The 72089-nt window shown below is 46.5% G+C and overlaps 1 protein-coding gene across 1 annotated transcript; it reads right to left on the bottom strand.

Annotated features, from left to right (window-relative positions):
• Positions 1–263: 263 nt before the first annotated feature.
• Positions 264–52896, bottom strand: LOC143927314 (carbohydrate sulfotransferase 5-like). The gene is made up of 2 exons (XM_077451323.1): positions 52724–52896; positions 264–3472 (listed from the first exon to the last, which is right to left on the bottom strand). Exon 2 carries the CDS (start codon positions 3456–3458, stop codon positions 2298–2300), a length of 1161 nt encoding a protein of 386 aa, XP_077307449.1. The 5' UTR covers positions 3459–3472; positions 52724–52896; the 3' UTR covers positions 264–2297.
• Between the last annotated feature and the right edge of the window lie 19193 nt (positions 52897–72089).

Here is a 72089-nt window from a genome sequence, read left to right on the forward strand (position 1 = left end):
CGCTGTACGCAAAACGAAATTTATATCATTTTTTTTTTCACAAATAGAGCTTTCTTTTGGTGGTATTTTATCACCACTGGGGTTTTTTATTTGTTATTTTATAAAAAAAAAAAATGCGAAAGATTTAAAAAAAAAACTAAAAAAAAACAATATTTTCTACTTTCGGTTATAAAACATATCCAATAAAAAAAAAAAAATGTGTTCATAAATTTAGGCAAAAATACATTCTGTCTTTGTGAAAGTCGGTAATTTTTTTTTTTTTACAAAATCTTCCGTATTATTTTGTTTATATCACAAAAGAATAAAAAAAATAAAAAAAACAGTGGTGATCAAATACCACCAAAAGAAAAAAAAAAATGTGTGAAAAAATTATATAAATTTCAGTGTTGCGCGACCACGCAAATACCAGTTAAAGTAATGCAGTGCTGAATAGCAAATAATGGCCTGGTCATGAAGGGGGGTAAAATCTTGCGTAGCCGAAGTGGTTAAGTTAAAACATTTTTTTCCATCTTTTGTAAACAATTTAGGAAAGCTTCATTGTCATTTTCTTTCAAGATCAAATAAATATTATTTAAATATGTGGTAGCGGGGGCCCATAGGCCTACTTTGCCTATTTAAAGAGGAGGGCCAGTTTAAAAAAAAATAAAAAATTTAAAAGTCAGCAGCTGCAAACACTGTAGCTGCTGACTTTTAATAAGCCGACTTACCTGTCCAGGGCGCCCGCGATGTCAGCCGCCCGAGGCTGATCCGTCCCTCCTCTCTCGGGTCCCGGCGCCGCCAATTTAACTAAGGGAAACAGGCAGTGGAGCCTTACGGCTTCACTGCCTCGTTTCCTACTGCGCATGCACGAGTCGCGCAGCGCTTTGTGAATGGGGCGCGCTGCGTTCTGGGACAACACAGTTCCCAGAACACACAGCGTGCCCCATTACCCAGAAGACGCCGCACGGAGGAGAGAAGACCGAAGATCACCGGTGGAGGAGGAAGAGGCAGATTAGGACGATGTGCCTAGCAACAGGCATTTCTGGTAAGTAAAAAAAAAAAATTTTTTTTCATTTTTTTTTTTCTGATTTATTTTCTAAATTTTAATGTATTTTTGTTTTTCAGGGTGGCCCTCCACTTTAGGCTCGGTTCACACAGGACGCGGCACGACTTGCAGCGCCGCGACCTGCCGCGACCTCAGCGGCGACTTGCAAAATGACTTCTGTATAGAAGTCAATGCAAGTCGCCCGAAGTCATGCCAAAAGTAGTGCAGGAACCTTTTTTCTAAGTCGGAGCGACTTGAGTCACTCCTATTAGAACGGTTCCGTAGTACAGAATGGGGGGCGACTTGTCAGGCGGCGAAGTCGCCTGGACAAGTCGCGCCTGTGTGAACCGAGCCTAAGTTGATACGTTTTTCCATCTTTTGTAAACAATTTAGGAGAGCTTCATTGTCATTTTCTTTCAAGATCAAATCGATATTATTTAAAGCGGAGGTCCACCCTAAAATGGACCTTCCGCTCATTGGAACCCTCCCCCCCTCCGGTGCCACAATTGGCACCTTTCAGGGGGGAGGAGGGGTGCAGGTACCTGTACAGTACAGGTATCTGCACCCACTTCCGGCATAGATATCTGCAGAATCTACGCCCCTTTCCGCAGAATCTACTCCCCTTTCCGCAGAATCTACTCCCCTTTCCGCAGGTCCCCCCGCTGTCTGCTGGGAAACACACGGATCCCAGAGACAGCGGGGACCATCCTTATTGAGCAGCGCGACTCGCGCTTGCGCAGTAGGGAACCGGGAAATGAAGCCGCAAGGCTCCACTTCCTGATTCCCATATCCAAGATGGCGGCGGCAGCACCCGAGAAACGATCTACAGATCGGCTTCGGGTGCCGACTTTGCGGGCGCGCTGGGCGGGTAAGTGTCACTATTTTAAAAGTCAGCAGCTGCAGTATTTGTAGCTGCTGGCTTTTAAAAAAAAAACAAAAAACGGCGGAACTCCCGCTTTAAATACGTGGTAGCGGGGGCCCATAGGCCAGCGCCTACTTTGCCTATTTAATAACCCGGGATAGCAAGAGAAATGGCGTGGCTCACTTCCAGTGTAACAAATGCTAAACTGTAGCTATCCATGTTTTCTGGGTCTCTACAAGCAAATTTCATATTAGGTTTTCTCCATCTTCAAACAGGCCCATAAAAATGTTCTCCCGCAGTCATAAACACTTTTTTTTCACAGTTCATGGAAAAAAAAAATAATGTAATAAATAAACACAAACAAAAACAGCGAAGCCTTCCAAAGTGCGAAGGTCTCTTGTTATGATTCGGTTATAGCCAACTGAACTGGCTCGTTTTCCTGGGTAACACAACATTGACGGACAAGTCTTCCTGTTCTGCCATGGAGTCTACGGGGAGATAGCCGAGCATATTCATGGCCCCCTTGCATACATTTTGGATCTTCTTGACTTTTTCGAAGGATAGAATGTTCCTCCAGGCTTGAGACACGTTGGCGGCGTTGCGCGACGTTATCACGAAGGCTTCCTTTTGGTTCGAGGGGCTTTTGCCATGCGTGATGTTGTGGATCCATTTCTCGAGCTTGTTGGTCAGCCTCAAATGAGCGAATTCATACATCTGCTTGATTTCCTTCAAGGGGTCACGGACCACGTCTTCGTACCTGACCAGCATGTATCGATCTTTAAGGAAGCTGGGAGCCTTATAGGTGGCGGTTTCGTATATTTGCACGTGACTTCGGCAGATCTCCTGGATGACCTCATATTTGCTGTCGTCTATTTTGGATCCGTTAGTGCTGAGCACGATCCCGTTGTCTCTGATTAAAGACTTCTTGGCCGATTCCCTGGATTTGGCCACAGCCCTTGGATCCCGGACCAAATGAATTATTTTTAAGTTCAACGAAGGATCGGTGAGAAGAGGATAGAGAACCTTCAAGTCAAAGAAGCGGACCTCCTTTATAACGACGTGGCTGTACATGCCACATACTTGTCTGATGTTGTCAAACGGGTATTTCCCACATACTGTCTTACAAGCCAACTCGTTTGTGATCTGGTCACGTGAAAAGAACTTGCACGCTGGTTCCGTGCATAACGCCCTGCTGGTGGCCCACTGGAACAGGCTGGATACATTGCGCGGCTTTGGCATATAGGCTTCGAACACCGACATGTCGCACAGGAAGACGGACCGCACCAAGTCTCGGACCGCCATGTGGAGAACCTTAGCGCTGTTCTGAAACATGGACACCCACACGTGCCAAGCGGGTTCCATCAAGTAGAACACATCTGGATGTTGGCTGAAGATCTGGCCAACAAAGGAAGAACCTGACCTCCAAGAGGAGAGAATGAGTAGATGGACCTTCTCACTGGGCTCCGCTCTCTGTAGAGATATATTTTGCCTGGAGTACAAGACGAGGAGGAAAACTGTCTGAAGCAATAAGAGTCCGGTAGCCAATGAGCCATTAAATCGGAACCTGACCATGGCTGCCAACGGTGCTGCCAAGAAAGATAAATGAAGACAGTTATTGCAGAAACAGTATAAAACAGCCATATAAGCAAGATGATGTTAATTAGATAAAATAGCAAAACAAAAAACAAAAGATAATGAGAACAACAAACAAAAGTATATAAAAAGGGCACTGTGGGGGCTGAGGGACACTGCAGTCTACTATAGAAGGTTGGAGGTGGCACTATAGAAGCTGGGTGGCACTGAGGGAGATGGGGAGGCAGTGAGGGACGTTGTTAGAGGTTGAGGGCAATGTGGACAGCTGGAGGCTCTGGAGTAGCCTTGTGGACACTGAAGGGGGCTAGGTAGCACTGTTTGAGGTTGGGGGCCACTGTGTGAGATTGGGGGCATTGTGGGGGCTGAGGGACACTGCGGCCCACTATGAACTGTTGGTGAGGCACTATGGGAGGCAATATGGAAGGTTGGGTGAGACACCATTAGAGGTTGGGGACACTATGGGGGGGGGGGCATTGCAGGAGCTGGGTGGCACTGTGGGAGTTTGGAGAGCACTGTGGGAGGTTGGGGGCCTCTGTGGGATGTTGGAGAGCACTGTGGGAGGTTGGGGGCCACTGTGGGATGTTGGAGAGCACTGTGGGAGGCTGGGGGCCACTGTGGGATGTTGGAGAGCACTGTGGGAGGCTGGGGGCCACTGTGGGATGTTGGAGAGCACTGTGGGAGGCTGGGGGCCACTGTGGGATGTTGGAGAGCACTGTGGGAGGCTGGGGGCCACTGTGGGATGTTGGAGAGCACTATGGGAGGCTGGGGGCCACTGTGGGATGTTGGAGAGCACTGTGGGAGGCTGGGGGCCACTGTGGGATGTTGGAGAGCACTGTGGGAGGCTTGGGGCCACTGTGGGATGTTGGAGAGCACTGTGGGAGGCTGGGGGCCACTGTGGGAGGCTGGGGGCCACTGTGGGATGTTGGAGAGCACTGTGGGACACATCTGGATGTGGGACACATCTGTGGGATGTTGGAGAGCACTATGGGAGGCTGTGGGCCACTGTTGGATGTTGGAGAGCACTGTGGGAGGTTGGGGCCACTGTTGGATGTTGGAGAGCACTGTGGGATGTTGGGGGCCACTGTTGGATGTTGGAGAGCACTGTGGGATGTTGGGGGCCACTGTTGGATGTTGGAGAGCACTGTGGGACACATCTGTGGGATGTTGGAGAGCACTATGGGAGGCTGTGGGCCACTGTTGGATGTTGGAGAGCACTGTGGGAGGTTGGGGGCCACTGTTGGATGTTGGAGAGCACTGTGGGATGTTGGGGGCCACTGTTGGATGTTGGAGAGCACTGTGGGATGTTGGGGGCCACTGTTGGATGTTGGAGAGCACTGTGGGACGCATCTGGATGTGGGACACATCTGTGGGATGTTGGAGAGCACTATGGGAGGCTGTGGGCCATAGTTGGATGTTGGAGAGCACTGTGGGAGGTTGGGGCCACTGTTGGATGTTGGAGAGCACTGTGGGATGTTGGGGGCCACTGTTGGATGTTGGAGAGCACTGTGGGATGTTGGGGGCCACTGTTGGATGTTGGAGAGCACTGTGGGATGTTGGGGGCCACTGTTGGATGTTGGAGAGCACTGTGGGACACATCTGGATGTGGGACACATCTGTGGGATGTTGGAGAGCACTGTAGGAGGCTGGGGCCACTGTGGGATGTTGGAGAGCACTGTGGGATGCTGGGGGCCACTGTTGGATGTTGGAGAGCACTGTGGGACACATCTGGATGTGGGACACATCTGTGGGATGTTGGAGAGCACTGTAGGAGGCTGGAGAATACTGTAGGAGGTCGGGAGCACTGAAGAACACTGCGGCCCACTATGGAATGTTGAAGGGCACTATGGTTGCTCGGAGGATTTGTGGGAGGTTGGGGGATCTGCCGCTAGTTGAAGGTTTGGTAGGTCTAGTAGAAGGGAGGCCACGGCCTAGCAGTAGGCCACGGCATGTTGATTGAGAATCGCTGGTTTAGAAATTAGGCCTTTGCTGTTTTGCAAAAGAAGCAGATTACACCTTCACCGAGACCTAAAAAGACCTCCATTGTGTTATAGTAATGTTGTATTACAATGATATTTGGGACATAAGCCCATCTACTTCAGCTTGTTCTTTTCTGGTTATTCTTCACCCCTCGGTGCCACCTGATAATCTATTGCTAGTTTACACAAAGAACAAGATGCGATCCTCAGAATGTGCTCTTTGTGTGTAGACGTCTTCTCAAATATGGGAGAAAACTATGTGACATTCAATAGCGACATGCTTCGCATTCTTCAAGCAATCCAGATGTAGTTCTGCACTTCTGTCACAAGATGGCGACGCTCAGCCATTAAACTAGAGAAGAGCAAACGGCACAGGTGACAAGGTACAAGACCTTTAAAGGACAATGACAACTTTTTTTTTTTTTATGATTTTATTTGGAGAGAATGGGGAAGGGTTGGCGTGTCTGGTGGGTTTTGACGTCTTTGAGGTGATCCCGCCTCAGTGACGTCAGTGACACCTGGACTGAAAATAAAAGACTGGGGTGGGGGGGTCACAGGGACCTTACAAAGGTTCCAATATAGAGTTCCACATAACACAATGTCTGCCTCTCTGTTATATAAGTGTCTTCTAGCGTCGTGACCTGCACATTTTTTACATTTTTTTGTTGAATTTGATTTGTTTCAACCTAACCAGGCATGTACTGGCCATAGGGACTATAGGGAGTTTCCCGGTGGACCGATGGCTCAGTGGGCCGGTTTCAGTGACAGCCAGTGGCATCGTTGGGGGGGGGACTTTTGGGGCTATAGCCCCGAGTCAGTCCAGGAGTCCCCAACCACAGGGTCCCGGCCCACTACCTGCCCTCTTTCTGGTGACCCTGATGTAAGGAGGGGCTCTCTGTGGACCCAGATGCAGGGGGGGGGGGGCTCTGTGGGGACCCGGATGTAAGGGGTTGGCTCACTAGGGACCCTGATGTAATGCAGATGATCTCTGGGGACTCTGATGTAAGAGGGGCTCTCTGGGGACCCTGATGTAAGGGGAAGGCTATATGGGGACCCTGCTGTAAGTGGGGGGCTCTCTGGGGACCCTGATGTAAGGGGAAGGCTATATGGGGACCCTGATGTAAGGGGAGGCTATCTGGGGACCCTGATGTAAGTGGGGGGGGCTCTCTGGGGACCCTGATGTAAGGAGGGGCTCTCTGGGACCCTGATGTAAGGGGGGCTTCTCTAGGGGCTTTTTTGCGCAATTGCGTACAGTTTATATACTGTGTTTGCAAAATTAAAGTGGACCGGTCTAGATGAAGTCCAGGGCCAAATTTTTTGTCCCAGTCCAGCCCTGAACCTAACTATGTACACTATAGCAGCTATTATACAAATACAAAATATATAAAACAAATTAAAATTGTTTCAAAGATTTCTTTATCTTTATTATTACTATTTCTTTATCATTACTATTTCTTTATCTTTATTTTTATTGTTATTCTTATGTTTTTTTAATTTTTCATATTTTTACTTCTAGCATCCTTTTCCTTTATTAATAATAATAATTTTTGATTGAATTTTAGGTATGGAGTGTGTAGAAGGGAAAGATATTTTCTATGCGATTATTGGGTTTGACCTATGCGCGTGGATCCAATTTATGCCGCTCTCTGGTTGGATCTATGCGCATGGATCACTCCCTATTCCCCATATATATTCATTTATTTTTCCTCTCACCAAGAGAAGTATTATATCCATGGGCTAGTGTAGAGTAATTTCCTCTAAATAATCCTTTTTCATCCATTTACACATTTTTGATGACTATTAACATACATAAGATAGACATAAGACACTGAATTTGCATATGTTTTCTGCGTCAATCCCTTTAGAGGATTGGTTGTAGCCTAATTCACAATTGGGTCGCTTTGCTCTTTTATGCATTGTGAGGCGGTGTGCGGTCCATGTATTGTCAATCTTACACTTGCGCCACACCAACACACATATGCAACATTTTAATGTTGTTTTCTTTTTGATTTTGAACATTTTACACATCCGAGGGATATAATTTTTACCTAAGATGTTTAACAAACCAAATGATAAGCGGATCTGTTATATTTTCAATACTGGACAGACTGCGCTTGTCTTAGGGCTATTTGCCATCATCTTTAATGGCGCATGTCGACTGAGTCTTGCATCTCAGAACGAGGCTTGGTACTCACCATTAGCTTTATTAGGCGGAGCGTCACTGCGCTGCCCGTTCCCCATTGACAACGTCAGGTATGACGAAACGCGTCTGGGAAGGCACGCAGTGACGCCACCACGTTGTAGGAGAGGAGGACGGGCTCCTGTTTGCCGGCCGGCTTTTTACATTGTTCCTATATGCTGTGTTTTATCTACTTACTTGTAAGTGCATTACTTTTACTTTTATTAAACTGTTCCTACGTTATTACGCTATGTCAGTTCCTTTCTTTTCTGTGGACCTCTGAGTTCCTTATTTGAGACCACGGAACAGATTACTATCTATGAAGTACCGGTATGAGATGGAGTGCTGACCCACTGAAGGAAGGTTAACTTGGATGTGATCTACCGACCATATATAAACGCTCCATTTTATATATTTTCCGGTAAGCGCATTCACTATATGGTGACGGGCACTTCATGCGCTTTTGGAAAGTGTTGAACCACTGTGGTGCTGCTATTTAAGAACACTAACGTCCAGTATCTGGATTCACCTATGAACTTTTCTTTGATTGGACTTTTGTCTGTGTCATTTTTTAGGCACTTTCGTTATTTTTACACACTTGAGGTGTTTTGTTAATTGTACTAATTATTCACTTATTGAGCATTCACATTTTTTATTATTATTATTATAATTGTATCAATTATTCACTCATTAAGTATTCACATTTTTTGTTATTATTTCTTTTTTGGGTATTAATTAGAGGGTTGGCGCAGCTTTTTATTTCTGTATTACTGCTGAGTGCCATATCGCATTTATTGCTGCTGCCTATATTGCTAGTTTGTTTGTTTTTCACTATTTTTCCCAGCGCGGTTTATTTTTTCCTAATAAAACAAATTATGCAAAGATAAAAAGATAAAAAAAAAAAACTCAGCATTAACAAATATCTAGAAATATTCAAGGCAATCGTAAGGCATTCAGTGGGCTATAAACATTGCTATAAACATTGCACACATAAAAAGTAAGCTACGTCAAAGTCCATGCCATAGTCCATAAATCAGTGTATGGTGCCGTTTCCCATCAGAATTTTACAACAGGAAACGTTCCTTTCATGAATACCGTCACCAACCCACTTCAGGAGCACCGCTTTGGCGAAGCAACCAGCGCAATAAAGATAAGCCAGATATCTCCCCCAGGATATGGAGCACCGTCCAAAGGTTACCAAAGATCGCTCCTGGAACGGCTCAGCTCATTGGGTGCAACATAGAAAAACACAAGACAACACAAGAAACACCAGAGGACGAGGAAACCGGCCCCGGAGCGGTCCACCACCGTTGCAACCCTACTTCCCACCCCACAGACAGGAACGGTTGGAACCCGCCTGCGTGGGAAAAAAAACATTCAGCCCAACCCGAATTTCCAAAGATAATGCACGAAGAGGGTGCAGAGAAGGGTGTAGGGTCCAGCAAAAAAAAAAAAAGATGCAGGGAAATAGACTGAGTGGCATTTATAATTTGACCAAAATTAAGCTAACGCAATATCACTAATATTTTAAATGCAGGATTGAAATGTACATCTAAAAAGCCCATTAATATGTTTAACGTTTATACAGACATTCAGAAATATGTCAGAAAACTGAACATAAAAAAAATACTATCGAATAATTTTGACCTTAGGAAGAGGAAAGGTGTAGATACAGAGGGCATTGATAGAGATTTACAGAATAGATCTCTTTTTAACCCACCTCAACCCTCAAATCACCAAGTTGAGGTCTTTAAGCACTTGCTTACTGGGCACTTAAAGTGGTTGTAAACCCTTCCAAACAACTTGGACCTATAGGTAAGCCTAGATTAAGGCTTACCTGTAGGTCCAAGCAATATCTCCTAAACCTATATGGTTTAGGAGATATTTGCCCGAAAATGGGCACCGCTGTCTACGGCGCATGCGCCGTAGACAGCGGCGCGCAGGCACACTAAATGCGGCAAATCCAAGAATGGATTTGCCTAATTTGTCGACTCCCGTGCACATGCGCGGGAGTGACGTCATTGCGGCTTCGCCGTATGGCAGCGGCGGAGCTGCGAGACGCCACCAGCAACATGGATGCGGCGGACTACAGGGGACAGCGGCGACTTCGCTGGCTCCTGTGTCAGGTAAGTGACACATAATGAGCTACTATGCGATGCGATGCGATGCGATGCATAGTAGTCCATTATGCTTTACCTTTGCAGGGAAAAAAAGAGGAAGTAAACCCATCAGGGTTTACTTCCTCTTTAAACCCCCCTCAGTCCCAGACCAATTTTCAGCTTTCAGCGCTGATGCACTTTGAATGACAATTACGCGGTCATACAACACTGTACCCAAATGAAATTTTTATCATTTTTTTCCCACAAATAGAGCTTTCTTTTGGTGGTATTTAGTTACAGCTCGGAGTTTTATTTTTTGCTAAACAAACAAAAAAAGATGCAAAAAAAAAAAAATCATGTTTTAATAGTTTGTTATAAAATTTTGCAAACGGGTCATTTTTCTCCTTCATTGAAGTGCGCTGATTAGGCGGCACTGATGGGCTGCATTGGTGGGCACTGATGGGCTGCATTGGTGGGCACTGATAGGCTGCATTGGTGGGCACTGATAGGCTGCACTGGTGGGCACTGATAGGCATAGTTAAGGCGGCACTAATAGGCACAGATAAGGCGGCACCGATGGGCACAGATAAGGCGGCACTGATGGGCAAAGATGGGCACAGATAAGATGGCACGGATGGGTGGCACGGATGGGTGGCACGGATGGGCACTGATAGGTACCACTGATAGATGGGACTGATGGGCACTGATAGGTGGCACTGATAGGTGGCTCTGATAGGTGGCACTGCTGGGCACTGATGGGCGGCACTGCTGGGCACTGATGGGCGGCACTGCTGGGCACTGATGGGCGGCACTGGGGTGCAGCCCCTTTGAGGCAGATTGTGGGCACTGTGGGTGGCACTGTGGGTGGCACTGCTGGGTGACACTGTGGGCACTGCTGGGTGGCACTGTGGGCACTGCTGGGTGGCACTATGGGCACTGCTGGGTGGTACTGACGGGGGGCACTTACTTTTTATTAGGGTGGCACTGCAGGGGGCAGGTGGGCACTGGCAGGGGGCAGGTGGGCGCTTGCATTGCTGGCCGTGATTGGGACTGATGTCCCGATCACGGCCGCCGGTGATTGGCCTTTTTTTTTTCTCCTCGCGCTGTCAGCGCGAGGAGGAATACTAGCCGATTACCGGCTCCGTTACATCACCTGATCAGCTGTCATTGGCTGACAGCTGATCACGTGATAAGGGGTCGGGATCGACCCCTTGCACGGATCAGTGATCAGGCGAGTCTCATGGACTCGCCGATCAGGGGGCGCGCAGGCCGCTCGTACACGGGACTACGTCAATAGACGTAGTCCCGGAAAAGGAGATCCGCGCTGTAGCCGTCATTTGGCTATAGCGCGGATCTCAAGTGGTTAAGCAGTTGGTGCTTAAAGAGGAAGTAAAACCTGATGGGGATTACTCCCTCTTTGTCTCTCTGCAAAGGTAAAGCATAATGGGTTACTATGCATCACATCGCATCACATCGCATCGCATAGTAGCCCATTATTTTTTCTTTTTATTGAAAAGCCTATGGCGTGCAAAACACACCCAAAAACTTCCACCCGGTGCCAAAAAAAAGGGCACACACATCAAGAGTGAACACAAAAGCGCGGAAGGGGTGTACCACTGTCCTCCACAAGGAAGGACCTTACCCTGATCCCCCGGGGCGTTAGGCTCCATAAGGGGACTGAGGTACCAATACATGGCCCATTGCCCTTTCTCCGGAAGGTCTGCCGAAACAGACCCACCCAGGTACTCGGGTAGGGGCTCCCCCGAAGGGAGACCCCCAGAGAGAGAGAGGGCGAACCAAGCCAGAAGGCCTATGTCCACCCTCCCACAAGACTTTCAGGGTTGGCCCGAGGACCGACACCCTACTCGCCACACGTGCCATGACAAACATACGTGACACAACACACAAAGATAAAAAAAAAGAAAAATAAAGTGGGGAAGGGATAGTGAAGAGGAGAGTGAAAAGGTGGCCATTGTGTAACACAATGACCAGGCCCATTATGTGTCACTTACCTGACACAGGAGCCAGCGATGTCACCGCTGTCCCCTGTAGCACGGAGCATCCATCTTCTTCCGGGTATCGCCGCTCCGGCCACTCACAGCGATGACGTCACTCCTGCGCATGTGCACGGGAGCCGCCACTAACGGCATATCGCCGCTAGCAACGGCATGCCCAGTGCGCCCGGCGCATGAGCCGTAGACAGAGGTGCCTGTGTTTTTGTAAATATCTCCTAAACCGTGTAGGTTTAGGAGATATTTCTTGGAGCTACAGGTAAGCCTTCATCTAGGCTTACCTGTAGGTCAAAGTGATTTGTAAGGGTTTACAACCACTTTAAACCCTTTCATGACTAAGCCTATTTCTGACATTTGGTGTTTTCAAGTTAAAATCCGTATTGTTTGCTAGAAAATTACTTAGAACCCCCCCAAAACATTATATTTGTATATATTTTAGCAGATGATCTAGAGAATAAAATGGCGACTGTTGCAATATTTTATGTCGGTATTTGTGCACCTGTGTTTTAAACGCAACTTTTTGGGAAATGGGACACTTTCATGAATTTGGAAAAAAAAAAAAAACAGTAAAGTTATCCCAATTTTTTTGTATAATGTGAAAGATGATGTTACGCCGAGTAAATAGATGCCAAACATGTCACGATTTATAGTTGCACGCACTCGTGGAATGGAGACAAACTTTGGTACCTAAAAATCTCAATAGGCGACGCTTTAAATTTTTTTTTTTCCAGTTACCAGGTTAGAGTTACAGAGGAGGTTTAATGCTAGAATTATTGCTCTCGCTCTGACGATCGCGGCAATACTTCACATGTGTGATTTGAACACCGTTTACATATGCGGGCGCGACTTCCGTATGTGTTTTCTTTGCCCGAGCTCAAGGTGACTGGGGCGCTTTGAAATATTATTTAGTTTTATATTATTAAATTGTGTTTTTAAAAGAAAAATTAGATTACTTTTATTGCTGTCACAAGGAATGTAAACAACCCTTGTGACAGTAATAGGTGGTGACAGGTACTCTTTATGGAGGGATGGGGGGGGGGGTCTAAAAGACCTCCAATCCCTTCTTTGCACTTCAAAGTATTCAGATCGGCGAAAACAGCGATTCTTAATACTGTATATTTTTTTACAATCTGGCGCCATTGGCAGCCGAGTAAGCCGGAAGTGACGTAGTGACGGCGCTTCTGTGTTTACATCCAGGAGACTTGAATGAAGCCGTTTCCGGCTTCGTTCCAGTCTGTCGCCTAGCCGCCGGAAGCGGCAGATGTTCGATCGGGGCTTCCGGTGGGACGGGAGGCCCGGGAGGAACGGTGGAAGGCGGCGGAGGGGGGGGGGACGTCCCCTCCCGCTCTTCCGGGATAACAGCCGAGCGGCTTTTAGCCGCAACGGTTATTAAACCTGGAAAGCCGATCGCCCTCTCTAAACAACAGTACCGGGATGATGCCTGCAGCTGTGGGCATCAAACCGGTATAACCCCCGAAAACCGAGTACGCACATCCGCGTACGCTTGGCGGGAATGGGTTAAAGACCTGAAAGGATTATCCCCTAAAAAGGGTCAAGATCCTAAGCACATCCAGGAGGAAGTGAACCCCAGGTTTGTTTTCTTTTTTTTTTTAATAATATCATGCAACAATGTTTATAGATGTCCCCAGCATTAAAACGTTACAAAAAACGAGGATCGCAAATAACTTTTTTTTACTTTTAGAAAATATATCTTCTTCCGGGAATCGGCTGCGCCATCTTTACTGCTGATTTCCGGCTCTAGTGTGAACGTCATTTCCGCCCCTTCCTTTCATTTCCCATCTAAATCCTGCGCATGCGCGATGGCGTGTAACCAGGAAGGTGAGGAGGAGGAGGGCACACTATCACGAGGCTTCCTTTCTGTGCCGCTTTCAGTGGGAGGAAATAACCCGGTGTCTTGTCAAATAACGTCCTCCATCGGATAGTGTCCACAGCAACACAGATTCCGAAAATAGCCGAGGATGAACGGCGCCTGCGCCGTGAGTCCAGGTTCTATCCCCACTATCCAAGTGGACATAGAGTAGGAATAAAAAAGAGCCGAGCGCAGCGAGGCCGAGCCCGAAGCGTGGCGAGCGAAGCTCGCCCACGAGGGGCCCTCTAAAATTCACAACCCTATGTCCGCTTGGATGGTGGGGCTACCACCTCCACTCACGGCGCAGGCGCCGTTCAGCTTCAGAGATTTTCCGAAGCTTCGTCTGCTCCGTACTGCGCATGCGCAGTATGGAGCGGACACTATTTCATGGCCAGACACTATACGCCAGAACACCAGCATGCGGAGTATATAGATACAGCTCACATGGCATGCCGTTAACGAAAGTAAGACTGCGCATGCGCCGATGACGCCATTAAACATTCCTGGATGGATTCTGAAGAAGCTGTAACAGTGAGTGAGAATTTACAGCCAGTCATCAGCAGCTTTATCTATATAGATTAGAATGAGCAAAAGTGAAACTGGAGGGTTTACAACCACTTTAAAGCACTAGAGAGCAGAAAGAATGTCCTTATTTGCTCTGCTGATAAGAGGGGGTGGGGTGGTGATATTGGAAAAACATTTTACCATTCCCAATTAGTGTCTATGCTCTGGGTTGATAACACATATTTACACCTGAATAAGGATCCAACTAACTGTAAAGCCTTGTACGCACCAGCAAAACCGCGCAATTTAGTTCCGAAGTGCGTTGGCCCAAACTTGTCTTGCATACACACAGCCACACAATTGTTGGCCAACAAATACGAATGTAGTGATGTAGTGCGTTGTTTTCAGCTCTTTGGCGCCACCCTTTGGGCTCCTTCTGCTAATTTTGTTTTAGTAGAAGTTTGGTGAGTGTTGATTCACGCTTTTCGGTTCGCCTTTTTTCATCTCGTGCTTTTTAGTTCATTTCTGAATGGCCGTTCGTCAACCAGACATGTTGCGGAATCGGAGGAGATAACGTGTTATTTATTATTGGCCTTGGAGTTGTTGCTTTGACATTTTTTTTTTTTTTTTTGCTTGAATAATAATGATTTGGTTTGGTATATTTTCTATATTTTTGGATACATAGAATGCTCTTTTTGGTGAAGTTCTATTGGCAGATATCATGTCTAATTTTATTTGTTTTCTTTTTTTAATGTACAATAAAAAATATTGTGTATAATAATACTTGGCTTTGTGTTTTACTTCAAATGACAGTTTGAGAGTCGGCAGTTACATAAAAAAAAAAATACAATGTAACATTAACAAGAGATACCAACATAGTTGTATCTTTGATCTTAAAAACTACGGGATAATGGTGTTGTGGTAACATAATAATAATATTATTATTATTCTTGATATAATATATAATATAATATAATAATATTATTCTTGATATCACTAGAAAATAAAAGCCTTTGAAAATGAATTTGCAATAACTCCATCAGTATCACCAGCAAAGCAGCTTCATTATTATCCCATTAAAGAAGAAGAGAATGGTGCGCTGCATTTCCAGACTTCATAATTTGCCGCGTCACGAATGTTAATTCTCCGTTACGAATGCCAGTTTACAAGACCGAGCGCTTCCGGCTCCTCCTTGTTTCCAATCATGCGTGTTTGTACTTTGGACTTTCGTCAGACGGACTTGTGTACACACGATCGGAAAATCCGACAGCAGACATTCGTCTGTGGAAAATTTATAGACCTGCCTTCCAACATTTGTCCACGAAAAGCTGGCCAACAATTGTCTGATGGAGCGTACACACGGTCGGATTTTCCGCCAACAGCCTGTCATCATTTCCCGTCGGAAAATCCGTTTGCTTGTACGAGGCTTTACAGGACGGACCTTTTCAATTTGGTCGATTACAGCTATATGAGTGTCTTAACCAAAAAAGAAAGGGTCTATTTGTGCCCTAGTTTCAGTCGTATTCCTATAGTATACTGTTTACCAAAAATCCACAGTGAAAAGATCCAGTGAACCCACTGGCAAGACCAGGGCCGTCTTTAAGGCAGGACAAAAGGGGCAGCTGCCCTGGGCCCTGTCATTTTTGTGGGGCCCAAAGCAGCTGCCTCATACTTGCTAATTATCCCAGTTTAAATTCCCTTGTCCCTTGAAGTTTTAGTCCCGTGCTGTGCCCTGATATCTCAGTGTGAAGTGCTGCTACTAATGCTGCCCAGCTCTGCCCTATTGCTGTGTACAGATGACTCACCTGCAGACCCTGTGTTCACATAGAAATAACTATCATTCATATGCAAATAGCAGCAACATTCATATGTAAATAGCTTCATCTGACGGCATAGATATGTAAATAAAGGTGGCATTCATATGTATATCATGTCCCCTGCAGTGAGGAGATGATAGGCTGTAACCTCTTGCAACCAATCAGTGAGCAGTGTTACTGTACACTAATCTCTAGCAACCAATCAACAAGCAGAAATCATGTAGTGTAACATCCAGCGACTAATCAGTGAGCTGTAATGTGTGCAGTAGCCTCTAGCAACCAGTCAGTAAGGGATAATGATACACTGTAACCTCTGGCAACCAATCGCAATAGCTGCCTGATCTGATACAGTAAACTGATTTTAAGTCTAGCTGCGATTTATTGTATGTCTCAGAGAAGGTGGAGAGCGAAATTGTATGGTGGGGGGGGGGGGGGCAAGAAAACATTTGCCCACGGTCCAATCAATATTAACGATAGCCCTGGGCAAGACCCATCGTAAACGGGATAGATTCTGAAACATCCAGGATTGGTCAATATCTTGATAATTATTTACAGATGAGTGTAGTGTGTACAAAGGCCTACCTCAAATACACTACCAACTTCTTAGCCCCTGTACACACGGTCGGAGATTTTGGCAACCAAATCCGTTGGATTTTGTCCGTTGGATCTTGTCCGAAACTGTTGCATACACACGGTCGGACAAAGTTGGCGAAAAATCTGATCTTTCAGAACGTGATGACGTAATTTCGTTACAATGGGACTACATTCAGGCTAGTAGCCAATAGCTTTGATGTAGGAATTTGATCTGAGCATGCGTGGCACTTGGTTCGATCAAAATTCTCTACACATGATCGGAGTATGTCTGATCGAACCAGTTGGTCGGGAAATATTTCCAACATGTTGGAAAATTGGGTCCGAAGGATATTCCAACGGAATCAATCCAATGCATACCACACACAGTCGGATTATCCGATGACACGGTCCGAAAGGACACATTCCGATGGATTCTCCGACCGTGTGTACAAGGGCTTAGTGTTGTTAAAAGAGGTGGTCATCCCTACTAATGCTGAGATATTTTTGGTAACAGCTGATGCTTCATCGCTATACACAATCATCCAGCATGATGATGCATTATTAGCTCCTAATTTGGGCTTTTTTTCAAAAGGGATGACTTATCTTCCATCCCAAAAAAAGTTTCTAAGGATGGTGTTAGCTTTTTTGTCTGATGCACAATTTCTTTTGGTACAATGGTAAATTTCATAGCCAAAAGAGGGGAGTGGCAATAGGTGCGAAATTCAAGCCTAGCCTTGCCAATTTATTCATGAGCGAGTGGGAGGATAAGTGGATTTTTGGCAATAGGAAGAAGGAACTCATCTTTTACCAGCGGTATATAGATGATCTGTTCTTCATCTGGCAGGGATCGGAAATCTTAATTGATTGAGTTTTCCGATTGGTTGAATGCTAATACTATTAATATTGGATTGGAATTCAACTGGAATAATAAGCAGATCAATTATTTGGATGTCACTGTTATGAAGAGTGGAATCGTCTCCTCACTAAAGCTTTTTTTTTTCAAGCCAATGATCGGAACAGTTACATCCCTGTACAAAGTGGTCGCCGCCCCTTGTGGTTACGTAATACTCCAAAGGGTCAGTTCATGCGGATTCACGGGAACTGCTCTTTGGATGCTGATTATGCCGTTCAAGCACAACAGATTAGAGCTGCACGATTCTGGCCAAAATGAGAATCACAATTTATTTATTTTTTCTTAGCATAAAGATCACAATTCTCACGGCGTAAAATCTTTCACATTATGCAAAAAAAATTGGGCTAACTTTACTAGTTCGTTTTTTTTTTTTAAATTCGTAAACCACTTCAGACCTGGAAGGATTTACCCCCTTCCTGACCAGAGCACTTTTTTGCGATTCGGCACTGCGTCGCTTTAACTGAGAATTGCGCGGTTGTGCGGCGTGGCTCCCAAACAAAATTTACGTCCTTTTTTTCCCACAAATAGAGCTTTCTTTTGGTGGTATTTGATCACCTCTGCGGTTTTTATTTTTTGCGCTATAAACAAAAAGAGAGACAATTTTGAAAAAAACACATTATTTCTTACTTTTGCTATTATAAATATCCCCCAAAAATATCTAAAAAAACATTTTTTTCCTCAGTTTAGCCGATACGTATTTTTCTACATATTTTTGATAAAAAAAAAATCGCAATAAGCGATTATTGATTGGTTTGCGCAAAAGTTATAGCGTCTACAAAATAGGGGATAGTTTTATGGCATTTTATTAATAATTTTTTTTTTTTTACTAGCAATGGCGGCGATCAGCGATTTTTATCGTGACTGCAACATTATGGCGGACACATCGGACACTTTTGACACATTTTTGAGACCATTGGCATTAATACAGCGATCAATGCTATAAAATTGCATTGATTACTGTAAAAATGTCACTGGCAGTGAAGGGTTTAACCACTAGGGGGCGGGGAGGGGTTAAAGGGATTGTAAAGTTAAAAATTTTTTTTTTTAAATAACAAATATGTTATACTTACCTCCACTGTGCAGCTCATGCACAGAGTGGCCCTGAACCTGCTCTTCTGGGGTCCCTTGGCGGCTGTCTCTGCTTCATCCTACAGGTACTTCTCACGTTCATGCAAGCTCCCTCGCATGGTGAGAAGCACCTGCGGGCGCGCTCCTGTGATACAGCTGGCGGCTATCAGTGGATGTGATTGACAGCAGCGCGAGCCAATGGCTGCGCTGCTTTCCATCCATCTACTCCAGACAATCAGCGGCCAGGCTGAGTGGTGAAGAGGTAGTCGGGGATGAGTGCGGGACATTCGAGGGGTGAGGTAAGTAAAACGGGGGGCTCGGGCGCAGCCACTGTCAGATGTTTTTTCACCTTAATGCATAGAATGCATTAAGGTGAAAAAACATTTACCTTTACAACCCCTTTAAGTGTGTCCTAGAGGCGTGTTTCTAACTGTCTGGGGGATGGGCTTTGTGTGACATGACACTGATCGCTGCTCCCGATGACAGGGAGCAGACGATCAGTGTCCTGTCACTAGGCAGAACGGGGAGATGCTGTTTACATCGGCATCTCGCCGTTCTTCAGCTCTGTGACACGATTGCGTGTATCCCTGCAGCGATCGAGTCTGCGGTTCCCGCGGGCACGGTCGCGGAGCTCGCGGCAGGGGCTCATGGTGGGAAATTCAAAGTAACGTCCGGGTACATTACTTTGCCCAGCCGCGCCATTCTGCTGACGTATATTTGCTGACAGCGGTCAGCAAGTGGTTAAAGTAATTTTTTCCCAAAAAATTGCATTTGAAAGACTGCTTCGCAAATACAGTGTGACATAAAATATTGCAACAACCACCATTTCATTCTCTAGGGTCTCTACTAAAGAAAATATATATATATATAATGTTTGGGGGTTCTAAGTAATGTCTTGCAATTTCTATATAAAAAAAAAAAAAAAAAAAAAAAAACTTGAAAACAACAACTGTCAGAAAAAGATTTAGTGTTTAAGTGGTTAAACGTTCCTAATTTACATACAGAAATCTATTCCTTTGATGTAAAAGACAAATTGATACAATGTTTAGACTTAACATTCCACTGATGGAATGTTTTAAAACTTGGCAGACTGCCCAGACTTTTGAGGGCTGAGAGCAGAGAGAAAATTCTCTGCATACCAAAGATCAGGAAGATCAGGAAGCCCTTTGTTAAGATCGCAACGGGAAAAAAATCACGATAGCGATTCTTGACGATTAATCGTGCAGCTCTACAGCAGATAAAGAATCGGTTTGTAGAAAAAGGGATATAATGCCGAAGATTTGGATGAGCTGATCCATGAAGAAGTTTGCTGTACAAAGAAAGGTCTCAGGGTGAGAAACATGAATGGGGTTTCATAAGCAGTTTTCATGGACAATATAGGGATACAGGGGTTCCCCGACTCACGAACGCCCGACTTACGAACCACTCCTACTTACTAAGAGGGAGCTGCGGGGACCCTCTGCCATTCTGAGCATGAGCAGCCAGACGGAGCCTCAGAAAATGTCAGAAATGTCTGTAATTTTCCGTACTTGCGTTGAACGGCATTTGACGAAACATCGGAACTGTCCGTGATTGTCGTTCTGCGAATACGCGGCCAGACGGTGCCTTGGAAATGTCTGTAATTTGCCACGCATGCGCTGAACGTCATTCGACAGAACATCGGAAATGTCCGTGATTGTCGTTCTGCGCATGCGCGGCTGACTTAAAAAACATTTCCGGATTACAAACAAGAGGAAAGTCCCTAACGGGTTCGTAACCCGGGGACCCCCTGTATTGAATCCAACTTCAAGAGACATTGGGATATTCTTAGAATGGGATGGGATGATTTAAACAAAAAAAAAAAAATAGCGAAATTTTGAAAAAAACGCATTCTTTTTTGCTTTTTGCTATAATAAATATCCCCCAAAAATCTATTTCAGGTTAGTTTAGGTTGATACGTATTCTTCTACATATTTTTGGTAAATAAGCGTTTATTGATTGCTTAGCGCAAAAGTTATAGCGTCCACAAAATAGGGGATAGATTTATGGCATTTTTTTTTTTTAGATATTTTTTTTTTTACTAGTAATGGCGGCGATCAGCGATTCTTAACATTATGGCGGACACGTCGGACAATTTTGGCGAGATTTTGGGACCATTCACATTTACACATCGATCAGTGCGATTAAAATTGTATTGATTACTGTATAAATGTAACTGGCAGTGAAGGGGTTAACACTAAGTGGCGCTGTAGGGGTTAAGTGTGTCCTAGGGATGTGTTCTAACTGTAGGGGGGGGGGGATGGGCTATCTGTAACACATCACTAATCATAGCTCCTGATTACAGGGAGCAGAGATCAGTGACACTGTCACTAGGGCAGAACGGGGAGATGCTTGTTTACATTGGCATCTCCTCGTTCTTCCTCTCCGTGAGACGATTGCGGGTATCCCCGCGGACATCGAGTCCGCGGGATCCGCGACCCGACTCACGGAGCTCCCGGGTGGCACCCACGCGCAATGCAATGGTGGAAAATTCAAAGGGACGTACAGGTATGCCCATTTGCCCAGCCGTGCCATTCTGCCAATGTATATTGGCGTGCGCCAGTCGGGAACCGGTTAAGACCCTGAAATTGATGCATTTTGCAGACGTTTCTGGGTTTATATTGCAGTATTTTTTATATATTTATATATCTTTTTATATTTTGATGTGTTTCAGGTACATGTTGATAGATTCTTAAGTAACATTGCTATAGTATTGATATGATATTAATGCTGACATAGTGTTTATATCGCATTATGTCATATATATGTATATTATGTCATGTCCAGCAGGTGCTTCTATCACCTTATAGCATCTATTGTATCTATATCAGTTACAATATCATTCATAGCTGTGTATGTCCTAGGGCAGCCTTTCTCAACCTTTTCACCACAGAGGAACCCTTGAAATAGTTCTTCAGTCTCGGGGAACCCCTGCTAAAAATTAGAAATCTACAACTCATGATACATTAGTGTGATGGTCAGTGGGAAGAACGGTCCTTACACTTGTGGTCAGTGGGAAGAATGCCCCTTACACTTGTGGTCATTGGGAAGAATGGTCCTCACACTTGTGGTCATTGGGAAGAATGGTCCTCACACTTGTGGTCATTGGGAAGAATGGTCCTTACACTTGTGGTCATTGGGAAGAACGGTCCTTACACTTGTGGTCATTGGGAAGAATGGTCCTCACACTTGTGGTCATTGGGAAGAATGGTCCTTACACTTGTGGTCATTGGGAAGAATGGTCCTTACACTTGTGGTCATTGGGAAGAATGGTCCTTACACTTGTGGTCATTGGGAAGAATGGTCCTTACACTTGTGGTCATTGGGAAGAATGGTCCTTACACTTGTGGTCATTGGGAAGAATGGTCCTTACACTTGTGGTCATTGGGAAGAATGGTCCTTACACTTGTGGTCATTGGGAAGAATGGTCCTTACACTTGTGGTCATTGGGAAGAATGGTCCTTACACTTGTGGTCATTGGGAAGAATGGTCCTTACACTTGTGGTCATTGGGAAGAATGGTCCTTACACTTGTGGTCATTGGGAAGAATGGTCCTCACACTTGTGGTCAGTGGGAAGAATGGTCCTTATACTTGTGGTCATTGGGAAGAATGGTCCTTACACTTGTGGTCATTGGGAAGAACGGTCCTTACACTCGTGGTCATTGGGAAGAACGGTCCTTACACTTGTGGTCATTGGGAAGAACGGTCCTTACACTTGTGGTCATTGGGAAGAATGGTCCTTACACTTGTGGTCATTGGGAAGAACGGTCCTTACACTTGTGGTCATTGGGAAGAACGGTCCTTACACTTGTGGTCATTGGGAAGAATGGTCCTTACACTCGTGGTCATTGGGAAGAACGGTCCTTACACTTGTGGTCATTGGGAAGAACGGTCCTTACACTTGTGGTCAGTGGGAAGAATAGTCCTTATACTTGTGGTCATTGGGAAGAATGGTCCTTACACTTGTGGTCATTGGGAAGAACGGTCCTTACACTTGTGGTCATTGGGAAGAATGGTCCTTACACTTGTGGTCATTGGGAAGAATGGTCCTACACTTGTGGTCATTGGGAAGAATGGTCCTTACACTTGTGGTCATTGGGAAGAACGGTCCTTACACTCGTGGTCATTGGGAAGAACGGTCCTTACACTTGTGGTCATTGGGAAGAACGGTCCTTACACTTGTGGTCATTGGGAAGAATGGTCCTTACACTTGTGGTCATTGGGAAGAATGGTCCTCACACTTGTGGTCATTGGGAAGAATGGTCCTACACTTGTGGTCATTGGGAAGAATGGTCCTTACACTTGTGGTCATTGGGAAGAACGGTCCTTACACTCGTGGTCATTGGGAAGAACGGTCCTTACACTTGTGGTCATTGGGAAGAACGGTCCTTACACTTGTGGTCATTGGGAAGAATGGTCCTTACACTTGTGGTCAGTGGGAAGAATAGTCCTTATACTTGTGGTCATTGGGAAGAATGGTCCTTACACTTGTGGTCAGTGGGAAGAATGGTCCTTACACTTGTGGTCATTGGGAAGAATGGTCCTTACACTTGTGGTCATTGGGAAGAATGGTCCTTACACTTGTGGTCAGTGGGAAGAATGGTCCTTACACTTGTGGTCAGTGGGAAGAATGGTCCTTACACTTGTGGTCAGTGGGAAGAACGGTCCTTACACTTGTGGTCAGTGGGAAGAACGGTCCTTACACTTGTGGTCACTTGGAAGAATTACCTTCTTACAGAGAGCTAAAAACATCAATGGTGTGAGTGGGAACTTATCTGAAAGGCAGAAATTGCCCAATGCTGAAGGAACCCCTAGCAACCTCTGGAGGAACCCTGGTTGAGGATCGCTGTCCTAGGGCATTGGTGTTAGACCAGGGTTTTGCGAGTCATATGAAGCATGACTTATGGTATAATGATCACACTGCGTACGAGTTTACGTACGCATGTTGATCTAGTTTGGGCGTTGCCGGCAGCAGTGATGCTCATGACGCGCCTTGTTGCTTGCAGGGTTAATCACCCGCCCTCTTCCGGTGTTTATTGGACGAGCCGTTCCCGCGTGGCCCACGCCCTCCGACGAAGACGTGATGACGAAACGCGTCAGAGCTCCTTTGTCGATCACAGTGTAGGTCTCGCCGTGGTCAGCGTGGTCGAGGAATTCCAGGAAGTGGTGAGAAGACGTTACGCTGGGTTGCGCAGGCTAAACTTTTGACACTCTGTTTTTATTTATTCCTCCTGTAAGCATAATATGTATGTGGGGTTTGTGTTTCTAAATAAATGACAGTATCACGCTATGCTGAGCATTTCCTCATGATTTTCTATGTTGCACCCAATGAGCTGAGCCATTCCAGGAGTGATCTTTGGTAACCTTTGGACAGTGTTCCATGCCTTTGGGGAGATATCAGGCTTATCTTTATTGCGGTGAGTGCATCACCAAAGGGGTGCTCCTGAGCTGGGTTGGTGACGGTATTCAGGAAAGGAACATTTCCTGTTGGAAATTTATGATGGGAAACGACACCATACACTGATTTATGGACTATTGCATGGACTGTCACGTAGCTCAATTTTTATGTGTGCAATGTTTATAGCCCACTGAATGCCTTACTATCGCACTGAATATTTCTAGATATTTGTTAGCCCTTTTAATGCTGAGTTTTTTTATCTTTGCATAATTTGTTTTATATACTATGTAACAATTGTACATGACCGCTTGAGTGTGAAAAACATTGCGTTTAGAGGGCTGTCTTTAGGGCAGGGCAAAAGGGGCAGCTGCCCCGGGCCCGGTCATTGTTGTGGGGCCCAAAGCCGTTGCCTCCCCCCCCTTGAGCCTACACTGCCTGAAAATAGTTGACAAGTGGATTCGGGAGGGCCCAAGAAAATGTTTACCCAGGGTCCAATCAATATTAAAGACGGCGAGTACTCCCCACAATGTTCTGGCCCATTCTTCAACTAAGAACACCCTCCTACTTGCATGCCTGAGCTAAGGGCAGATGGGTCCCAGGAAGCAAATGCATACATAAAACATCTGCCCTTACTCAAGATGGCTATGCCGAGCAGACTCCTGGGATGTATGACATCATTTTGGTCTAGTCCAGAAACCAGGAAGTAACAGAAGAAATTTGCACAACATGAATGTACATTCAGTCTCACAGGACAAACAGCTTTGCCGCCCCTGTAATATACACTGTGTTACCAAAAGTATTGGGACACATGACCTTTAATGGCATCCCAGTCTTAGTCCGTAGGGTTCAAAATTGAGTTGGCTCCGCCCTTTGCAGCTATAACAGCTTCAACTCTTTTGGGAAGGCTGTCCACAAGGTTTAGGAGTGTGTCTATGGGAATGTTTAACCATTCTTCCGGAAGCCCATTTGTGAGGTCATGTGCTGATGTTGGACAAGAAGGCCTGGCTCGCTGTCTCCGCTCTTATTCATCTCAAAGGTGCTCTGTCAGGTTGAGGTCAGGACCAGGCCAGTCAAGTTCCTCCACCCCAAACTCGCTCATCCATGTCTCTGGATGCTTGCTGGACTTTCTTGGGCATCCTAAAGCCTTCTTCACATCAATTGAACCTCTCTCTCCTTGAACATCTTGATGATCTGATAAATGGTTGATTTAGGTGCAATCTTAGTAGCAGCAATATCCTTGCCTGTGAATCTCTTTTTGTGCAAAGCAATGATGCCTGCACGCGATTCCTTGCAGGTAACCATGGTTAACAGAGGAAGAACAATGATTTCAAGCACCACCCTCCTTTTAAAGCCTCCAGTCTGTTATTCTAACTCAATCAGCATTACAGAGTGATTTCCAGCCTCGTCCTCGTCAACACTGACACCTGTGTTAACGAGAGAATCACTGACATGATGTCAGCTGGTCCTTTTGTGGCCGGGCTGAGATGCAGTGGAAATGTTTTTTTTTATGGTATTACCGTCTTGCTGCCAGATTAATACACTTTACTAACCGATCCATGACTGCTTCCCCTCTCTTCCAATCTCTTCACTGGCTTCCACTACCCCATTGTATAAAATACAAACTACTAACCAAAACATACAAGGCCATCAAAACTCATCTGCAGATATCACCCAAACCATCCTCTCCGCTCCCCCCAGGGTCTTCTGGGTCTCTAGCTCCCTTGTCCCTTGCTCACTTCCAGGACTTCTCCAGAGCCTCTCCTGTCCTCTGGAACTCCCTACCCCACTATGTCTGGTCAGCTCCTGCCCCACCTCCACCTAAGAACTGTACTTAAGTCCCCTCCATCAGATCACCCCCCTCCCTTTAGAATGTAAGCTCCATGAGCATGGCACTCCTATTCCTTCTGTATTGAACTGTATTGTAAATTGCGCTGTCCCCCTTTTTATTGTAAAGCGATGCGTAAACTGTTGGCGCGATATAAATCCTGTATAATAATAATAATTTTCATGGCAAAGAGGGACCTTGCAATTAATTGCAATCCATCTGATCGCTCTTCAGAACATTCCAGAGTATATGCAAATTGTCATCATAAAAACTGAGGCAGCAGACTTTGTGAAAATTTATATTTGTGTCTTTCTCAAAACTTTTGGCCACGGCTGGACACTTTACCTTTATAAAGGTGCATACAAAAAAAAGTGGATGTGCTAATCCATTGCAGCCAATTCGTTTATTGGTGACTCTAGTTGGATCCGTGACATATACAGTGAGGGAAAAAGTATTTGCTCCCCTGCTGATTTTGTACGTTTTCCCGATGACAAAGAAACGATCAGCCTATAATTTTATTGGTCGGTTTATTTTAACAGCGAGAGACAGAATAACAACAAAAATATCCAGAAAAACGTGTTTCAAAAGAGTTATTGCATTGTAATGAGTGAAATAAGTATTTGATCCCCTATCAATCAGCCAGGTTTCTGGCTCCCAGGTGTCTTCTCTACAGGTAACAAGCTGAGACTAGGAGCACTCCCTTAAAGGGAGTGCTCCTAATCTCAGCTTGTTACCTGTATAAAAGACACCTGTCCACAGAAGCAATCAATCATTCAGATTCCAATCTTTCCACCATGGCCAAGACCAAAGAGATGTCCAAGAATGTCGGGGAGAAGATTGTAGACCTACACAAGGGTGGAATGGGCTACAAGGCCATGGTCAAGCAGCTTGGTGAGAGGGTGAGAACAGTTGGTGTGATTATTCACAAATGGAAGAAACACAAAATAACGGTCAATCTCCCTCAGTCTGGGGCTCCATGGAAGATCTCACCTCGTGGAGTTTCAATGATCAGGAGAATGGTGAGGAATCCGCCCAGAACTTCACAGGAGAGTCTTGTCAATGATGTCAGCTGGGACCATAGTCACCAAGAAGATAATCGGTAACACACTACACCGTGAAGGACTAAAATCCTGCAGCACCCCCAAGGTCCCCCCGCTCATGAAAGCACATGTACAGGTCCATCTGAAGTTTGCTAATGAACATCTGAATGATTCAGAGGAGAACTGTGTGAAAGTGTTGTGGTCAGATGAGACCAAAATCAAGCTCTTTGGCATCAACTCAACTCACCGTGTTTGGAGGAGGAGGAATGCTGCCTATGACCCTAAGAACACCATCCCCCACCGTCACACATGGAGGTCCTATGACCCCAAGAACACCATTCCCCATCGTCATACATGGAGGTCCTATGACCCCAAGAACACCATCCCCCACCGTCATACATGGAGGTCCTATGACCCCATGAACACCATCCCCCACCGTCATCCATGAAGGTGGAAACATTATGCTTTGGGGAGGTTTCTGCTAAGGGGTCAGGACAACTTCCTCGCATCAAGGGGAAGATGAACTGGGCCATGTACCGTCAAATCTTGGGTGAGAACCTCCTTTCCCTCAGCCAGGGTGATGAAAATGGGTCATGGATGGTTATTCCAGCATGACCTAAAACACATGGCCAAAGCAATAAAGGAGTGGCTCAAGATGAAGCACATTAAGGAGTAGCCTAGCCAGTCTCCAGACCTCAATCCCATAGAAAATTTGTGGAGGGAGCTGAAAGTTTGGGTTACCAAACGTCTGCCTGGAAACCTTAATGACTCAGAGAGGATGCTGCCTATGACCCCAAGAACACCATCCCCCACCGTCATCCATGGAGGTGGAAACATTATGCTTTGGGGAAGGTTTCTGCTAAGGGAAATATGTGAAGGGAGCTGAAAGTTCGGGTTACCGAACGTCAGAATGGAAACCTTAATGACTCGGAGAGGATCTGCAAAGAGCAATGGGACAAAATCCCTCCTGGGATGTGTGCAAACCTGGTGGCCAACTACAACCCTCTGTGGTTGCCAACAAGGGTTTTCCCACCAACTACTAAGTCATGTTTTGCGAAGAGGTCCAATCCTCTTTTGAAATGTGTTTTTCTAGATTTTTTTTTGTTATTCTGTCTCTCACTGTTAAAATAAACCGACCAATTATAGACGGATCATTTCTTAGTCAGTGGGCAAACGTACAAAATCGGCAGGGGACCAAACACCGCTCCCCCTCACTGTACTTAGGACCGTTGGATATGGTTTGTCGCGCTTCACGTATCATTACTGCCCTTTAAGCAAGCTTTTTTTAATCAAGCTGGTAAAACGTGGTGACATTTCACGGGATGACCTCATAAAGAAAACCCTCTCTATGGATCTCCCTTGAAAAAAAAAGGCTCCATGGTATTGGTGGCCCTCAAGGACTTTAACTCTTCGTTGTAAGACGGCTTAAGTCTTGGGGAAAAAAAAAAAGGTCCTGGTGGTGTGAAGAATACGAGCCTGTTCCATAATACATGACATCACAGGGTGGTGTTGATTACCACCCCGGCCCAGGCCACAACGGCATCATAAAAAATAAAAAAAACAGGGGTAACGTAAATCGTAAACTCCACCGTGAGATGGCTGGCACGTGTTGAGGGTGACTCACTCAATCTCCAGCAATACAAATGATCCATTGTATGAAAGTATGTGGCCGGGCAGACGGGAGAGACGAGGGCCTGGGATACATTTCACTCTCTAGAATGCTCATTGGCGGTACAAGGTTAGGGAATAACTGTAATCAACGGGAAGGATCTCATTTCCAAATAAGAGGGTTTCGAGTCGCTGAATATAATCCAATAAATAACCACGTACAACACCGGCAGATGGAACATTTGGCAGACTTACCTGCCATCGGCTTTTGTTTTTATTGATTGCATTGAATGCAAGGCCAACTTGTGCTATTAGATCTAAGGGTACCTGCTAACAGGGGTGTTTTATGAGCACTTAAAGGGTAACTTCACTTTCATGGGGGGGAATTTAAAGCGGTTCTCCACCCAAAAGGGGACGTTTCGCTAATCTGATCCCCCCCCCCCCTCTGGTGCCACAATCAGCACCTTTCAGGGGGGAGGGGGGTGCAGTTACCTGGATAATCCAGGTAACTGCACCCACTTCTGGGACAGACCACCGCAGATGCCCCCCTCCCTTGTGTTCTGGGAAACACACAGTTCCCAGGATACAGCGGGGACCAGAAGAGACGCGCAGCGCGACTCGCGCATGTGCAGTAGGGAACCGGGCAGTGAAGCCGACAACGCTTCACTTACCCGATTCCCTGACAGAAGATGGCGGCGGGGGCAGCAGAGACGAGCGATCGCTCGTCATCTGCCACCGACATCGCTGGACCCCGGGACAGGTAAGTGTCCATTTATTAAAAGTCAGCAGCTGCAATATTAGTAGCTGCTGGCTTTAAGACCCCTTTCACACTGGGGCGTTTTTCAGGCGTTTTTCAGGCGCTTTAGCGTTAAAAAAAAGCGCCTGTAAAGCGCTTGAAAGAAGCCTCATCTGCAGTCCCAATGTGAAAGCCCCGAGTGCTTTAACCACTTGCCGACCGCCTAACGCCGATGTACGTCGGCAGAATGGCACGGGCAGGCATAAGCACGTACATGTACGTGATTTGCCTCCCGCGGGTCGGGGGCCCGATCGGGCCCCCGCCCGGTGCCTGCGGCGGTCGGTTTTCGTTCGGGAGCGATCCCGGACGAGGGGACGGCCATTCATTCATGGCCACCCCCTCGCGATCGCTCCCGACGAATAGAAATCCCCGGTGACATCACTTCCTCTCCTGTAATGTAAACACAGGAGAGGAAGTGATGTATTCTCTCCTCCGTGTCGGTATTTTTCGTTCCGACACGGAGGAGAGCGGATCAGTGAGTTGCACCAACACATCCCACACACAGTAGAACATGCCAGGCACACTCACACCCCCCCTTTACCCCCCGATCACCCCCCCAATTACCCCTGCCCCCCAGTCACAGTGACACCAATGTCATTTTTTTTTTTTTTTTTTTTTTTTTTGCATTGGTGTCATTTGTGACTGTAATAACTGTTAGGGCAGTTAGAGTTAGCCCCCTTTAGTTCTAATGTACCCCCCTAACCCCCCCAATAAAGGTTTAACCCCGTGATCACCCCCCGTCGCCAGTGTCACTAAGGCTGGGTTCACATTGCAGCGGTTTATGAGAACGAATGTGATTCGCACCGCACTGCAGTGCAAATCACATCCGATCTCTGTGCGATTCGAGTTCAGCCATTCGCCGCACCCGCCGCACCCGCCACACCCGCCGCACCCGCCGCAAATTCGCACGGGACCCTTTTTTTGGCCCGCAGCAGAATCGGATCGCATGGGTGTTCACACCATGCGATCCGAGTTTGCAGATCGCACTGCGATATGCGAACTGATCTGGGGGTGTCAGTAACATTTCACTGACACTCCCAGCAGTTCGCATAGGGCAGTGTGAACTGCCGCCGGGAGGCATGCGATGCGGGAACCCGCCGCGGATTCGCGGCGTTTCCGCATCGCTCCAGTGTGAACCCAGCCTAATAAGCGATCATTTTTCTGATCGCCGTATTAGTGTCCCAGGTGACGCTAGTTAGGCAGGTAGGTATTTAGGTTCGCCGCAGCTTTTTATAGCGCCAGGGACCCCCATATACTACCGCATAAAGCCCCCTGATTGCCCCCTAGTTAACCCTTTCACCAGTGATCACCATATAACTGTTACAGGTGACGCTGGTTGGTTAGTTATTTTTTTATAGTTTCAGGGCACCCGCCATTTATTACCTAATAAAGGTTTAACCCCCTGATCACCCGGCGGGTGTCATTTGTGACTAATAACTGTTAGGGCAGTTAGGGTTAGCCCCCTTTAGTTCTAAGGTACCCCCCTAACCCCCCCAATAAAGGTTTAACCCCGTGATCACCCCCCGTCGCCAGTGTCACTAAGGCTGGGTTCAGATTGCAGCGGTTTGAGAACGGATGTGATTCGCACTGCAGTGCAAATCACATCCGATCTCTGTGCGATTCGAGTTCAGCCATTCGCCGCACCCGCCACACCCGCCGCACCCGCCGCAAATTCGCACGGGACCCTTTTTTTGGCCCGCAGCAGAATCGGATCGCATGGGTGTTCACACCATGCGATCCGAGTTTGCAGATCGCACTGCGATATGCGAACTGATCTGGGGGTGTCAGTAACATTTCACTGACACTCCCAGCAGTTCGCATAGGGCAGTGTGAACTGCCGCCGGGAGGCATGCGATGCGGGAACCCGCCGCGCATTCGTGGCGTTCCCGCATCGCTCCAGTGTGAACCCAGCCTAATAAGCGATCGTTTTTCTGATCGCTGTATTAGTGTCACAGGTGACGCTAGTTAGGCAAGTAGGTATTTAGGTTCGCCGCAGCTTTTTATAGCGCCAGGGACCCCCATATACTACCGCATAAAGCCCCCTGATTGCCCCCTAGTTAACCCTTTCACCAGTGATCACCATATAACTGTTACAGGTGACGCTGGTTGGTTAGTTATTTTTTTATAGTTTCAGGGCACCCGCCATTTATTACCTAGTCTCACTAGTGTACCCCTAAATTTAGGGGTGTCTACTTTCCAAAATGGGGTCATTTGGGGGGGGTTTGTGCCATCTTGGCATTTTATGGCCTTCAAAACTGTAACGCCCTTAGAAAGCCTGAAGGCGGTGCTTGGTTTTCGGGGCCCCGTACGCGGCTAGGCTCCCAAAAAGTCCCACATATGTGGTATCCCCGTACTCAGGAGAAGCAGCAGAATTTATTTTGGGGTGTCATTTCACATATGCCCATGGCATGCGTGAGCAATATATCATTTAGTGACAACTTTGTGAAAAAAAAAAAAAAAAAAAAAAAAGTTTGTAATTTTCCCGCAACTTGTGGCAAAATATAAAATATTCCATGGACTCAACATGCCTCTCAGCAAATAGCTTGGGGTGTCTACTTTCTAAAATGGGGTCATTTGTGGGGGTTTTGTGCCATCTTGGCATTTTATGGCCTTCAAAACTGTAATAGGTAGTGAGGAGTGAAGTCAAATATTTACGCCCTTAGAAAGCCTGAAGGCGGTGCTTGGTTTTCGGGGCCCCGTACGCGGCTAGGCTCCCAAAAAGTCCCACATATGTGGTATCCCCGTACTCAGGAGAAGCAGCAGAATTTATTTTGGGGTGTCATTTCACATATGCCCATGGCATGTGTGAGCAATATATCATTTAGTGACAACTTTGTGAAAAAAAAAAAAAAAAAAAAAAAGTTTGTAATTTTCCCGCAACTTGTGGCAAAATATAAAATATTCCATGAACTCAACATGCCTCTCAGCAAATAGCTTGGGGTGTCTACTTTCTAAAATGGGGTCATTTGTGGGGGTTTTGTGCCATCTTGGCATTTTATGGCCTTCAAAACTGTAATAGGTAGTGAGAAGTGAACTCAAAAATTTACGCCCTTAGAAAGCCTGAAGGCGGTGCTTGGTTTTCGGGGCCCCGTACGCGGCTAGGCTCCCAAAAAGTCCCACATATGTGGTATCCCCGTACTCAGGAGAAGCAGCAGAATTTATTTTGGGGTGTCATTTCACATACGCCCATAGCATGTGTGAGCAATATATCATTTAGTGACAACTTTGTGTAAAAAAAAAAAAAAAATTTTTTTTTTGTCATTATTCAATCGCTTGAGGCAAAAAAATAAAATATTCAATGGGCTCAACATGCCTCTTATCAATTTCCTTAGGGGGTCTACTTTCCAAAATGGGGTCATTTGGGGGGGTTTTGTACTGCCCTGCCATTTTAGCACCTCAAGAAATGAGATAGGCAGTCGTAAACTAAAAGCTGCGTAAATTCCAGAAAACGTACCTTAGTTTGTAGATGTGACAACTTTTGCGCAAACCAATAAATATACAATTATTGACTTTTTTTTTACCAAAGACATGTGGCTGAATACATTTTGGCCTAAATGTATGACTAAAATTGAGTTTATTGGATTTTTCTAATAACAAAAAGTAGAAAATATCATTTTTTTTCAAAATTTGCGGTCTTTTTACGTTTATATCGCAAAAAATAAAAATCGCAGAGGCAATCAAATACCATCAAAAGAAAGCTCTATTTGTGGGAAGAAAAGGACGCAAATTTTGTTTGGGTACAACATTGCATGACCGCGCAATTACCAGTTAAAGCAGCGCAGTGCCAAAGTGTAAAAAGACCTCTGGTCATTTACCAGCAAAATGGTCCGGTCTGAAAGTGGTTAAGAGCCCTTTCACAATGTCAGCGCCCGAAAAATGCTCGTAAAGCGCCGCTTAAACTAGCAGCACTTTACCAGCGTTTTTCGAGCGTTATTGGGGCGCTTTTAACCCCTGCTAGTGGCCAAATAAAGGGTTAAAAGCGCCCACAAAACGCTGCTGCCAATAGCGTTTTTCAGGCGTTTTACAGGCGCTTCCCATTGATTTCAATGGGAAGGGGCGCTTTAGGAGCCGTGTATTCACCGCACCAAAAGCGCTGCAAAGAAGCTGCTTGCAGGACTTTTTTTGACGCCCTCCTGCCAGCGCAGCGCCTCAGTGTGAAAGCACTCTGGCTTTTACATTGGGATTGCAGTTGCAGCTTCTTTCAGGCGCTTTACAAGCGCTTTTTTTAACGCTAAAGCACCTGAAAAACGCCCAAAAAACGCCCCATTGTGAAAGGGGTCTTAATATTTTTTTTTAGGTGCAAAACCGCTTTAAAAAAAAAAAAAGGAACTAAAGAAAATAATCGAGCGTATACAATCGCTACACAAGTCATATTATCATTGAATGTTATTAAAAATGATCTTTCCTTTACAATCTGCAGCCGCTGTTATTTCCTGTAAAATGCAATATGGCCACCTGGAGGCGCTCTGTACACAACCTGTACACAGATGCTATACAGAACCCCCCTCCCCCAGAAATGTAATTTCTTGCTTGTGTCATTGGCTCACTGATTTTCCCAGAAGCCTGCACTAAGATACAAGGCTAATTTTGGGCATCTCCTGAAACAAAAATGTTTTTTTTTTTTTTATGAGATACTCCCAATAGGAAATCACGTCGAAAGCACTGCAGACCCTGCCACTTTCCTCATTAGAGCCCTGCAGGTGCAGCAGCTGACTGATAATTAGAAAGCCACTCCCATTCACATGGACACAGAGAAACAAACAGCTAATTCTTCAGAATAACGAGAGGTCGGAATCTGCAACAAAGTTTGTTACAATCCCTGCAAAGTGCCGAGATCATCCAGAGGAGGAGGGGGGTGGGGGTTTCTTAAAAGTGGAGTTACTCTTTAAAGCTGGATTCACACCTACGCAGCTTTAGTGCTTTTTGCATTTTGAAGATTTGCACACATTACAGTCCATTTAACATGGTTTCCTATGGAACACGTTCTGCAAATCTGCAAAATGCACTAATAATGCATAGGTGTGAATCCAGCCTTACGGGGTCTTTTTTTATATTTATTTTTTATTAAATTGCTCTGTGATTGTCATACAGCCATCACGAATAATCCCCATAATGTATGTATTATGTTCACTTCCTATAACTGTCGGCTCCATCTAGTGGTCATAATGTGGTATTTCCTTGAAATACCCCAAGATAGCAATTACTGTATTATAGCCACTAGAGGGAGCTGATGGTTATAGAAATATATATTTCACAAATTACAGGGATCAGCTGTGCAAATACTTGAGACATTCGCACAGCAGATTTTTTATTTTATATAAATAGACCCCCAAAGTGTCTCTAAAAAGTTTTTAGCAAGGTTTTCATAATCTATTTCCGATATGCAAATTTTCACCAGTGCAAGTTATTGCAAAGAAATTACCTTGAGATTTTCCATTTTCACTGATCATAAGCTGGTTTTTGCTGCTGGCAACGCAACCTGGCCTCTATTCAAATGGCCAATCCCCTCAAGAGTTTTCAGCAACCCGTAGATGTGCAATGCATGCAACTGCAGCGCGGTAGTGTACCGTTAGGGGAGGGAGCACAGAGGGACGGGGCAGGTGAGCCCGGAGTTGGGCTTTAAGGAAAATGAGATTTCAGCATTTACTGAATGGCCTAAGAACTCCAATAATTGCCTTCCACTTATGTGTAAGTGGCCTCCACTGGAACTGTTACTCCCTTTCATAAAACGCACCACGCACGCACCTCCCACCTCCCAAAAAAATAATCAAAGCAGTCTCTATTATTATCACAGTCCGCTGCTACCATTCCTCGGAGGACCCTCCACACAACACCCAGTGTTTAAAACCCGCAGACTGTATACAGGGCGATCTATAGAATGTATCATTTGCAGCTGGTGGTATTTATGCCGTCACCGCGTCTGCACTAATGACGGGTCTCATGTGCCGGATTAGAATGGTAACCCATTCCTTGCTGATGGAGAAAGATTTCAGTTCTCAGGACGTCAAATACTCCAAGACAGGGGTCTTCAAACTTTCCAAACAATTGGCCAGTTTACTGCCCTTCAAATTTTGCTCAAGAAAGCACATGTACAGCCCGTCTGAAGATTGATAATGAACATCTGAATGATTCAGAGGAGAACTGGGGGAACGTACTGTGGTCAGAGGAGACCAAAATCTAGCTATTTGGCATCAACTCAACTCGCCGTTTTTGGAGGAGGAGGAATGCTGCCTATGACCCCAAGAACACCATCCCCCACCGTCATACATGGAGGTCCTATGACCCCAAGAACACCTTCCCCACCGTCATACATGGAGGTCCTATGACCCCAAGAACACCATCCCCCACCGCCATACATGGAGGTCCTATGACCTCAAGAACATCATCCCCCACCGTTATACATGGAGGACCTATGACCCCAAGAACACCATCTCCCACCGTCATACATGGAGGTCCTATGACCCCAAGAACACCATCCCCCACCGCCATACATGGAGGTCCTATGACCTCAAGAACATCATCCCCCACCGTTATACATGGAGGACCTATGACCCCAAGAACACCATCCCCCACCGTCATACACGGAGGACCTATGATCCCAAGAACACCATCCCCCACCGTCATACATGGAGGTCCTATGACCTCAAGAACATCATCCCCCACCGTCATACATGGAGGACCTATAACCCCAAGAACACCATCCCCCACCGTCATACACGGAGGTCCTATGACCCCAAGAACACCATGCCCCACTGTCATACATGGAGGACCTATGACCCCAAGAACATCATCCCCCACCGTTATACATGGAGGACCTATGACCCCAAGAACACCATCCCCCACCGTCATACATGGAGGTCCTATGACCTCAAGAACATCATCCCCCACTGTCATACATGGAGGTCCTATGACCCCAAGAACACCATCCCCCACTGTCATACATGGAGGTCCTATGACCCCAAGAACACCATCCCCCACTGTCATACATGGAGGACCTATGACCCCAAGAACACCATCCCCCACCGTCATACATGGAGGACCTATTACCCCAAGAACACCATCCCCACCGTCATACATGGAGGTCCTATGACCCCAAGAACACAATCCCCCACCATCATACATGGAGGTCCTATGACCTCAAGAACATCATCCCCCACTGTCATACATGGAGGTCCTATGACCAAGAACACCATCCCCACCGTCATACATGGAGGACCTATGACCCCAAGAACACCATCCCCCACTGTCATACATGGAGGACCTATGACCCCAAGAACACCATCCCCACCGTCATACATGGAGGTCCTATGACCCCAAGAACACCATCCCCCACTGTCATACATGGAGGACCTATGACCCCAAGAACACCATCCCCACCATCATACATGGAGGTCCTATGACCCCAAGAACACCATCCCCCACTGTCATACATGGAGGTCCTATGACCCCAAGAACACCATCCCCACCGTCATACATGGAGGTCCTATGACCCCAAGAACATTATACCCCACCGTCATACATGGAGGTCCTATGACCCCAAGAACATTATACCCCACCGTCATACATGGAGGTCCTATGACCCCAAGAACACCATCCCCACCGTCATAAATGGAGGACCTATGACCCCAAGAACACCATCCCCCACCGTCATACATGGAGGTCCTATGACCTCAAGAACATCATCCCCCACCGTCATACATGGAGGACCTATGAACCCAAGAACACCATCCCCACCGTCATAAATGGAGGACCTATGACCCCAAGAACACCATCCCCACCGTCATACATGGAGGTGGAAGCTTTGGGGGTGTTTTTCTACTAAGGGCACAGGACAACTTCACCCCAGCAAAGGGACGATGGACGGGGCCATGTATTGTAAAATCTCGGATGAGAACCTCCTTCCCTCAGCCAGAACACTGAAGATGGGCGGTCAATGGGTCTTGCAGCATGACAATGACCAAAAACACACAGCCAAGGCAACAAAGGAGCGGCTCAAGAAGAAGAACATTAAGGTCCTGGAATGGCCTAGCCAGTCTCCAGACCTTAATCCCATAGAAAATATGTGGAGAGGACGGAAAGTTACAGTTACCAAACATCAGCCTCGAAAACCTTAATGACTTGGAGAGGATCTGCAAAAAGAGGACAAAATCCCTCCTGAGATGTGTGCAAACCTGGTGGACAACTACAAGAAACGTCTGACCTCTGTGATCGCCAACAAGGGTTTTGCCACCAAGTACTAAGTCGTGTTTTGCGAAGGGTTCAAATTCTTATTTCACTCATTAAAATGAAATCAATTTATAACTTTTTTCAGTTTTTTTTTTTTTTTTTTTTGTTATTCTGTCTCTCTCTGTTATAATAAAACGACCATTAATATTATAGAATAAAATATATAGTAAGTATTCCCCCGCTGCAATGAAAAAGAAGAAGTGATAACTGCTGCAGGGCACTGGGAGGTTACTCCATAACCACAAAAGGAAATCAAAAAACAGAAATAGTGCCGCTCTGGTAAATAGTACTAAAATATAGACCAGAGGGCACGTGTAAAAGAAACACCTCATAAATCTACATAAACAAAAAACGATAAGGTGCGATTGAGCAAATATCAATGTGTACTGTACATATCACATGGAATTCTTGATATGGTAATCAACAAAAATAAAAAAGAGTAAAGTCATCCGAAAAGTGATAAACAATCCTCTGAAAAAGTGATAGATAAAAAAGTGCAACGTGCAATAAGCAAAAATAAAGTGACTTTCTTTCTTCTGTGCAAAAAAAAATATGTTTTTTTCTTTGCTGGTGACACCCGCTTCTGTGCATGGGCATCCAATTAAAATTTGTAGTGCACGGTGATAACCCAAAAGTGATGACCTCTTCCGTGCGGTGCACTATGGTAATAGATGGCCTCTTACCTCACGGCTGTGGGGTAACAGCGTGTATGCAATAGTCACAGGAAATTCCTGATGAAGAATTCATCAGGATTCCCCTGATGAAGTCACAGGACCGCGACGACACGCGTAAGGGACACAGAGGCACCGGAAGTGACTATGGCAAGAGCGGCGCTCGTGGTTTTTAAACTGAATGGTAACCAGACTCCTGCGTATGTGTGTTTTCAGGATTCCCCTGATGAAGTCACATGACCATGACGACACGCGTAGGGACACAGAGGCAAAGGAAGTGACTCTGGCAAGCGTGGCGCTCATGCTTTTTAAACTGAATGGTGACCGGACTCCTGTGTATGTGTGTTTTCAGAATTCCCCTGATGAAGTCACGTGACCACGACGACACGCGTAAGGGACACAGAGGCACCTGGAAGTGACTCTGGCAAGCGCGGCGCTGGTGGTTTTTAAACTGAATGGTGACCGGACTCCTGTGTATGTGTGTTTTCAGGATTCCCCTGATGAAGTCACGTGACCACGACGACACGCGTAAGGGACACAGAGGCACCTGGAAGTGACTCTGGCAAGCGCAGCGCTGGTGGTTTTTAAACTGAATGGTGTATGGACTCCTGTGTATGTGTGTTTTCAGAATTCCCCTGATGAAGTCACGTGACCACGACGACACGCGTAAGGGACACAGAGGCACCTGGAAGTGACTCTGGCAAGCGCGGCGCTGGTGGTTTTTAAACTGAATGGTGACCGAACTCCTGTGTAATGTGTGGTTTCAGGATTCCCCTGATGAAGTCACGTGACCGCGACAACACACGTAAGGGACACAGAGGCACCAGAAGTGACTCTGGCAAGCGCGGCGCTCGTGGTTTTTAAACTGAATGGTGACCGGACTCCTGTGCATGTGTGTTTTCAATGTGGAGATGGAGGTGTGCTCCTTCGCTCTTAATTCCCACAGTGAAAGTATATGTAAGATGGCAGAGGGAAGAAGAAGGGGATTCCAGGATAGTGCAGTAGTGATGGACGAACTTCCGACGGGACGTTTCGCGAACGCGAAACGCGAACGGACACAAACGTTCGCGAAAACGACCGTTCGCCGCGGGCTCCATTGACTTCAATGGGAGGCGAATTTCGCAAACCTTTAGGTCGAATTTGCGGCCACGGGGTAATTATTAGGGGGTAGCACGTAGTCCCACCACCTGGACAATAGCATAATACATGTATGAGGTGAATTTGGGATCGATAACTACAAGCATTTTTTTTTTATTTGGGAAATTGTTCTGACAATTCAGGACTATGGAGCTAATGAAGGCAATGGAGGAGAGGGAAGGTCAGGGACCAGGGTAGGCAAACAAGAGGGTGCAGGAGATACAGAGCACTGACAGCAGCACCGTAATACAGAGCACTGACATCAGCACCGTGACATACAGCGCTGACAGCAGCTCCGTGACATACAGCGCTGACAGCAGCTCCGTGACATACAGCGCTGACAGCAGCTCCGTGACATACAGCGCTGACAGCAGCTCCGTGACATACAGCGCTGACAGCAGCTCCGTGACATACAGCGCTGACAGCAGCACCGTGACATACAGCGCTGACAGCAGCTCCGTGACATACAGCGCTGACAGCAGCTCCGTGACATACAGCGCTGACAGCAGCTCCGTGACATACAGCACTGACAGCAGCTCCGTGACATACAGCGCTGACAGCAGCTCCGTGACATACAGCGCTGACAGCAGCACCGTGACATACAGCGCTGACAGCAGCTCCGTGACATACAGCGCTGACAGCAGCTCCGTGACATACAGCGCTGACAGCAGCTCCGTGACATACAGCGCTGACAGCAGCTCCGTGACATACAGCGCTGACAGCAGCTCCGTGACATACAGCGCTGACAGCAGCACCGTGACATACAGCGCTGACAGCAGCTCCGTGACATACAGCGCTGACAGCAGCTCCGTGACATACAGCGCTGACAGCAGCTCCGTGACATACAGCACTGACAGCAGCTCCGTGACATACAGCGCTGACAGCAGCTCCGTGACATACAGCGCTGACAGCAGCACCGTGACATACAGCGCTGACAGCAGCTCCGTGACATACAGCGCTGACAGCAGCTCCGTGACATACAGCGCTGACAGCAGCTCCGTGACATACAGCGCTGACAGCAGCTCCGTGACATACAGCGCTGACAGCAGCTCCGTGACATACAGCGCTGACAGCAGCTCCGTGACATACAGCGCTGACAGCAGCTCCGTGACATACAGCGCTGACAGCAGCTCCGTGACATACAGCGCTGACAGCAGCTCCGTGACATACAGCGCTGACAGCAGCTCCGTGACATACAGCGCTGACAGCAGCTCCGTGACATACAGCGCTGACAGCAGCACCGTAAGCAGCCCCAGGAGGAAGTCAGCACAGCACAGGGATGGTGTGATCCCCTCATAATAAGAACCCCCAGGAGGAAGTCAGCACAGCACAGGGATGGTGGGAGCCCCTCATAATAAGAACACCCAGGAGGAAGTCAGCACAGCACAGGGATGGTGGGAACCCCTCATAATAAGCAGCCCCAGTAGAAATATGACACCGCTCAACCTCTTCAAAGAGGAGGGTAGGGGCATATAGTACGGTGTGCTTTTTTGGGTCAGGGAAGTGAGCCAAATGAATTAAGAAGGTCTGTGTGCTTGATTCCAAAAATTGTTTATAGACATATACATGGTCTACTGATCACATGTGTTGAATTCCTCCGAGATCCATGCCTCATTCATTTTTAGAAATGTGAGGTAGTTAACACTGTGGTGAGCTAGGCGAGTACGCTTATCGGTCACAATCCCCCCTGCTGCGCTGAACGTCCTTTCGGACAGGACACTGGATGAGGGGCAAGCCAACAGTTCGATTGCAAATTGGGCAAGCTCTGGCCAGAGGTCAAGCCTGCCCACCCAGTAGTCTAGGGGTTCATCACTCCTCAGAGCGTCCACATCGGCCGTTAACCCAATGTAGTCGGACACCTGACGGTCTAGGCGTTCCCTGATGCTGGATCCGGATGACACCTGTCGATGGGTCGGCTGAAAGAATGACCTCATATCCGAAGTCACCAACACATCTTCAAACCGGCCTCTTCTTGCAGGCGCTGTTGGATTGGTACCCGCAAATCCTTCTCTGGGAGTGGGAATTGCTCCTCTGCCAGCGCACGCAAAAGCAGAATGCAGCATTTCTCGAAGCAAGGCCTGGAAGTGCTGCATTCTGACAGCCCTCTGCGACGGCGGTAACATTTCCGCCATTTTGTGTTTGTACCGGGGGTCTAAGTACGTTGCCACCCAGTACTGGTCCTTGACCCTCATGCTTTTTATACGGGGGTCCCTATTAAAACACTGGAGCATGAAGGCCCCCATTTGCACTAAAGTGGAAGCGGTGTGGTGGCCTGGCTCCTGCTCATCATCCAGGATAATGTCGTCCTCTTCATTCTCCTCTCCCCATCCTCGCACAACAGGGATCCCAGAAAGGTTTAAAGCATGCTCTTCTTGCTCCTGCTCATCCGCCCCGGCACCATCCTCCTCTGACTCCTCATCAGACTCCTGTTGTTGACTTGTCTCAGATAGAGTAGCCCCCCCTGGGAATTCATCCAGCATTGCGACTTCCTCATCTTCCCGCTCCTGCTCCTCCACAGCCTGATCAATGACACGACGCAATGCACGCTCCAGAAAGAAGGCATAAGGTACCATGTCACTGATGGCGCCATGGCTGCGACTGACCAGTTTGGTGATCTCCTCAAATGGCCGCAGAAGTCTGCATGTGTCGCGCATGAGCAGCCACTGGCGCGGTGAAAAAAAACCCAGCTCCCCAGAACCGTTTCTTTCGCAGAGTTCATACAGGTAGACGTTAACTGCACGTTTCTGCTGGAGCAGCCTATCAAGCATATAGAAGGTTGAGTTCCATCGCGTCGGGCAATCGCAAATAAGACGTCTGACCGGCAGATGGTGTCGCCGCTGAATGTCAGCAAGGCGAGCCATGGCCGTGTAAGATCTTCTGAAATGGGCCGAGATTTTCCTTGCCTGCCGCAAGATGTCCTGGACCCCAGGGTATTTGACAAGGAATCGCTGCACGACCAAGTTTAAGACGTGTGCCATGCACGGCACGTGCGTGATTTTGCCCTGTTTCAATGCGCTAAGCAGATTGGCACCGTTGTCACACACCACTTTACCAACTGTCAAATTGAGCGGTGTTAGCCACTCATCTGCCTGTGAACGCAAAGCTGAAAGGAGTGCCGGGCCAGTGTGGCTCTTTGCTTCCAGGCACAACAGACGCAGCACGGCATGGCAACGTCTCACCTGGCATGTGGAATAGGTTCTGGGGAGCTTGGGCGGTGCAGTGGAAGAGACGCTAGCAGCGGAAAAGGAGGAGGCAGCTGAGGAGGAGAGGGAGGAGGATGGAGTAGGAGGAGGAGAAGAAGAGTCAGGCCTGCATGCAATCCGTGGCGGTAAAACCAAATCTACACGGGTGCCACGGGTTACATGCTTGACGGCCGTCAGAAGGTTCACCCAGTGGGCAGTAAAACTGATATACCTTCCCTGCCCGTGTTTGCTAGACCACGTGTCTGTGGTCAGATGTATCTTGGCACCGACACTGTGTGCCAGAGATACATTCACTTGCCGCTGAACATGGCCATATAGCTCTGGGATGCCCTTCTCTGAGAAATACTTCCTTCCTGGGACCTTCCATTGTGGTGTTCCAATGGCCACAAATTTGCGAAAGGCCTCCGAGTCCACCAGTTTATATGGCAGTAGTTGGCGGGCTATGAGTTCTGACAAGCCAGCCGCCAACCGTTGGGCAAGAGGGTTATCCGGCGTCATCATTTTTTTACGCTCAAACATTAGGCCCACGGAAGCCTGCCTTTTTGCAGAAAAATGTGAGCTTGGCGTGATGGAAGGTGGAGTGGAGGACAATTGTGAGGAGAGAGGAGAAGGAGAAGTAGAAGACGAGGCTGGACGGTGAGAGCCTGCAGTGTGGCTTTGTGTGTTCCGTTGCTCCCACTGGGCTCGGTGATGGCTGCTCATGTGCCTTCTTAAGGCGGTCGTCCCTAGGTGAGTATTGGGCTTACCGCGACTAACGCGTTGACTGCAAAGATTGCAGATGGCAACGCTATTGTCAGCAGCGGACACGTTAAAAAAAGCCCACACTGCGGAGCCATGTGCCGGTGTCCTGGGAGCGCCAGATGTGACCGTACATGGTCGATGACTCGCTCCTGATACATTTGCAGTCTGCTTTGTCCCTGCTGTGCAATGTAAGTCATTGCTGCTTCTCCTCCCTATCTGCTGGTCCATATCTCCCTCTGAACTCCCCTCCTCTTCCTCTCTTGTGGGCACCCACGTGACATCACTAGACACGTCATCATCAACGTCACCTTCCCCACCGCTATAAGTAGAGTAGGCAGCAACACCGGGGACCAACCTCCTCCTTGGGCTGATCTGGGTACTGGCGTCAGACTGCTGAGTAGCGCTTGTTGCTACCTCCTCTTCCTGATCCAATACCAAGAGTGGCTGCGCATCAGAAATGTCCTCTTGATATGGATCGGAAAATAATTCCAGTGACTCAAGCGGAAGGTATGTGGTGGTGGTGGTGGTGGTCGTGTTGTTGGTGGTAGTGTCTTTGGGGGTGCACATAGCAGAGAGTGAAGAAGAGGGTGCAGATCGAGAGGATGAGGAGGGTGCAGAAGAGTAAGGCTGAGCGAGCCACTCAACCAAGTCTGGTGCATCCTTTAAAGTAATTGAACGCACCTTCTGCAACTTCCCACTTTGGCTCAAGCCTGTTGCTCCTGCCCTACCCCTACCACCCCTGCGGAAGGGCCTGCCTCTTCCTCTGCATGTCATTTTTTAAATGACCCTGTGACAAAACTCTTAGTCCCTATACCGCTGAAGGACTGCTGCAGTATAGGTGAGCGGTCAGCAGTGGTGCACGTCAACCCTATCTATTGTGGACCTATAGCGGTCCTTACAGAACAGCAGACTGTACCGCACTCAAGCCTATGTACCGTAGCACCCTATACCAAGTTACCAGTCCTTATAAGAACTTTTGTGGACCAAGCAGGTTGTGTATTAGTGTTTAGCAGACTGTACGTCAGTCCCTATACCGCTGAAGGACTGCTGCAGTATAGGGCAGCGGTCAGCAGTGGTGCACGTCAACCCTATCTATTGTGGACCGATAGCGGTCCTTACAGAACAGCAGACTGTACCGCACTCAAGCCTATGTACCGTAGCACCCTATACCAAGTTACCAGTCCTTATAAGAACTTTTGTGGACCAAGCAGGTTGTGTATTAGTGTTTAGCAGACTGTACGTCAGTCCCTATACCGCTGAAGGACTGCTGCAGTATAGGGCAGCGGTCAGCAGTGGTGCACGTCAACCCTATCTATTGTGGACCGATAGCGGTCCTTACAGAACAGCAGACTGTACCGCACTCAAGCCTATGTACCGTAGCACCCTATACCAAGTTACCAGTCCTTATAAGAACTTTTGTGGAACAAGCAGGTTGTGTGTTAGTGATTAGCAGACTGTACGTCAGTCCCTATACCAATGAAGGACTGCTGCAGTATAGGGCAGCGGTCAGCAGTAGTGCACGGCAACCCTATGTATTGTGGACCGATAGCGGTCCTTACAGAACAGCAGACTGTACCGCACTCAAGCCTATGTACCGTAGCACCCTATACCAAGTTACCAGTCCTTATAAGAACTTTTGTGGACCAAGCAGGTTGTGTATTAGTGTTTAGCAGACTGTACGTCAGTCCCTATACCGCTGAAGGACTGCTGCAGTATAGGGCAGCGGTCAGCAGTGGTGCACGTCAACCCTATCTATTGTGGACCGATAGCGGTCCTTACAGAACAGCAGACTGTACCGCACTCAAGCCTATGTACCGTAGCACCCTATACCAAGTTACCAGTCCTTATAAGAACTTTTGTGGACCAAGCAGGTTGTGTATTAGTGTTTAGCAGACTGTACGTCAGTCCCTATACCGCTGAAGGACTGCTGCAGTATAGGGCAGCGGTCAGCAGTGGTGCACGTCAACCCTATCTATTGTGGACCGATAGCGGTCCTTACAGAACAGCAGACTGTACCGCACTCAAGCCTATGTACCGTAGCACCCTATACCAAGTTACCAGTCCTTATAAGAACTTTTGTGGAACAAGCAGGTTGTGTGTTAGTGATTAGCAGACTGTACGTCAGTCCCTATACCAATGAAGGACTGCTGCAGTATAGGGCAGCGGTCAGCAGTAGTGCACGGCAACCCTATGTATTGTGGACCGATAGCGGTCCTTACAGAACAGCAGACTGTACCGCACTCAAGCCTATGTACCGTAGCACCCTATACCAAGTTACCAGTCCTTATAAGAACTTTTGTGGACCAAGCAGGTTGTGTATTAGTGTTTAGCAGACTGTACGTCAGTCCCTATACCGCTGAAGGACTGCTGCAGTATAGGGCAGCGGTCAGCAGTGGTGCACGTCAACCCTATGTATTGTGGACCGATAGCGGTCCTTACAGAACAGCAGACTGTAACGCACTCAGGCCTATGTACCGTAGCACCCTATACCAAGTTACCAGTCCTTATAAGAACTTTTGTGGACCAAGCAGGTTGTGTGTTAGTGATTAGCAGACTGTACGTCAGTCCCTATACCAATGAAGGACTGCTGCAGTATAGGGCAGCGGTCAGCAGTAGTGCACGGCAACCCTATGTATTGTGGACCGATAGCGGTCCTTACAGAACAGCAGACTGTAACGCACTCAGGCCTATGTACCGTAGCACCCTATACCAAGTTACCAGTCCTTATAAAAACTTTTGTGGACCAAGCAGGTTGTGTGTTAGTGTTTAGCAGACTGTGCGTCAGTCCCTATACCGCTGAAGGACTGCTGCAGTATAGGGCAGCGGTCAGCAGTGGTGCACGTCAACCCTATCTATTGTGGACCGATAGCGGTCCTTACAGAACAGCAGACTGTACCGCACTCAAGCCTATGTACCGTAGCACCCTATACCAAGTTACCAGTCCTTATAAGAACTTTTGTGGACCAAGCAGGTTGTGTATTAGTGTTTAGCAGACTGTACGTCAGTCCCTATACCGCTGAAGGACTGCTGCAGTATAGGGCAGCGGTCAGCAGTGGTGCACGTCAACCCTATGTATTGTGGACCGATAGCGGTCCTTACAGAACAGCAGACTGTAACGCACTCAGGCCTATGTACCGTAGCACCCTATACCAAGTTACCAGTCCTTATAAGAACTTTTGTGGACCAAGCAGGTTGTGTGTTAGTGATTAGCAGACTGTACGTCAGTCCCTATACCAATGAAGGACTGCTGCAGTATAGGGCAGCGGTCAGCAGTAGTGCACGGCAACCCTATGTATTGTGGACCGATAGCGGTCCTTACAGAACAGCAGACTGTACTGCACTCAGGCCTATGTACCGTAGCACCCTATACCAAGTTACCAGTCCTTATAAAAACTTTTGTGGACCAAGCAGGTTGTGTGTTAGTGTTTAGCAGACTGTGCGTCAGTCCCTATACCGCTGAAGGACTGCTGCAGTATAGGGCAGCGGTCAGCAGTAGTGCACGGCAACCCTATGTATTGTGGACCGATAGCGGTCCTTACAGAACAGCAGACTGTAACGCACTCAGGCCTATGTACCGTAGCACCCTATACCAAGTTACCAGTCCTTATAAGAACTTTTGTGGACCAAGCAGGTTGTGTGTTAGTGATTAGCAGACTGTACGTCAGTCCCTATACCAATGAAGGACTGCTGCAGTATAGGGCAGCGGTCAGCAGTAGTGCACGGCAACCCTATGTATTGTGGACCGATAGCGGTCCTTACAGAACAGCAGACTGTACCGCACCCAAGCCTATGTACCGTAGCACCCTAGACAGACCAAGTTACCAGTCCTGATAAAGAGCTTTGTGGAACAAGTGAGTTGTGAATGATTAGCAGACTGCAGCAGAAGGGCAGCAGTCAAGTATAATATTCTTTCTATATTTGGAAGAAAGAATATTATACGTGTACAAGCCTATTACCGTACCACTGATACCAGTCCTGAAAAGAACCTTTGTGGAACTAATAGTAACAGCAAGTCTTTAAAATTATCCTCACTGCCTGACACACTGCTTCCTGCCTGTCCCTATACAAATTGGCAAAAAAGAGTAGGCTGGAACGATTAGCTGGAACAGCTCTTTTGTGGACCTGATAGTAACAGCTAATGATGATGATGATGATGATGATGAAGAAAGACTAATCTGGCTGAGCTGTCCCTAAAATAGCAGCATACAGCGCTCTGTCCCTTTATCTAAACTGACAAAAGAAACTCAGGCTGCTGACCTAACACCTATACCAGTCCTGAAAAGAACTTTTGTGTACCAAATAGCTAGCGTTTTCTCTGTCCCTACTCCACACAGGATCCTTTCCCTACAGTGACAGAAGAAAGAATGTAAAATGGCCACCGGATCGGGTGTATTTATAGGTTAGGGGGAATGTCCAAGTGTCCATGAGCTGTCATGTCTCAATTGGTTGTCCTGTAACACATGATAAACGTGTCACGAAAGGTTAAAGTTCTTGTATACATTAAACACGTAAGTCCGCCGGGGCGAACGACGGAAAAAGGCGTTCGAACCCGCGGACGGCGAAAGTCGGAAATTCGCCGCGAAACGACCGCCGGGCGAACCGTTCGGCCATCACTATAGTGCAGTATGTCTTAAACAACTTGATTTATGAAATAGAACAGAAGATACAAGATACTCACATTTACAAAATGACATTCAGTTTAAAAACCACGAGCACCGAGCGTCACTTCCAATGCCTCTGTGTCCCTGCGCGTGTCGTCACGGTCACGTGACTTCATCAGGGGATATCCTGATAAATCCTTCATCAGGATTTTCCTGTGACTATTGCATACATGCTGTTACCCCACAGCCGTGAGGTAAGAGGCCATCTATTACGATAGTGGACCGCACGGAAGAGGTCATCACTTTTGGGTTATCACCGTGCACTACAAATTTTAATTGGATGCCCGTGCACAGAAGCGGGTGTCACCAGCAAAGAAAAAATCATATTGCACTTTATCTTCCTTTTTTTTTTTTTGCACAGAAGAAAGTCACTTTATTTTTGCTTATTGCACGTTGCACTTTTTTATCTATCACTTTTTCAGAGGATTGTTTATCACTTTTCGGAAGACTTTACTCTTTTTATTTTTATTTATTATCATATCAAGAATTCCATGTGATATGTAGATTACACATTGATATTTGCTCAATCGCACGCTATTGTTTATTTGAATTTATCAGGTGTTTGTATTACACATGCCCTCTAGTATATATTTTAGTAATATCACAGACTGATCTTTTTTTTTTTTTGTCAGCCGGCAAACGTACAAAATCTGCAGGGGGATCAAATACTTTTTTTTTTTTTCCTCACTGTAGTTGAAAAGTAAGCAATAGTGTATTGATCTTCCACCTACTCCAATCAGAAATGCAAGGGTGCAATTTTCCAATTACCAATAATGTTAACCGCTTCAGCCCCGGAAGGCTTTACCACCCTTCCTGACCAGAGCACTTTTTGCGATTCGGCACTGCGTCGCTTTAACCGACAATTGCGCGACGTGGCTCCCAAACAAAATTGATGTGGTTTTTTTTTTCCCCACAAATAGAGCTTTCTTTTGGTGGTATTTGATCACCCCTGCGGGTTTTTATTTTTTGCGCTATAAACAAAACAAAAAAGCGACAATTTTGAAAAAAAAAACATTATTTTTAACATTTTGCTAAAATAAATATCCTCCAAAAAATATATAACATTTTTTTTTTTCTTCAGATTAGGCCGATACGTATTCTTTTACATATTTTTGGTTAAAAAAAAACCGCAATAAGCGTTTACTGGTTTGCACAAAAGTTATAACGTTTACAAAACGGGATAGTTTTATGGCATTTTTATTAATGTTTTTATTTTTATTTTACTAGTAATGGCGGCGATCTGTAATTTTTATCATGGCTTGCGACATTATGGCGGGCACGTCAGACATTTTTGATACATTTTTAGGACCATTGTCATTTATACAGCAATCAGTGCTATAGAAATGCACTGATTCCTGTGTAAATGACATTGGCAGTGAAGGGGGGGCAGGGTAAGGGTTAAAGCGGAGGTCCACCCTAAAGTGGACCTTCCGCTCATTGGAATCCTCCCCCCCCTCCGGCGCCACAATTGGCACCTTTCAGGGGGGAGGGGGGTGCAGGTACCTGTACAGTACAGGTATCTGCACCCACTTCCGGCGTAGATTCTGCAGAAGGTACGCCCCTTTCCGCAGAATCTACGCCCCTTTCCGAAGGTCCCCCCGCTGCCTGCTGGGAAACACACGGATCCCAGAGACAGCGGGGACCATCCTTATTGCGCAGCGCGACTCGTGCATGGGCAGTAGGGAACCGGGAAATGAAGCCGAAAGGCTCCACTTCCTGATTCCCACACCCAAGATGGCGGCGGCAGCACCCGAGAGACGATCGAGAGATCGGCTTCGGGTGCCGACATCGCGGGCGCACTGGGCGGGTAAGTGTCATTATTTTAAAAGTCAGCAGCTGCAGTATTTGTAGCTGCTGGCTTTAAAAAAAAAAAAAAAGGCGGACTCCCGGCGGACTCCCGCTTTAAGTGTGTCCTGGGGCGTGTTTCTAACTGTGAGAGGTGGGCGTGGCTACGTGTGACACGTCACTGATCTCTGCTGTGATCGGGAGACACTGTCACTAGGCAGAATGGGGAGATGCTTGTTTTACATTAGCATCTCCCCGTTAGACGATCGTGAGTATCCCCGCGGCGATCGAGTCCGCGGGACCCGACTCATGGAGGACCCAGCCGGCGCGTGCGTGCGCCACCAGCGGCGCGCACGCGATGGCACGGCAGCAAATTTAAAGGAACGTACAGGTACGCCCATTTGCCTGCCCGTGCCATTCTGCTGACGTATATCGGCGTGCGCCGGGTCGGGAACCGGTTAAAGGACACTTTGCGTTTTTACTGCCTGGTACAGGACGCTCTATCCGGCCAAAGCTACCCATTCATTGATGGATCAAAATTCAGCACGTTTTAAGTAGGGACTGGGTGACACTCGTCTATGCAAACAGAAACCAAGACATAAAAAATAAAGGAAAGATACAATAATGGGGGAAAAGGTCATATAAATATAAAATAATAAAGCTGGAAATACTAAACATAAAGACATCAATGAGTGTAAACAATGGAATTAAATATAAATGAAATATCAATGAAGAAGTATGGAAAGGGAAAGCACAGGACCAGGAATACAGGACAGAGAATTTTCAACAAATATAATAAGAAAAAATAAAAATAAAAATATGAACAAAAATGAGAAAAGTGAACAAATAAAAAAGAAAATAAACTAAACAAAACTAGAATTATATACAGAAAAGTGCAAAATGCAGCATAAACATCACAACTATTACAAACTGCACAGATATATAAAAGTAATCCAAGCGCAGGGTGCTCGGTATGGAAACATACGCTGGGTGTTCAGCATAAGCTTGTGCACGGGGTGTGCCAGGTGTGCCTGGGCAAACTATAATCACTCAGTGCTGGGCAGATTCCCCATTGATGCTTGGCTGCAGAGAAAGAGAGACGGAATCTCTGTCCTCTGTTTAGACCATTGATATTTCACAAAAGCCCCCAATGGGGGTGTGAAAAAATTTTAAAATGAAAAAAAACAAATTAATAGTAAGAATGATATAAAAACATACTGTAATAATAACGAATACAAATGTAAAAAAAGTCATACTAAAAAATAATAAGACATTAATCTCTGCCTTACTGACACTGTCCATTGTCCTACTGCCCTACATACATATGTTTGAGCTTTGTAGTGCACACCCTAATGCAAAAGGCTGCGCTTGCCTATGATTCTCTGTATAGTAGGGTAGGCTGGGTGCTCAGTATAGTAGGGTAGGCTGGGTGCTCAGTATAGTAGGATAGGCTGGGTGCTCAGTATAGAAGGGTAGGCTGGGTGCTCAGTATAGAAGGGTAGGCTGGGTGCTCAGTATAGTAGGGTAGGCTGGGTGCTCAGTATAGTAGGGTAGGCTGGGTGCTCAGTATAGTAGGGTAGGCTGGGTGCTCAGTATATCAGAGTAGGCTGGGTGCCCAGTATAGTAGGGAAGGCTGGATGCTCGGTATAGTAGGGTAGGCTGGGTGCTCAGTATAGTAGGGTAGGCTGGGTGCTCAGTATAGTAGGGTAGGCTGGGTGCTCGGTATAGTAGGGAAGTCTGGGTGCTCGGTTTAGTAGGGTAGGCTGGGTGCTCGGTATAGTAGGGTAGGCTTGGTGCTCGGTATATTAGGGTAGGCTGGGTGCTTGGTATAGTAGGGTAGGCTGGGTGCTCGGTATAGTAGGGTAGGCTGGGTGCTCGGTATAGTAGGGAAGGCTGAGTGCTCAGTATAGAAGGGTAGGCTGGGTGCTCGGTATAGTAGGGAAGGCTGAGTGCTCAGTATAGTAGGGTAGGCTGGGTGCTCGTTATAATAGGGTAGGCTGGGTGCTCGTATAGTAGGGTAGTCTGGGTGCTCGGTATAGTAGGGTAGGCTGGGTGCTCGGTATAGCAGGGTAGGCTGGGTGCTCAGTATAGTAGGGTAGGCTGGGTGCTCGGTATAGTAGGGTAGGCTGGGTGCTTAGTAAAGTAGGGTAGGCTAGTTGCTGGGTGCCAGGCTAGGTTTATTCTGGGTGTTGTGTGTATGTTGGGTAGCCAGTGTATTTTGGATGCCATGCCCATGCTGAGTGATCAAAGTAGATTGAGTGCTGTGTGTATGGTGGGCGCACAGTGAGTTCTGGGTAATGTGTTTATGGTGGGAGCTCTGCTGTGTCCAGGTTGTGTGATCAGTGTAGTTTGTCTGCTGGGTGTATGATGGGTGCTTTAGTGTCAGGCTGGGTGCTGGGTATATGATGGGTGCTGTGCCCAGGTTGGTTGTATGATGGGTGCTGGGTATATAATGGGTGCTGTAGTGCCAGGCTGGGTAAATGATGGGTGCTGGGTATATGATGGGTGCTGTGCCCAGGCTGGTTGTATGATGGGTGCTGGGTATATGATGGGTGCTGTGGTGCCAGGCTGGGTATATGATGGGTGCTGGGTATATGATGGGTGCTGTGGTGCCAGGCTGGGTGCTGGGTATATGATGGGTGCTGTAGTGCCAGGCTGGGTGCTGGGTATATGATGGGTGCTGTAGTGCCAGGCTGGGTGCTGGGTATATGATGGGTGCTGTAGTGCCAGGCTGGGTGCTGGGTATATGATGGGTGCTGTAGTGCCAGGCTGGGTGCTGGGTATATGATGGGTACTGTAGTGCCAGGCTGGGTGCTGGGTATATGATGGGTGCTGTAGTGCCAGGCTGGGTGCTGGGTATATGATGGGTGCTGTAGTGCCAGGCTGGGTGCTGGGTATATGATGGGTGCTGTAGTGCCAGGCTGGGTGCTGGGTATATGATGGGTGCTGTAGTGCCAGGCTGGGTGCTGGGTATATGATGGGTGCTGTAGTGCCAGGCTGGGTGCTGGTTATATGATGGGTGCTGTAGTGGCAGGTTGATGTTGGGTAGGTAGGTGAAGGTGGTCGGTGTCTCCCGAGTGAAGGACGATGCCCCCTCCCCTCCCCCTCCCCCGGTGCTCTCACCTCTCCTCTCCGCTCTCCGCTCACAATGAGTCTCATTCAGACGTGGCTCCGGGTGTCGGGTGGTGGGCGGAGCTCAGTGCCGCCCCCTCTGGGGTCCCGGGCGGTGGAAGGGGGGCCGAGTCACCGGACATCCAACCCTACAACCCTGCGAGCTCAGCCCGACCCCGACCGACACACACCGGAGGACACCGAGGTGTGCACTACAGAGGACGGGTCGGGTGTATACAATGTACAGTAAGGAGGAATTTATAGAGTCACCTTCCATAGAGACACCCATATTGTACAATATACGGGGAGGTGATACTGGGGCACCTCTATATACACAGAGAGGAATAGTGCCCCATCATTGGTATCAGTGGGGGGGGATAGTAAAACCTTGGATTGCGAGTATAATTCGTTACGGAAACATGCCTGTAATCCAAAGCACTCTTATATCAAAGCGAATTTCCCCATAAGAAATAATGGAAACTCAGATGATTCGTTCCACGACCATTCATTTATCAGTCCTTCAGTTTATAGTCCATATAAAAAGATTATAGCGATGTGATTGGTTGTGTAACCATAAAATGTCCATCCACAATTGGAAGCCTCCACAAGGGGATTAGAAGCAAAATCCAGCCGGAGCTCCAGAGTATAAAAGAGAAGAGAGGCACCTCTAAGACCCCTTCCACACTGGGGGGGGGGGGGGTCGCTTTGCAGGCGATATAACGCTAAAAATAGCGCCTGCAAAGCGCCCTTAAAGAGCCGCTGCTGTCTCTCCAATGTGAGAGCACCGAGGGCTTTCACACTGGAGCGGTGCGCTGGCAGGACGCTAAAAAACAAAGTCCTGCTAGCAGCATCTTTGGAGCGGTGAAGGAGCGGTGTATACACCGCTGATTCACCGCTCCTGCCCATTGAAATCAAAGGGGCAGCGCAGCTTTTCCCGCTGGCATAGCGCTGGCATATACCGCCGGCATTTATATATGTTGCTAAATGTTGTACCTTCATTAAATGTAACCACATTGCTACCACATTGCTACACTTAAAGACGCCTCTCTTCTCCTTTACACTCATTTGTGACGTGACGCTACTTGTATATGAAGATATCGCTTGTATATGAAGACATCGCTTGTATATCAAGACATAGCTTGTATATCAAGACATCGCTTGTATATGTAGGCATCGCTTGTATATCAAGACATCGCTTGTATATCAAGGCATCGCTTGTATATGTAGGCATCGCTTGTATATCAAGACATCGCTTGTATATCAAGGCATCGCTTGTATATCAAGACATCGCTTGTATATCAAGACATCGCTTGTATATCAAGACATCGCTTGTATATGAAGACGTCGCTTGTATATGAAGACGTCGCTTGTATATCAAGACATCGCTTGTATATCAAGACATCGCTTGTATATCAAGACATCGCTTGTACATCTAGGCATCGCTTGTATATGAAGACATCGCTTGTACATCTAGGCATCGCTTGTATATCAAGACATCGCTTGTACATCTAGGCATCGCTTGTATATGAAGACATCGCTTGTATATCAAGACATCGCTTGTATATCAAGGCATCGCTTGTATATCAAGACATCGCTTGTACATCTAGGCATCGCTTGTATATCAAGACATCGCTTGTATATCAAGACATCGCTTGTATATCAAGACATCGCTTGTATATCAAGACATCGCTTGTATATCAAGGCATCGCTTGTATATCAAGGCATCGCTTGTATATCAAGGCATAGCTTGTATATCTAGGCATAGCTTGTATATGAAGACATCGCTTGTATATCAAGACATCGCTTGTATATCAAGACATCGCTTGTATATGAAGACATCGCTTGTATATCAAGGCATCGCTTGTATATCAAGACATCGCTTGTATATCAAGACATCGCTTGTATATCAAGACATCATTTGTATATCAAGACATCGCTTGTATATCAAGACATCGCTTGTACATCTAGGCATCCCTTGTATATCAAGACATCGCTTGTATATCAAGACATCATTTGTATATCAAGACATCACTTGTATATCAAGACATCGCTTGTACATCTAGGCATCCCTTGTATATGAAGACATCGCTTGTATATCAAGACATTGCTTGTATATCAAGGCATCGCTTGTATATCAAGGCATAGCTTGTATATCAAGATATCGCTTGTATATCTAGGCATCGCTTGTATATGAAGACATCGCTTGTATGTCAAGACATTGCTTGTATATGAAGACATCGCTTGTATATCAAGGCATCGCTTGTATATCAAGACATCGCTTGTATATCAAGTCAACATGAAATAATTCTGCTTGTCTTGCAAAACGCTGTCAAACCAAGGTTTTACTGTATGGAGTTTTTTGATTGCTGTGATGATAAATTCGGTGTTAAGTGTCACATTCCACAGACAAAATAAAAATAATAAGCAAACTAATAAAAGTTAAATATATGGTGCCATAAACATGAATTATAAAGTGCTGTAGTGCATATAACAGCGACGTTCTAATCAAACGCAGATCATTCCAACATAATTGGTATATAGTCCTTATTAAAGGTATAATGGTGACTTCATAAAAACTGGAAAATAAGGTGTTGCGATTGTCCACACTCAGGCGCTCCCCACCCTCAGGCAATGGCCACTCACCTTAGAGCGCGTGACCTCGCAATTAAGTTCGGTCAGACACGCATATGAATCAAATCAAAGATTATAAGTTAGCTGTGTGGATCCAGACTGCTCCCTGATGGCATTTCAGGTGCTTCCAGCGCACCAAACTATAAAAGCGTTAAGTATAGAATTCCTCGCCAAACGGCTTCCAGACTTGTATGTGTCAGCAGCTTGTACAATTAAGCATGTATCCGAGCTCCTCCACTGTCCTGGCCCCTCCCCTATATGTCCTTGCCCCTCCCCTACATGTCTTGGCCCCCGTCCTACACGCATTTTATGATTCATGTTTGTGGCACCATATAGATAACTTTTATTAATTTCCTTAGTATTTTCATTTTGTCTGTGGAATGTGACACTTAACACATAATTTATCATCACAGCAATGAAACAACTCTATATACAGTTTTGGAATATATTAGCAGCATAGTAGTTTTCTATTTATAAGAATATGCATGCATCATACATACTAGGGGGAGTACAGCCGGGGGAATCAATGGTGGAGAAGGATCTGGGGGAATCAATGGTAGAGAAGGATCTGAGGGAGTTAATGATGAAGATGGATCTGGAGGAATCAGTGGTGGAGAAGGATCTGAGGGAGTTAATGATGAAGACGGATCTGGAGGAATCAGTGGTGGAGAAGGATCTGGGGGAATCAGTGGTGGAGAAGGATCTGGGGGAATCAATGGTGGAGAAGGATCTGGGAGAGTCAATGGTGGAGAAGGGTCTGGAGGAGTCAATGGTGGAGAAGGATCTGGGGGAGTTAATGGTGGAGGAGGATCTGGGGGAATCAGTGGTGGAGAAGGATCTGGGGGAATCAATGGTGGAGAAGGATCTGGGGGAGTTAATGGTGGAGGAGGATCTTGGGGAATTAGTGGTGGAGAAGGATCTGGGGGAATCAATGGTAGAGAAGGATCTGGGGGAGTCAATGGTGGAGAAGGGTCTGGAGGAGTCAGTGGTGGAGAAGGATCTGAGGAGTCAGTGGTGGAGAAGGATCTGGGGGAATCAATGGTGGAGAAGGATCTGGGAGAGTCAATGGTGGAGAAGGGTCTGGAGGAGTCAATGGTGGAGAAGGATCTGGGGGAGTTAATGGTGGAGGTGGATCTGGGGGAATCAGTGGTGGAGAAGGATCTGGGGGGAATCAATGGTGGAGAAGGATCTGGGGGAGTTAATGGTGGAGGAGGATCTGGGGGAATTAGTGGTGGAGAAGGATCTGGGGGAATCAATGGTGGAGAAGGATCTGGTGGAGTCAATGGTGGAGAAGGGTCTGGAGGAGTCAGTGGTGGAGAAGGATCTGAGGAGTCAGTGGTGGAGAAGGATCTGGGGGAATCAATGGTGGAGAAGGATCTGGGGGAGTCAGTGGTGGAGAAGGATCTGGGGGAATCAGTGGTGGAGAAGGATCTGGGGGAATCAATGGTGGAGAAGGATCTGGGGGAATCAGTGGTGGAGAAGGATCTGGGGGAATCAATGGTGGAGAAGGATCTGGGGGAGTCAATGGTGATCTGGGGTTTTTGGTAGTTCATAAGCTCAATAATATAACATGCAATGCCAAGCTGCGGTTTCTAAAGCGAGCAAAGTCCTTTCCTGTATAAGAGAGGTATGGACTCCAGAGAGAGAGATATCATCTGTACAAATCATTAGTAAGACCTCATCTGGAATATGCAGTTCAGTTTTGGGCTCCAGTTCTCAAAAAGGATATCGGGGAACTGGAGAAAGTGCAGAGAAGGGCAACCAAACTGATAATAGGCATGGAGGAGCTCAGCTATGAGGAGAGATTAGAGGAACTGAATTTATTCCCTCTTGAGAAGAGGAGATTAGGGGGGGGGGGGGGGGGGGATATGATCACCATGTATAAATACATAAGGGGTCCATATGGTGAACTTGGTGTTAAGTTTTTCCACCTCAATACCGGGCACTCCCCCCCCCCCCCCTTCTGCCCAGGCCAATTTTCAGCTTTCAGCACTGTTACAATTTGAATGACAATTGCGCGGTCATGCTACACTGTAACCATATGACATTTTTATAATTTTCCTCTCACACATAGAGCTGTCTTTTGGTGGTGTTTAATCACTTCTGAGCTTTTTATTTTTTCCTAAAAAAAAAAATATATATATATATATATATATATATATATATATATATATATATATATATATAAAGACTGCAAATTTAAAAAAACAAAACAAAAAGACCACACATTTTGAAAAAAATTATGTTTTTCTTGGTTTCTGTCAGTACATTTTGTAAATAAGTCATTTTTTTCCTTTACTGATGGGCGCTGAGACGGCACTGAAGAGGTGGCACTTATGGGCACTGATGAAGCAGCACTTATGGGCACTGATCAGGTGGCACTGATGAGGAGGCACGAATATGCCGCACTTATGGGCACTGATATGTGGCACTGATGAGCACTGATAGGCGGCACTGGTGGGCACATGTAGGCGACACTGGTGGGCACAGATAGGTGGCACTGATGGGCATTTATGGGTGGCAGTGATAGACAGCAGTGATGGGCATTGATGGGCAGCACTGATAGCCAGTACTAATTGGCAATAACTAATGACCACTGATTGCTGGCACTTGTGGGCACTGATTGCTGGCAGTGGTGGGCACTTATTGCTGGCACGGTGGGGGCTTTATTGTAATCAGGGCACTGATGATCAGTGCCCTGATTACACACCTAGATGTCCTCTGCGAGGAGATGCCACTGATCAGCTCTCCTCTCCTCACTCTCTGTCAGTGTAAGGCGAGGAGCGCCGATTACCGACATCTCCGTGTATACACAGGCGAGTGGACACAGCCGATCACATGGTGAAAGAGCTGCGGCCACGGCTCTTTACAGAGGATGGGGTCGCACCATGTCCTACCAACATGGCGCGGCCGCGATTGCCGTGCTGTGTGCCCCCCGCGGGCGCTCGAGTGCAGCAGTTCTGAGAAGCCGTCATATGACATCCACCCAGAACGAGAGCTGCACTGCCACCGGCTGCTCTCCAGAGTCTTAGCCAGGGACATGGTGTGCACTGCTTCGAAATTCCCACCTACACGCCGGGGGTTTGTGGGTGGGCACAGAGGGACATGGGGAGGAGGTGGGGGAGCTCTAGCCTCCCCTCCTCTTACATTCTGTAGATCAGGTGGGCGACCTGGCGGACAGGTGTGCAGGTGGGGGGCTGTGCTGGCTGGGCACTGAGCTAGTCATAGCTACAGTGCGGCGCCCACTGACAGGTGGAGTCAAGTTCCGGAACTTGCTCTGGCACTGGGCTCTGCTGCGGGATTCAGCCCAGATTAGTGGGATTTACTTGGGGCGGTCACGGCGAATCCAGGACGATTGTGAGGTATGGGTGAGTATAGATGTTTTTTTTTCCCTAATTCTGTACTTCTCCTTTAGCCCCTTTCCACCTGTAGAATGTCATATGATGTCCTGGACTTTCAGTGGTTGTACTGGGATGATGGGTACAGCCAGTTACGTGGAGCTGGGATGGGATCGGGGGAATGGATGGAGCCAGGATGAAATCAGGGGGTGGTAGATGGAGCCGGCGTGGGATCAGGTGGGGGGGGGGGGGGTAGTTGGAGCCAGGATGTGATTGGGGGAGGTGGATGGAGCAGGGATGGGATCAGGGGTGGATGGAGCAGTGATGGGATCAAGGGCGTGGATGGAGCCAACATGGGATCAGGGGGTGAATGGAGATGGGATGAGATCAGGGGGAGGTGGATCAAGCTGGAAATGGATGAGGGGGGTGGATGGAGGAGGGATGGGATCAGGGGGAGGATGGAGATAGGATTGAATCGGGGGTGGATGGAGCCTGTATGGGATGGGGGAGGTGGATGGAGCAGGGATGAGATCAGGTCAGATGGACCCGGGATGGGATTCTTTGATTTTGGGGGGTAGAGAATATGTGCTAGGGGGTGCTTTGGAAGGGGAGAGGAATTGTGCAGGGGGTGGTCAAACTTCAAATCAACCCCCCTCCTACTTCTTGTACAAGTCCTCTCTAACCCCAAAAAGTACCCCCCTAGCACCTATCCTCTAACTCCCCCCCCCAAATCACTCCTGGCAGCATATTTGTTACCTGCCAATGCCCCCCCCCCCATCACCATGTCCCCCTCCTCTACATAATACTCCTGTTATTACATACTTCAGGGCAGGTGCTGTAGCGTGGTGTCCCTCTTCCTCAGCTCTTTCCCCCAGCCTGTGCACTTGAAACAGAGCCGAGGAGGAGGCGGCTGTAGTCCGGTCTGCAGTGAGTGCAGCCAGTGGGGATAGAGAAGTGATTGCGGCCGTGGTGTGTGGGGGTATGATGGACGATCGGAGAGGATCCTGGAAGGGAATCCTCTCAATGCAGTGTCGGTGCCAGTCTGAGGCGAGCCTGGCGTCACCCTCTGGCGGGCCCACCCCCATAGCAATGCCACTGGGTGCAGCTACAGGCCTCATCTTGGCATCTTTTCTTTCAGCCAGGGATTCCCTGTCATGATAGGGGAGAGATGTGGGGTCTATATGATGTCTGCCCATTCTCGCTGCACGTGGGCACCCCCAGAGGCGTACAGTGCGGCAATCTGGGATGAGGCGTGTCATCCTCGAGTCCTGACCTCAACCCAAAGAACACCTTTGGGATAAATTCGAGTGGAGACTGCGAGCCAGGCCAGTCAAGTTCCTCCACCCCAAACTCGCTCATCCATGTCTTTCTGGACCTTGCTTTGTGCACTGGTGGGCAGTCATGTTGGAACAGGAAGGGGCCGTCCCCAAACTGTTCCCACAAAGTTGGGAACATGAAATTGTCCAAAATGTCTTGGTATGCTGATGCCTTAGGAGTTCCCTTCACTGGAACTAAGGGGCCAAGCCCAACCCCTGAAAAACAAAACCCGCACCATAATCCCCCCTCCACCAAATGGTTTGGACCAGTGCACAAAGCAAGGTCCATAAAGAAATGATGGATGAGTGAGTTTGGGGTAAGGGAACTTGGCTGGCCTGCACAGAGTCCTGACCTCAACCCCATAGACACCCTCCTAAACCTTGTGGACAGACTTGTTCCCAGAAGAGTTGAAGCTGTTATAGCTGCAAAGGGCGGCCCAACTCAATATTGAACCCTACGGACTAATGGCGCGTACACACGATCGCACATTTCCGACAACAAAACCCACGTTTTTGTTTTTTTTTCCGACGGATGTTGGCTCAAACTTGTCTTGCATACACACGGTCACACAAATGTTGTCAGAAATTCCGAACGTCAAGAACGCGACGAACGTACGACGAGCCGAGAAAATTGAAGTTCAATAGCCGGTGCGGCTCTTCTGCTCGGATTCCCGAGCATGCCTGGAATTGTGTGCGTCAGAATTGTGTACACGCGATCGGAATTTCCGAAGACGGATTTTGATTGTCGGAAAATTTAAGATCCAGATCTAAAATTTTGTCTGGCGGAAATTCCAACGGAAAATGTCCACTGGGGCCTACACACGGTCAGAATTTCCGGCAACAAGCCCCCCCCCCCCCCCCCCCCATTCGCATTCTGACCGGCTCGCAGTCTCCGCTCTATTTCATCCCAAAGGTGTTCTTTGGATTGTGGCCAGGACTCTGTGCATCGAGGATGACACGCCTCATCCCAGATTGCAGCGATGTGTGGGGGGCGCCCACGTGCAGCGCGTACGCGGCATTAGACTGGGACGCCATTAAAGTTCATATAAAGGCAGTTGTCCCAATATAGTGTAGCTTACCAATCATTAGATGTGGTGACTGCATTTGTTTTCTTTCATTAGGTTCTTTTTTAATCTGATTTCCCTCTGCTGCTCAGTTTCCTGTTTTTACCCCCCCCCCCCCACCACTCGAATGTCTGTGTGAACAAGCCCTTTAAGATGGGAAGCCGTTGTTCCAAAGACAGTTTTGCTCTTCCAGTTTCATTTTCCCCTTTAAAACATTGTTGCTGCTAATATTGTAATAGCTACTTTGTATTCTGTGCAGGCGTCGTTGCAGTGAGCGGTCATTTCCATGACAATGGTTTTCTCCGCTCCGGCCAAACATTTCAATACAAGTCCCCCCGGTACAGAGAGAGCACCACCCGTGTTTCGAGCGCGGGGTGACCTTTCTCACAGTCACTCCAATTTTTCAGCACGATCCATCTATTACATCCACATTACCATCGAGGTGAATGCAAAAAAAAAAAAAAAAAGATTTTCCCCTTTTTAGGGGTTATCACAAATACATTTTTGTTCTAAAGTCATGAAAAAAAAAACCAGCAGTAATTTATGGCTCTTTGCATGTGGGCCGGGTTCACACATGTCCGGCTGCGGTTTGTAGTCCGGGGGGTCCGGGCTCCGGTGCCCTTCTGTTCGCAGGTGTGATTCAGGTGCACATTTCCCCCCCCCCCCCCGGAATTCGCACCCCGATCCGGACCCATAAAAACGCACCGCTGCCGCCCCTCCCCCGGACAGGTGTGAACCGGTTCCATGGAGAGCTGTTCGCATTCACATGCTATTGCAAACGCGAGTAAAAACACAGCCAATCTCGCATATATGTGAACCCAGCCTAATGCCGCGTACACGCGAGCGGGTTTTCTGTTGGAAAAATCTTGGATGTTTTTTTCCGACGGAATTCCGCTCAAGCTTGGCTTGCATACACACGGGTCACACAAAAGTTCTCTGGACTGTCGACCGCGGTGACGTACAACACCACGACGAGCCGAGAAAATGAAGTTCAATGCTTCCGAGCATGCGTGGAATTGTTTCCGAGCATGCGTCAAATTGTTTCCGAGCATGCGTAGAATTGTTTCCGAGCATGCGTCAAAATTGTTTCCGAGCATGCCTTGAATTGTTTCCGAGCATGCGTCGAATTGTTTCCGAGCATGCCTCGAATTGTTTTCTGAGCATGCGTCAAAATTGTTTCCGAGCATACGTCAAATTGTTTCCGAGCATGCCTTGAATTGTTTCCAAGCATGTGTCGAATTGTTTCCGAGCATGCCTCGAATTGTTTCCGAGCATGCCTCGAATTGTTTCCGAGCATGCCTCGAATTGTTTCCGAGCATGAGTCCAATTGTTTCCGAGCATGCCTCGAATTGTTTCCGAGCATGCCTCGAATTGTTTCCGAGCATGCCTCGAATTGTTTCCGAGCATGTGTCAAAATTGTTTCCGAGCATGCCTTGAATTGTTTCCCAGCATGTGTCGAATTGTTTCCGAGCATGCGTCGGATAGTTTCTGAGCATGCGTCGAATTGTTTCCAAGCATGTCTCAAATTGTTTCCGAGCATGCGTCAAAATTGTTTCCGAGCATGCCTTAAATTGTTTCCGAGCATGCGTCGAATTGTTTCCAAACATGCCTCGAATTGTTTCCGAGCATGCCTCGAATTGTTTCCGAGCATGAGTCCAATTGTTTCCGAGCATGCCTCGAATTGTTTCCGAGCATGCCTCGAATTGTTTCCGAGCATGCCTCGAATTGTTTCCGAGCATGTGTCAAAATTGTTTCCGAGCATGCCTTGAATTGTTTCCCAGCATGTGTCGAATTGTTTCCGAGCATGCGTCGGATAGTTTCTGAGCATGCGTCGAATTGTTTCCAAGCATGTCTCAAATTGTTTCCGAGCATGCGTCAAAATTGTTTCCGAGCATGCCTTAAATTGTTTCCGAGCATGCGTCGAATTGTTTCCAAACATGCCTCGAATTGTTTCCGAGCATGCCTCGAATTGTTTCCGAGCATGCGTCAAAATTGTTTCCGAGCATGCCTTGAATTGTTTCCGAGCATGCGTCGGATTGTTTCTGAGCATGCGTCGAATTGTTTCCGAGCATGCCTCGAATTGTTTCCAAGCATGCCTTGAATTGTTTCCGAGCATGCCTCGAATTGTTTTCGGAGCATGCGTCAAAATTGTTTCCGAGCATACGTCAAATTGTTTCCGAGCATGCCTTGAATTGTTTCCGAGCATGTGTCGAATTGTTTCCGAGCATGCCTTGAATTGTTTCCGAGCATGCGTCGGATTGTTTCTGAGCATGCGTCGAATTGTTTCCGAGCATGCCTCGAATTGTTTCCGAGCATGCGTCAAATTGTTTCCGAGCATGCCTCGAATTGTTTCCGAGTATGCCTCGAATTGTATCTGAGCATACATCGGATTGTTTCCGAGCATGCCTCGAATTGTTTCCGAGCATGCCTCGAATTGTTTCCGAGCATGCGTCGGATTGTTTCTGAGCATGCCTTGAATTGTTTCCGAGCATGCCTCGAATTGTTTCCGAGCATGCGTCAAATTGTTTCCGAGCATGCCTCGAATTGTTTCCGAGCATGCGTCAAATTGTTTCCGAGCATGCCTCGAATTGTATCTGAGCATACGTCGAATTGTTTCCGAGCATGCCTCGAATTGTTTCCGAGCATGCGTCAAATTGTTTCCGAGCATGCCTCGAATTGTATCTGAGCATACGTCGAATTGTTTCCGAGCATACAACGAATTGTTTCCGAGCATGCGTCGAATTGTATCTGAGCATACGTCGAATTGTTTCCGAGCATACAACGAATTGTTTCCGAGCATGCGTCGAATTGTATCTGAGCATACGTCGAATTGTATCTGAGCATGCGTCGAATTGTATCTGAGCATACGTCGAATTGTTTCCGAGCATACAACGAATTGTTTCCGAGTATGCCTCGAATTGTATCTGAGCATACGTCGAATTGTTTCCGAGCATGCCTCGAATTGTATCTAGTGACAATCAGCAATGTGTGGCAGGCTACATGGCAAGTGGCAATCCGCAATGTGTGGCAGGCGACGTGGCAAGTGACACCCTCAGGGCTCCCACTGATTCTGCATTATGGTGAGTTGAACCATTTAATTTTACATTACAATGTAATAATAGAAATAATGCGCTTCAATCATCCTGACACCATAACAACCATGGTGCCGTAATGATTGAAGCGCCAATACCAGCCATTTCCCATATAAATTGCCCCCAAAAAACATATTTTTAGCAGTGCCCCTCCCGAGACTGGACTCTGGATCTGCCCCACTGTTTAGCTTCCAACCAGCAGTCTGGAAATTTCAGATGTCCTCTACACGAGGTTATTTATATTTTTCACTCCAACTTTTTACTCTTTATCTCTACCTATAGCCCATTCTTTATTCTCCTCCTCATTCTGCCTCGGCTTTCTTAGGGCCCCGGTGTGCATTACATGATATAACTGATACACATACATGCTTACTATTCGATCCCTACATAAACATATATATTTTTTTTTTTTCTGTGCCAGATCGGCATTTCCTCAACTCTGTGGGCGATCCTTGCGAGCTTTGGCGCGCTGCTTGACGGTGGTGACACTACATACCCCAACCTTTCCACATATATCAAGTTGTGGATGTTCTAATACAAGGATCTTTTTTTACCACTATAGGGGCTGAACAAACATCCTGTCTGTGCAGTGTGCACTATAATTAAAAGGACATTGAAACTGTGAGTACTGTTTTCGTCTTGGTATGCTCTGGTATGTTGTACCAATCACTGTATTATATATATATATACTGTATTTATCGGCATATAACACGCAGTGGAATCGTGGGTGCTTGTTATACGCCGATCCCCCGCCGATTGTGAGCTTCTCGGCGGCCCATTCTCAGTCGAAAGCCCCCGAGAACGGCCGAGAGCTACTGAGCGCCCCCGAGGTACACAGGACATCCGCTCTGTATCTCGGAGGCGCCATTTTTAAAATGGCAAGGCTGCAATGCAAGCCTGCAACGACACTGACAAGGCTGCAATGGAAGGCTGCAGATGGACACCAATAAGGCTGCATTGATGGGCATTTAAATGTAAGGTTTTTTTTCCTTAAATTTCCCTCCTAAAAGATTTTTTCCTTAAAATTCCCTCCTAAACTTGGGGTGCGTGTTATACGCCGGAGCGTGTTATACACCGATACATTTTTCCATATTGCTTATATATTTAAATCTTTTTCTTTAACCGGTTCCCGACCAGCGCACGGCGATGTACGTCGACAGAATGGCGCGGGCAGGCATATTGGCGTACATATACGTCCAATCTTCAATGCCGCCCCCTGCCATCGGGAGCGTGCCGCCAGCGGCGCGCTCCCGCGCTGGTCGGGTCCCCCCGTGAGTCCGGTCGCGGGACCCGCGGACTCGTTCGCTGCGGGCATACCCGCGATCATCTCACGGGACGGCTGAATGGAGGAAATGCCGTGTAAACAGCATTTCTCCATTCTGCCTAGCAACTAGTGACGCTGATCTCTGCTCCATGTGATTGGAGCAGAGATCAGTGTTCACTAAATGAAAGCCCAACCCCCCACAGTTAGTAACACACCCCTAGGAACACTTAACCCCTACACTGCCACCCACTGGTTAACCCCTTCACTGCCAGTGTCATTTACACAGGAAGTAGTGCATTTATATAGCAGTGATTGCTGTATAAATGACAATGGTCCCAAAAATGTGTCAAAAATGTCCGATGTGTCCGGCGTAATGTCGCAGTCACAATAAAAATCACTGATCGCCGCCATTACTAGTAAAAAAAAAATAATAAAAAATTAATAAAAATGCTATAAAACTATCCCTATTTTGTAAATGCTATAACTTTTGCGCAAACCAATCAATAATCGCTTATTGCGATTTTTTTTACCAAAAATATGTAGAAGAATACGTGTCGGCCTAAACTGAGGGAAAAAACAGTTTTTTTTATATATTTTTGGGGGATATTTATTATAACAAAAAGTAAAAAATAATGCGTTTTTTTCAAAATCGACGCTCTATTTTTGTTTATAGCGCAAAAAATAAAAACGCAGAGGTGATCAAATACCACCAAAAGAAAGCTCTATTTGTGGGGAAAAAAGGACGTCAATTTTGTTTGGGAGCCACGTCGCACGACCGCGCAATTGTCAGTTAAAGCGATGCAGTGCCGAATCGCAAAAAGTGGTCTGGTCTTTGACCAGCAAAATGGTCCGGTCTGTAAGTGGTTAATAGACATAGAACAATTTGCTTCTGTTTAACCCCTAAGGAAGGAAATTAATACAGATGCCCCTATCCCCCCCATTTTTTCGAAACATGTTGGGATCTTTTTTGATCACACTCCCCATTTGACTTCATAGCTGGAGTCTCTGTGTGTTCCAGAAATGAGCAACTGTATACGCAATATGTGTCCAACTTATTCTTTTTAGGTGCGCTATTTGTATATTTAATACTAAAATAAAATTTGTATATTTTTACATACTCTGGTACTCTTCTTGCTATCCATATACTCTTTTTCTCTACCCTCACTATCCCTAGAGCATCTCTTCCAAATCAAACAGACATAGACGTGGATGCAGTAGGCATGGATCAAACTCCAAAGGCGAGGTACTCCATCTCCTTCTTTGGTGACCAATAGGAATCCAGGATACGACTCACCAGCCATGATTCTCCAAACAGTGCTGGTGATTAAGGTTTAGAAGAGAAAAAAGGCCTCCACATAGTGTAAATCAAAAATGGTGGGGTTTATTGAAGTAAAAAGTCCAACATCCAGACAGATGAGTACTATAAAAAGTAGTTCAATTGAACAAGTAAAAGGGCGCAGAAAAAGTGGCTTGACAAGCGTAATAACCTCTACGCGTTTCGTCTGCAAAAGACTTTGACTAGGGTGTACAAATACCAGCCACCACTGTGCTTATATATAAGAACTGTGATTAATAAATGATCACCCTGTATGGCCATCGTGGAGTTTCTGTATCCGGTGAGGGTCAGCGTGCGTTCCAAACCTCAGAACAAACAGGCAAAAAGGGATTAAATGTGTGCAGGTGCAGAGACGCACCAGGCGATCCAAGCCTCGCCTTCAACAGCCAGTCCAGGTCAAATGCACCAAGCATGTGACGCTAACGTCATGCGTAAGTGACATCAGACAGGGTGGTGTGGAGATGCCCCCGGCAACCCAAGCCTCCTCCCCAACGGCCAATCCAAGACAGAAGCGCCAAGGATGTCATGCGCAGATGGCGCAGAGCAGGCTGGGACAGAGGCAAAGGAGCCAGTGAGGCGCAAAGTGTTCCAGAACTTATCTTGAGTACGGATCGCGATGGGGCAAATTGATGTGTGACATAGGCGTCCTGGATAGATATCATTATACGTACTGGCTAAAATATAATGCCGGTAAATATGCGCCAAACACACTGAATGAGTCAATGAGAAAACAATAAATATAATAAAATCCGGATAGTGTAACTTCCACGTGACCAAACTTGTAAACAGTCAAAAAGATAAGATAAATATGCAATGACATATATATATCTATATAACAGGGGAAGTGGTAAATCATTATAATAATAGATAGACATGTGCAAAAGGAAAAAATTTGTTTAATTTATTTTCGTTTTAATTCGTTAATTCATTAATTTCGTTTAGTTATATTCGTTAACTTCCTTAAATTCATTTTCGGATTTCGTTTAGTTTTCTACCGAATTAGAAAAATCGGCCACATTCGAAAATATTTCAACCAAATTCGAAAATATTTCTACCGGATTCGAAATGATTTCAACATGATTCGACATTATTTCAACCATTCGAAAATATTTTGTGACCCGACTTTAGGGCCATGTATCTCGGGGTCACTTGGTGCTAGAAACTTTTTTCTATAATTCTACAAATTTGGATATGTTGTAGTACTAGTACTATTGTGTTTGTATACCAAATTTGGGGTTTCTAGCTATAAGTGACCCAGAGATATGTGGTCACAAAATCGGGTCGCAAAATGTAATTCTCTGCTCTAATAACATTTTGCGACCCGACTTTGGGGCCACATATCTCGGGGTCACTTATAGCTAGAAACCCCAAATTTGGTATGCAAACACAACATTACAACATATCCAAATTTGAAGTTTCTAGCACCAAGTGACCCCGAGATACATGGCCCTAAAGTCGGGTCACAAAATATTTTTCGAATGCGGTTGAAATAATGTTGAATCATGTTGAAATCATTTCGATTGCGGTTGAAATAATTTCGAATCATGTCGAATTCATTCGTTATATTTCTTTCGTATTCGTTGTAATTTGTTATTTTTAAAGATGCAAAATTCGTCCGAATTTCGATTCGTTACGAAACGAATTGCACAAGCCTAATAATAGACAGACAGCTGGTCACTAGCCTATTAGGGGTAAGGATGGTTCCTCCATTACTATGGGACCAATAAGTCCACTGTGAACTGGCCACATGTTCAGGAATGCGAGCGCTTGTCTTTGCGTACAAATCCCGAACGGGTCCACAAGGACAAAAAGTCACAGAGCTCAGTTATAATCATCCCCAAATATTAAAGTTCTAGTTTGCAATAAATAAATAAAAACAACACCTAAATATATGACCCAGAAAGAAGGAGTCTAAAATAAAATAGCCCAAATGGGAAGACTATTGAGGGAACAAATGTTAGACAGAAATAGCAAATGCTGAAAAACTGTAAGAAAATAAAATAGTAAGCAATGAAAATGTGAGTCATGATAGATAATATACATGTTGGTGCCATGTCAAAGGAGATGTTATAATGTATACATGGCTCTACTTTAAAAATCAGAGTGAGGGTGGAACGATCGATTAAAGGGGACCTCTCAATCTTGGTTAATGAAAGCATTGATGTCCCAATCTATGTTCAACCCGTACGGTGTATAACATTTACGCTGATGTATCCAGAAAGTCTCAAGCTTAGAGACACCTCTCAGACATGATTCACCCCTCCAATGTGGGACGAATTTGTCTATAACTTGAAACTTGAGGGGGTTTTATTGTGGTAATGAAGGTAGTGTCTAGGCACACTATGGTTGATCCGACATTTTTTAATGCTTGCTATATGTTCGTTTACCCTTGTAGAGAAGGTACGTATGGTTCGTCCCACGTACTGCTTCCCACAAGGGCAAGTAATCAGGTACACAACGTAGCGAGTGGCGCTTGTCACATAGTGTTTCATGTGATATTCAAATGACGTAGTAGTTGACATAAATGTTTCTGTTTTCCTCCGACCGCAATTGTTATGTGTACACACGTTACAGTAGGGGCACGGATAGTAGCCTTTTAAGTTATGGAAAAAAATATGGAGCAATAGGGGGAGCTATCACACTGGGTGCAATCTGTCCACCCAAAGGAAGAGCTCCCCTATAAATTACACTGCACGTTCAGGGAGTGCCGGGCCTAATACCTGGTCGCTTTTAAGAACCTTCCAATGTCTATAAATAATATCTTTTATTTGCTTGTGTTGTACGAAAAACGAAGTGAAAAAGGACCATCTGTGTTCAGAGTCCTGTACACGTTTTGGTTGATCTGATATCAATATATTCCTGTCTATCAACAATACTTTTTTAATATCCTCATCACTATGGGAGGACTGATAACCCTTATCTATGAATCTTGGCTTTAGACTCTCAGCCTGATGGTGAAAGTCAGAAAGATTGGTGCAATTGTGTCTAATCCGTAGCAATTGGCTACGTGGTACAGACTTTAACCAAACAGCATGATGACAACTGTCGATTGGAATGTAACCATTGCAGTTGGTAGGTTTAAAGAATGTTTTGGTCACCAGTTGTTGGTTAACCACTGAGATTTCCAAATCCGAGAAATGTATATTAGAAGGGCTAGGTTCATATAACAACTTAATATCAATGTTGTTACTGTTCAAAGTCAACATAAAGTCTTTGAGAGAATCTTGATCACCCTTCCATAGGAGAAGGATGTCGTCAATGTAGCGAGCCCAAATTACCATCTCTGGTCAATCTAGGGCAGTGATGGCGAACCTTGGCACCCCAGATGTTTTGGAACTACATTTCCCATGATTCTCAACTACACTGCAGAGTGCAAGACCATCATGGGAAATGTAGTTCCAAAACATCTGGGGTGCCAAGGTTCGCCATCACTGATCTAGGGCATAGACGACATCCTCCTCCCATTGAGCCATGAATAGATTGGCTAGACTGGGGGCAAATTTAGCCCCCATAGCCACACCCTTCTGTTGCAGATAAAAATCATTATTAAACCAAAAATAATTCTGCTTTGTAGCATGGATTTCACCAAGGGTTAAAAATGGAAGTCAATATAACACCCTATGCGGGAGGTCACAGAGTCTATTCCACTTATTATTGGACGTCCCGGAGGACGTGTAACATCCTTATGCACCTTAGGCAGGTAGTAAATTATAGGAACCCTTGGTGAAATCCATATCTTTATACCTTAAAGACACTAAGGATACTTTTGCTTTGTTGCAAGAAGTCAATTATAGTCAAGATTTATTGTTGGTTACTGCAGATGTCACTGCCCTATATACATGTATACCACATGATCTAGGCCTTTTAGCCATTGAGTTCTATTTATTTAGAAACAGCAGTATTCCTAGAATTTAAAAAAGATTTATTATGGACCTACTTTGTTTTGCTACAAAGCATAATTATTTTTGGTATAATAATGATTTTTATCTGCAACAGAAGGGTGTGGCTATGGGGGCTAAATTTGCCCCCAGTATAGCCAATCTATTCATGGCTCGATGGGAGGAGGATGTCATCTATGCCCTGGATCGACCAAAGATGGTCCTTTGGGCTCGCTACATTGACGACATCCTTCTCCTATGGAAGGATCATCAAGATACTCTCAACGACTTTATGTTGACTTTGAACAGTAACAACATTGATATTAAGTTGTTATATGAACCTAGCCCTTCTAATATACATTTCCTGGATTTGGAAATCTCAGTGGTTAACCAAAAATTGGTGACCAAAACCTTCTTTAAACCTACCGACCGGAATGGTTACATTCCGTTCTACAGTTGTCATTGTGCTGTTTGGTTAAAGTCTGTACCACGTAGCCAATTGCTATGGTTTAGACACAATTGCACCAATATTTCTGACTTTCACCATCAGGCCGAGAGTCTAAAGCCAAGATTCATAGATAAGGGTTATCGGTCCTCCCATATTGATGAGGATATTAATAAAGTATTGTTGATAGACAGGAATATATTGATATCAGATCAACCAAAACGTGTACAGGACTCTGAACACAGATGGTCCTTTTTCACTTCTTTTTCCGTACAACACAAGCAAATAAAAGATATTATTTATAGACATTGGAAGGTTCTTAAAAGCGAACAAGGTATTAGGCCCGGCACTCCCTGAACGTGCAGTGTAATTTATAGGGGAGCTCTTCCTTTGGATGGACAGATTGCACCCAATGTGATAGCTCCTCCTATTGCTCCATCTTTTTTCCGTAATTTGAAAGGCTACTATCCGTGCTGCAATTGTAACGTGTGTACACATAACACTTGCGGTCGGAGGAAAACAGAAATGTTTATGTCAACTACTACGTCATTTGAATATCACATGAAACACTTCACGACAAGCGCCACTCGCTACGTTGTGTACTTGATTACTTGCCCTTGTGGGAAGCAGTACGTGGGACGAACCATACGTACCTTCTCTACAAGGATAAACGAACATATAGCAAGTATCAAAAAAGGTCAGATCAACCATAGTGTGCCTAGACACTACCTTCGTTACCACAATAAAACCCCTTCAGGTACTACGTTTCAAGTTATAGACAAATTCGTCCCACATTGGAGGGGTGAATCATGTCTGAGAGGTGTCTCTAAGCTTGAGACTTTCTGGATACATCAGCTTAAATGTTATGCACCGTACAGGTTGAACATAGATTGGGACATCAATGCTTTTATTAATCAAGATTGAGAGGTCCCCTTTATCGATCGTTCCACCCCTACACTGATGTTTACAGTAGAGCCATGTATACAATATAACATCTCCTTTGACATGGCACCA

The sequence above is a fragment of the Lithobates pipiens genome, unplaced genomic scaffold (assembly GCF_037356315.1).
Source record: "Lithobates pipiens isolate NorthernLeopardFrog02 unplaced genomic scaffold, aLitPip1_a1.2 Scaffold_10, whole genome shotgun sequence".
Classification (NCBI taxonomy): domain Eukaryota; kingdom Metazoa; phylum Chordata; class Amphibia; order Anura; family Ranidae; genus Lithobates; species Lithobates pipiens.

What these genes read in the sequence shown, in the direction of transcription:
- LOC143927314 (XM_077451323.1), bottom strand. Translation starts at nt 3,458, where the DNA reads ATGGTCAGGTTCCGATTTAATGGCTCATTGGCTACCGGACTCTTATTG.